We start from the raw sequence: 72,089 nt of genomic DNA on the forward strand, positions 1-72,089 counted from the left end.
ATGTGTATATGCCCTAGATTCCATAATGATGGTGTTGATTAGTGGGGGGTTGTATATGATAATTTGTTATCATATAGGGAGTTATTTAGAATTTGCTAAATTAATTGGTTCTTTATTTAATTAATGGATATGATGCTAATTGTAATTATCCATAAATTTTAAATAAAGTAACTAATTAATACTTTCCCTATTAGATTCTGCTTCTTCACCTTTTTGAAGCACTTTAAGTTTAAACAGAACTGCCAAACAAAGAGAGAGAGGGTCAGACTCTCACAGGGATTAAAGTAATCCATCCAGGGTTTTAATTAAAACTCTGGCATTATAAATAGGACCAAAACATAGAGAGAAAGGCAGTGCTCCACGTTTTCTGCCTGGCCCCCCTCTCTCCTGCGTTTTGGTCTCTCTCTCTCCCTCTTGTGATCTCTCTTCTTCTTCTTCTATTTTCTCTCTACTGCAATTCAGAGTTAGGGTTTGAAAAACCCAGATCTATGCTGAAGAATTGGAGAGCATCTGGGATTGCCTTGAGGAACCTTGGTAGCACCATTGGAGGTTCAGATCTATTTACATGGAGCACTCATTGGAGGAAGAACCATTGTCTATTGGAGGAGCAACACTTGAGGCTCACCAGGTTAACAATTCTTTATTGATTCCCCCTGTTATTAATTATTAAATATTCATGGGATGTGAAAGAAACCCGAATCGATTTATTTTTGCTGCGCATTCGGGTTTGGGATGGATCCCTCTTTCCATGTGATGGATTAGAGATGAATTTTCTCCTGCTATTTTGAGTTCCATAATTGCATGGGACACAAAATAGTAGGGTAGGGCATTGGTTTGACTAACCAAACCCTAATTGGGATGCACTAGGGTTCCCATGGGCAACCATGGGAAACCCTAAAATTTAAATAGGGCACCCATGGGCGACCATGGGCTAACCCAGGGAGTGCAATACCCTAATTGATTTATAATTGGTTTCTCTAGGGAAGCATGACTTGATCCCATGGACCGTAGTTTGACCTACAGTACGATCCTAAGAATCCTCACAATATAAAAAGAACGACCCAAGGATGAGGAAAAAAAACCCCTCACAAGCCCTAAAGAAAGGACTAGAACTCGAAACCCTTCCCACCGATAGTTATACAAATAAGCAATGTCCAAAGAAGAGTGATACCCAAAAGCAAAATCCAGATCCAGACGAAGATATAACCAACATGCAAGAACAAACACAAAGTCACGAACTACAGTAGGATGCTTAAGCAATTTAAGAGGAAATGTTTCAAGTACTCTGTTACGTTACTAGTTTCATGGAGAATGATAAGCCTCACATGCCTCACATGAGTAAGAGTTGTTTAGTCAAGATAGGATTCAATGGTAATTCAAATAAAGAGTCATTGTTGCTGAATTTCGGCCATGGCTTAGTAGTAGTAGAACGTTAGTTAGTTCCTACGTTGTTGGAGATATTCTTGTAATTTTCCTATTTAAAGCTATTCAAAGATAAGGAGAGGGGTATCCAATTATCACTTAACACTATTGTGTTTATCTATGGAGGTTTTGAGTCCCTTTAAGTACTCAACTGAATCCTTGTTTCTTCTCTTCCTCCTATCAAATCTCTGTAACCTATTATTTTGGTGTCAACTCAAAAAAGGTAAGTCCAAGACATCGGTGTCCTTACCAAAGTGGTACCAGAGCCTAGGCATGGATCAGAGAGTGGAGCAATTGGAGGCACACATGGAGTCTTTATCATCAGGCCAAACCGATCTCATACGGTGGATGACGGAGATGTTCACACAAGTGAACCAAAGGTTGGATCAGCTAGCCAGCCACGATCGAGGGACCGGAGAAAATTCTCACGTCCCTACAAGGGCCATTAATGGCTGCCAGAGTGGTAATGGTTCCAACAGTGCATAGGGCAACACAAGTCTCACTCATTCATTCACCCCAAAATTAGTAAAGTTGGATTTTCCACGGTTCAATGGGGGAGAAGATCCAACAAGCTGGATTTGTAGGGCTGAGCAATTTTTTCAATTCCATGCGACACCCAAAGCTGAGAAAGTCGCCCTTGCTTCCTTCCATCATGAATGTGATGCACAGCTTTGGTTCCAGCTTCTCAAGCAAGAGGTGGTGGAAATTTCTTTTGGGATGAATTTAAAGATGGTCTTCACTCTCGGTTCGGTCCCAATCAATTTTCTGATTTTTTCAGAGAATTAACAAAGCTTCATCAAACAAGGACGGTGCATGAGTATCAGTCATAATTTGAAAAGCTATTGGCCACGGTTGGAGCACTTCCCCAAGCACGACAAGTAAATTGCTTCATTAGTGGACTTCGTGACTCAGTCTGAGCCGATGTTCAAGCAAATTTGCCCACTACATTATCGGCTGCCATTAGCTTGGCCCAATTATATGAAACCCGAAATTCCTCTATCAGGCGTGCCAGTCCTCCCCTTCCCAAGTCTGGTGGACCACCCCCAAGTTTGCTTCATCAAATGCTCCGACTGTTCCCTCTCGTAGGATGACCCCTTCGGAGCTACAAGAACGGCGAAACAAGGGACTTTGCTATAATTGTAATGAAAGATATACCCCCGATCACCGTTGTAAAACATTGTTTGTCATTGAGGCTTGTCGTGAGGCAGACGATGATGGCGACGCCACAATGGAAGTTGAAGAAGGCATAGAAGAACTCTCACTGGAGACACTCGAAATTTTGCTACACGCCATTTTTGAGACCCGAGCACCTGAAACTATGCGAATTAAGGGGACTTTGGGACATGCGATAGTCACTGTGTTAGTGGATTCAGGCAGCACTCACAATTTTGTGAGTGAGAAAATTGCAAAGAAGGCTGGCTTAAAACCTCTACCGAACGGGCAATTTGAAGTTATGGTAGCCTCTGGTGAAAAATTAACCAGCCCGGGTAAGTACCTTAACGTTCCTCTTAAATTACAAGGGGTTTCCCTTACCATTGATTTTTATTTATTACCCTTGGATGGTTATGATATTGTCTTGGGGACTCAATGGTTAAGGACTTTGGTTCCTATAACTTGGGATTTTGCAAAATTACAAATGAAGTTCAAGATTGCAGGCAAGGAGGTGTCTCTGGAGGGCTTATCCATTCCAGAAAATCAAGTGATTAGTGAATCAAAAATGAGACGTGAATTGAAGAAACACAAAGAAGGAGTCCTACTTCAGCTATTCTCCTTGGGGGTCCCACATAAGCCAACAACTTCCCCTCTTATTCACCTCCAAATGCAACCCATGTTGCAAAAATATAGGGATGTGTTGACCGAACCTATAGAGCTTCCACCTCCACGTACACAAGACCACTGAATCCCTCTATTGCCTGGAAAAAACCAGGTTTGTGTTCCTCCCTACTGTTACCCTCACTATCAAAAGTCTGAAATTGAAAGGTTAGTGAAAGAGATGCTATCAACGGGAGTAATTTGACCCAGTAACAGCCCTTATTCATCTCCTATCTTGTTGGTAAAGAAAGCAGATGGATCTTGTTGCATGTGTACTGATTACAGGGCTTTGAACAAGCTTACCATCAAAGACAAGTTTCCCATTCCTGTAATAGATGAATTATTAGATGAATTACATGGACCCAAGTTCTTTACAAAGCTGGACTTGTGATCGGGGTATCATTAGGTCCACATGCACCCTCCTGACATTGAGAAAACAGCCTTCAGAATGCATCAAGGGCATTATGAGTTTCTAGTAATGCCTTTCAGACTCACTAATGCGCCATCAACATTTCAGTCACTCATAAATGAGGTATTCCAAGTTTATTTACGCAAATTTGTTCTTGTATTCTTTGATGACATCTTAGTGTACAGTAAATCTTGGAATGAACATCTTGAGCATGTGGAAATAATTTTTTCTGTGTTAAGATTTCACAAGTTATTTGTGAAGCTTGAAAAATGCCAATTCGGCCAGGAGAAGGTGGGTTACTTGGGACACATTATTTCATCTTCTGGAGTAGCAATGGATCCAGAAAAAATAGAAGCCATGATGAACTGGCCGAAGCCCAACTCCCCCACATCATTACGTGGTTTTTTGGGGTTAACTGGCTATTACTGGAAGTTTATTCAAAATTTTGGTAAAATAGCCGGTCCGCTCACAAAAATGCTAAAGAAGGATTCGTTTATATGGGCCCCACCAGCGGAGGAGGCATTCCAACGACTCAAGGAAGCCATGACACGAGCCCCTGTTTTGGCATTACCAAACTTTGAAAAGCAGTTTGTGATAGAATGTGATGCGTCTGGTTCTAGAGTCGGTGCCGTATTGATGCAAGAGAAGGCAATAGCCTTCTTCAGCCGTTCACTGCAAGGTAAATACTTGTTACTCTCAACGTATGAAAAGGAAATATTTGCTCTTGTGCTTGCTGTGCAGAGATGGCGACCTTATCTACTGGGAAGGCAGTTTGTTGTTCGTACTGACCACCAAAGTTTGAAGCACCTTTGGACTCAAAAGATAACTACTGGTGCGCAATAGAGATGGCTCTACAAACTTATGGGCTTTGACTTTGTCATTGAGTACAAAGTGGGGAGAGAAAATATTGTTGTTGATGCTCTATCAAGAAGACATATGGATGAAAAGCAAGGAAGTCTTCTAGCTATGTCAAGGCCACTACCAAACTGGGTGGAAGCAATTAAAAAGGAGACCAAGTCTAACTTAATTCTCCAACGGCTAGTACAACAAATCATAGATGATGAGGCCGTGGGTCTGTGGAAGCTACAAGATGGCGTGGTCTTCTTTAAAGAAAAAATTTATCTTGCAGAAAATTCAGCTCTCCTCAACTGACATCATTGCTCAATTCCATGATAGTACACATGAAGGTTTCACAAAGACCCTCCATCGGATCCGTTCTATGTTTTATTGGAAGGGTATGCGGCATAGTATCAAAACCTTCATAAAGAATTGTGACATATGCCAATGTCATAAAGTGGAAAATATGTCACCTGCTGGTCTTCTACAGCCTTTGCCGATCCCTAATCAGATTTGGGAAGAAATTGCCATGGATTTTATTGATGGTCTACCTCTATCACAAAGCAAATCTACTATTTTTGTAATGGTAGATCGTTTGTCTAAATATGCTCATTTTACAGCCATTTCTCACCCCCACACTGCTGTTAGCGTGGCGAAGGTATTTTTCGACAACATATTTAGGTTGCATGGTATGCCCTCATCGATCGTTTGCGATCGTGACCCTACATTCACAAGCGTGTTTTGGAAGGAATTATTTCAGTTGAATGGTATTAATTTCAATTTTAGTTCTTCCTACCATCCTCAAACTGGTGGTCAAAGTGAAGTAGTTAATCGAACGGTCGAGATGTACCTTCGATGCTTGACTAGTTCAAGACCTAAGGAATGGGTACGTTGGTTAACATGGGCAGAATTCTAACACAACACCAGCTGGCAATCTACTATTGGCCGTACACCTTTTGAGGTTGTATACGGTAGGACTCCACCGACCCTATTAGCTTACATCCCAGGCACAGCTAAAGTAGAAGCAGTTGATAAGATTTTAACTGATAGGGATGCAATCCTTAAGGAGCTAAAGGAGAAAATTACGGCTGCCCAATCCAGGATGAAAAAGCGGTATGATTCAAAACACAAGGAAAAAGAATTTGTTGTAGGTGATTGGGTGTATTTGAAATTGCAACCCTATCGCCAAAGTTCAGTTCACATGAGGAAGAATCTCAAGCTTTCAGCAAAATTCTTTGGTCCATTCAAAATTTTGGAACGCATTGGAGCTGTGGCCTACAAGCTTGAGTTATCATCGACGGCTAAGATTCATCCGGTGTTCCATGTGTCACTCCTTAAGAAGAAGATTGGAGATGCTATAAATGTCTAACAAGACCTTTCTCTAGTCACCGTGGATGAAGAACGAGTGCTGCCACGTCCCCAAGCTTATCTTGATCAAAGATTTCGAAAAGGAATGAAGTATTGGTCCATTGGCAAGGTCTTTCACCGGCAGATGCCACGTGGGAAGATTTCAATCTGATCTCTAACCAATTTCCTAAGTTTATCCTTGAAGACAAGGATTAAATTGAGGGGATGTTACGTTCGTTACTAGTTTCATGGAGAATAATAAGCCTCACATGCCTCAAATGGGTAAGAGTTGTTTAGTCAAGATAGGATTCAATGGTAATTCAAATAAAGAGTCGTTGTTAGTTGCTGAATTTCAGTCATGGCTTAGTAGTAGTGGAACGTTAGGTAGTTCCTACTTTGTTGGAGATATTCTTGTAATTTTCCTATTTAAAGCTATTGAAAGATAAGGGGAGGGGTATCCAATTATCACTTAACTCTATTGTGTTTATCTATGGAGGTTTTGAATCCCTTCAAGTACTCAACTGAATCCTTGTTTCTTCTCTTCCTCCTATCAAATCTCTGTAACCCATTATCCACTCTGGTATAATTAACCTCTGGATATAACTTTGAGGCTTCTTCTTCACCCTCTCTTATCTCAAAATTTGTTACGCAGCCTTCATAGAAAATGTGGTACAACCCAGCTTGCGAACCATATGCCATACCTGAAAAAATTGTTGACAAGGAGAAATGTAAAGTATGTGCCAAACGGGTTTTCAATATTTCTTGTTACACCCTTTATTTTTATAACTCTAAGAAGGAAAGAAAATAAATGGAGAAATGAGGAAGAAGGAACCTTTTAGGGAAGCAAGGAATTATTCTGCTAATAATGTGTTCAAGTTGGAGGAGTTGCACCCAAACCCTAGCACTCAAATTGCAGAAATAAAAAGATTTTATTGATGCAAAATATAATACAGCTCTCAAGCAGTCAGGTTGTTCTGCAGGTCTAACTCTTTATAACTGTGACTTGTCCAATAACACTACAATAGTATATCATTTTAGTTTTATGACCCTTTTTCCATGTAAGGGCAAGGCCCATAAATTTTCATTACAGCCAATTTACCTGGGAATATCGGTTTTTCTACGTATTGACTTGTTTCTTTTCAGCTTTTGGTGTTTTATATACACATTTCAATCTATGTCTCTCATTTTACTTCAACAGTGAAAGTTCACTTTTCCTATCTACTAAATGAGTCCTTATATCAACATATCAGTAAAAAGTTAAGAAATTTATAATTTCAATCATGTATATGTATTTATTTATGGTAAAATCTTGTTGTAACCAAGGGAGATTAACAGTGTGGCTGACTTCCTGGATTGGAAGTAGGCACTGTCAATTACACGCACGATAGTTTGATTTAATTCCATTCGATGGCTGCGAGAGTTATGTTCCCTCATCCAAGAAAATAGCTGCAAGAAAATGATAATAGAGATTTACATTCTTCTAAATAGTACAGAAAGACTACTAGCTAGCATGTAATGAGTGTGATTTAACAAACTCTGGTTATAAGCACATACATACCAACAGGGAAATAAATGAGAGATCACCACATAGGGGTGAAATAGGGCCAGGTTTTTTAAAACCTTAGTTCAACCTTGAGTCCTCTTAGCTCAGCCCAAGCCCGACCAGGCCTTGAAGTAGGGCTGAGATATTTCAACTCAGGCCCAACCTTGTCGGCGTACCCAACCCTGATTGACCCTGATTAGGCTAGACTAGGCCAGTTTGGCCTTGATTGGCCCTAATTGATCTTGATTGTTGCCAGGGTAGGGCTGGCCATGTTCTCTTATCATTTGTGTCCTTATATGCAATAAAATGAAAAAGAAAGAAATTGAGACATCTTCAACTAGGGATTTCAAAACCTAGCCCAAATTGGTAAAATTGAATGAAATCGATCAAAATAACTCGAACCGAACCAAACCAAACCAATCCGTATCGGACTGGGGTATGGCGAGATTCGGCTAAAAACCGAATTAATTGACTGAAATCAAGACCGAAAATCAAACCAACGATATCCTAATCGAAAACCGAATCGAATGAAACCGATAAAAAAAACCGTTGAGTATGAAGTAATGGATAGATGAATTGATTATCCATTGATTTCAATATTAATGAGAAGATTTCTGGTTGTAAAGATTGTTACAAATCAATAAATATGAGGTTATGAATAGGGAATTGTTTTGTAACAATGCTTCCATTGATCTCCATGTTTTGGTTACAAACCGAAATCGTACTGAAACGAAACCAAAACTGTATTTAAAACTAAAGTTCCTTAACAATTTGGTTTTGGTCTCACTCATTCCCAAATCGAAATTGGGCTAAACCGACCGTTTCACCCTCTATTTTCAACACCAATCATTCTTTACAAATATTCCTAAAAGCTTAAAGGTTTAAACATAATATGTAATAACTAATAGGGAAAAAGATCTCCACTTGGTGGTGTTTCCTACTCCCTCTCACTACAGGTAACCGTGAGATGACGCCTCTGCCCCCTAGGTAGAGTCTATGCGACCAAGTAGAGATCTCTTGCCCCTAACTAATAATATAATTATACATAATCAGGGTCAGACTGGGTCAGACTAGGTTCAAGTCTCAGGCTTGAAAAGCCCGGATCGGGGTCCTCTACTGTCGAGCTGTCCCTACTGTTGTGTGTGCCCCAGACACAGCAAGATGGTGAAAAGACCACCCTACCCTTGCCCGAGCAGGGGGTAAGGCGATCTTTACCGCCTTGCTATGTCTAGGGCACACGGCAGTAGGGGCAGCTCGGAAGTAGAGGATCTGGATCCGAAAAGCCCAACCCAGGCCAAACTTACACCCCAACCACCAATTAATATAGCAAATCTTGGTTACAGCTAGATGTGCCATGGGTAGCAAGTTGCACGCGCTAGGCTACACATAGAGGGCCACAGAGGATGAAGTCTTATCCTCCCCTTGGTAATGATATCAATTATCATAATCTCTACTTCTGAGAATATAAGTGGTTATATATACCTTTGACATTGCCATCTCCATAAAGGGCTGATTCCTTGGGAGGTGTAAGCCTTCCCATATGGGACAAGTTCCCTACAAATAACCAGCAAAGCAGTTGGCTGACGCGTAAGTGAATGGAATGCCGGCCTCTTGGATAGCCTTCCTCATAGTCATGTTCTCATCAAATGTCACCCTACCAGGTTCTACTGCAAGCCCCATCTTTGCTGAAAAGCTTAAGAACTTGTTAACTCACAACCAAATTCCACCTAATTTTATACAAGAGAGAGGAAAGAATTAAAAGATTACTTACTAATGATCCTTGTTAGACAATGTATTTTCCCTTAGATTGATTTGATTCTCCAATGGAGATATAAATAGGTTACAACCTAAATTGTTCTATACATGGAGTGATATCACATGAAATATTAGATTTACATAGGAGAATGGATTTCGTATCAGCTTGGAGATCTTAGGCAATTTCCATATCACATTAATTTGTTATAATTCAATATCACATGTGCTCATGAGTTGCCAAAACGGTGGAGAAGAGAATCTCGATTCTGTGGAGAAGAAGATCTTTGCTAAACCGTATGGTATTGATACACCCCCTCAAGGTGGAGAATCGGGCAACCAAATCTTCAGCTTGTCCCTCAAGAATTCAAATCTAGCAGTAGCCGGAGTTTTAGTAAATGTATCCGCTAGCTGATCATGAGTTGAGATGAAGTGTACAGTTAACTACTTCTTAGCCACACGATCACGAACGAAGTGGAAATCAATTTCCACATGCTTGGTGCGGTCATGAAATGAAACACTGAATTTGCAGAGAGATAGGTAGCCCCAATATTATCACACCAGAATAATGGCGGTCCATTCAAAGGATAACCCAGCTCCAAAAATAAGGATTCTAGCCAAATCAACTCGGGGAAGCATCGGCTAGGGCCTTGTATTCGGCCTCAGTAGATGAACGAGCAACCATGCGCTCCTTATGAGAAGTTCAAGACATTAGATTAGGCCCAAGAAAAAAAAAATAGAAGGAAGAAGGAGAAGCTCGTTGGAGCATTTAGGCTCTGGTTACCATGTTAGACAATGTATTTTCCCTTAGATTGATTTGATTCTCCAATGGAGATATTAATAGGTGACAACCTAAATTGTTCTATACATGGAATGATATCACATGAGATATTAGGTTTACATAAGAGAATGGATTTCGTATCAGCTTGGAGATCTTAGGCAATTTCCATATCACGTGTGATATAATTCAATATCATATGTGCTCATGAGTTGCCAAAACTGTGGAGAAGAAGATCTTGGTTAAACCGTATGGTATTGATAATTCTCATATATACCTTGACATTTCCGGCTTCTTTTATAGCATCAACAATCTTAAGCTGCTGGTATAGAATATTATGGCGCCTTAAATGCATACCAGAGATGGCGCATATGACAACATCAACTTGTTTCACGGCATCAACAAGGCTCCGTTGGTTGATCGGAAAATGAGACCTCTATGACATGGGCTCCGAACTGCTTGACTGAAATGAGCATCTGAAGTTTGTCAATGTCAAGACCATCTCCGGCCGTTCAAGGACATAGGTGGGGTGACCCTAGACTAAGCTTGCCTTCACAAGTAAGGCTGTAAACGGATCGGATTCAGCTCGGATAGTGCTATATCCGCATCCGCATCCGATTAGCTATCGGACAGATTCGGATAGTGCTAAACGAATGTAGACACAGATACGAATCGGATATTTTATCCGTTTACATGTAAATATAGCTTTTCGGATAGCTATAGCTTATCCGTATCCGCATCCATTTAGCTTTCGGACGGATTCAGATAGTGCTAAATGGATACGGACACGGATACAGAACCAGATTTTGGCTATTCATTTACACCCCTATTCACAAGCCTCTTGCCTAGGTACCAGTTCCACTGACGAAATTTTGCTGCTACACCTCTAGCAGGAATGTTCCTGCTACAAGGCTGGCAGCCAAGGAAAGGAATCTAAAAGGGTATTTTTAAAAATATCAAAACATAGAAGGTATTTATGAAAAAAAAGAAGTGAATTATTTCATTTCATTGGCTGCTAGCCTTGTAGCAAAAACATTCCTGCTACAAATGTAGCAGCAAAACTTTTTCCCAGTTCCACCTACTACAAGGACCTTACTTTTTGCATGTATATACGTTTGCGTGCGTGTGTGTGTGTGTGTGTTTGTTGTATTGGTTGGTGAACTGACTTTAGTTGTGTATTGCTTAGATTTCTTCCTTCGTCAACTGCAGACGACGTTTCTTATAAATAAAAAAAGTCAACTGCAAACGATGGGTTACTCAAGTCAGATTTTAGGTAAAGGCTTGCTTGGAAAGTTGGGCAGAATCTCTTGGATTGGACTATATTGACCGAATAAAGAGTTCCCTCATTTGGGAACTCAATATTCGGTCTTGCTGGAATATTGCATTCTTGCATTCATATCACGTGTAATATCTTGTGCAATATCTTGTATATCTTTGTAATCCTTTTGATCCTGGTTACCATAGAGAAACCAGCCTTGATTGTAACTATTTATTTTACTCTCCATTGAGAGATATTGAATGAGAAGAATATGGTTCAGAATCTATCTTAATATGGTATCACAGCCATCAGGCTTACGCCTTCTCTATTACTGATTTTTTTTTAGACTGTACCCACCACCTTCTCCGCCATGGCCACATCTCCCTTTCTTTCTGATGCCATTACCTCTTCCAACTCCTCCTTTGTGAAGCTGTTCTCATCCCTCCCTGCTGCCCATCATTATGTCTCTCTAAAGTTAACACCTACAAACTATCTTTCTTGGAAGAAGCAGATCACTGCATTTCTTAAAGGACAGCGCCTCTTCTCTTATGTGGATGGCTCCAACAAATGTCCAGCGGCTGGAGATGCCGTGGATGACTGGCAGCAACAAGATGCTACTATTACAAGTATGTTATTGGCCTCATTATCCGATGAAGTTTACACTCTTGTTCTTGACAAGGAAATCAGCCACGACATCTAGTCCACTTTGCAAGCAGCCTATGGTTCCACTTCTCCTACTTGGCTTATGAATCTCAGTACTTCTCTTCACAATCTCAAGCAAAACCCAGATGAACCTGTGAGTGCATATCTTCAGCATGCCAAGCTGATTGCAGATGAGTTTGCGGCCACTGGTAACCCATTAAAACCGGCTGATTTCAACACCTATGTTCTTCAAACTCTACATTCTGATTTGCAGAGCATCGTGCCATCCATCCTTGCACGACTTGACCCTCCCTCTTATTCTGAGTTGAGCAGTCTCCTTCTCAGCCATGAAAGCATTCGTACTTTTCAAAAACTTCAGATTGCAGAGACCGCCTCATCCCTTACACCACCCTCGGCTAATAATGTGCAACGGACTGCCTCTCCTGATGGCAGTGGGAACTCTTCCCCTAGCCGTGGATCTGGCTGTGGGGGTCGTGGGAATTGTGGTGGTCGCTTTGGTCGTGGACGTGGTGGTCGTTTTGGTTCTCCTAGCGGCCGCTTCTTTTGTACCATTTGTGGGCGTACCAACCACACCGCCCCATATTCCTACTACAGAAATTCTGCCCAGCCTGGCTATTCACCTAGCACATTTTCACCACCTTATTTCACCCAACCTACCTATGGCCCATCAGCCCATCATGCCCAGCCGCCATTATTACCCACTCCATCATACCCTCCACCCTACCAGCCTTCTTTGGCCCTGACATGGTACCCGAACACAGGCGCCACTCACCATGTGACTCCTGACATCCATGCTTTGTCATCCTATGATAACTATGGTGGTAATGACCAGTTGCACGTTGGAAATGGTAAGGGTCTCCCCATTCACCATATTGGTTATTCTAGACTACCTTCATTTTCTGCTTCTCATTCCTTTGATCTAAATAACATTTTGCATGTGCCTACAATTTCTAAATCATTACTTTCAGTTCAAAAATTTGCTAGTGATAATAGCGTTTATTTCGAATTTCACCCTTCTTATTTTCTTGTCAAGGATCGGGCAACCAAGACCACACTTCTCTCCGGTCTGAGTAAGGTCGGACTCTATCAATTATCATCCATCAGATCTCCTACCACATCGGTTCATGTGGCTGAATGTTGTTCCATTGATCAGTGGCATCAGAGATTGGGGCATCCTCATGAAAATCTCCTGCGTTTTATGCTTAAGGCAAATAAATTACCGTGTCGATATACATGGCTCCCTTCTGTTTGTTCTGCTTGTGAATTAGGGAAATCACACAGATTGAGCCTAAAAGAAACTTTCACGAAGAGCCTATTTCCATTGGATTTGGTATATAGTGATGTCTAGGGACCATCCAACATTACCTCTTCGGATGGTCATCGCTACTTTATTATTTTTGTTGATGATTGCATAAATTACATCTGGTTTTATCCCTTGAAACAGAAATCTGAAGTATTCACTATTTTTCAAACATTCCAAAAATTGGTAGAACGGTTATTCTCAAGAAAAATTAAGTCTATCCAGACAGATTGGGGAGGAGAGTACAGGACCTTACCCACTTATTTTCAACAACTTGGCATCCATCTTCGTGTCTCTGCTCCTCACACCCATGAACAACAAGGGTTTGTAGAGCAATGACACCGTCACATTGTTGAAACCGGCCTTGCTCTCCTTGCCCATGCCTCTGTTCCCAGGAAATATTGGCACTTTGCTTTTGACACCGCTGTTTTCCTAATTAATCGAATGCCATCTCGTGTCTCAAATAATGTCTCTCCATTCCAACTCATTCATCATAAGCTGACTGATTACTCCTTTTTAAAAAATTTTGGGTGTCTTTGTTACCCTTATCTCAGACCATACACCAATCACAAAATGGATTATAGGTCCTTGCCCTGTGTTTTCTTGGGGTATAGCCCATCTCATGCTGCGTATCGGTGCCTCAACATTGCCACTGACCGATTATATATTGCCCGACATGTGAAATTTGATGAATCTCAATTTCCCTTTTCCACACCATCCATCTTGGGGCGTCCTCCTATTGTTGCGCCTCAACCCTCTCCATGCGGCTATGGCCACTAAGCCACTCTCTTCGCCTTCAGCCCCTACAAATCAAGCTCGGCCCTTAGCCATTTTACCTGCAACACCTTTACCACCACCATCACCAACCTATACACCATTAACCTCACCTGCGGCAGCACCATCTCCATCCACCTTACCCTCCTCATCACCATCATCTCCACCAAGGCGCACTCGCGCCCTACAAGACCTTTACATGCCACCACTTCTCCCTTTACCAGCCCCTACTACCTCATCACCATCATCACCATCCACCAGCCCCCACCCGCCACCTCCACCAAACTGCCACCCCATGCCCTCACTACCACCACTCCACCATCTGTGGAACCAACCTGTTTTAGCCAGGCTAATAAATATTCTGAGTGGAGGTCTACAATGACTGAAGAAATTAATGCTTTGATTAAAAATGGGACTTGGTTCCTTGTACCAAGGAATTCACACATGAATCTAGTAGGATGCAAATGGGTTTACCGAATAAAGAGAAAGGCCGATGGTAGTCTGGAACGCTACAAAGCCCGCCTAGTGGCCAAGGGCCTCCACCAAAAGGAAGGGCTTGATTTTTCAGAAACATTTAGCCCAGTAATTAAGCCCACTACTGTTCGGGCTATTCTTTCCTTTGCCGTGTCTCAAGGCTGGCCGGTCCGGCAATTGGATGTAAATAATGCTTTTTTCCATGGCCTGTTATCTGAGGAGGTTTATATGGAGCAGCCACCAGGATTTGTTGATCCATCCCTACCACAGCATGTTTGCAGGTTACACAGGTCTTTGTGTGGCCTTAAGCAGGCACCATGGGCATGGTTCCACCGTCTCTTGAATTTTTTACTCTCCATGGGCTTTGTGGCTTCGCAGACAGACCCATCATTATTTATTCTAAGGAAAGGGGATGTCGTGCTATATTTTTTAATCTATGTTGATGATATCCTAGTTACAAGCAATAGCCCACAGTATGTTCAAACCCTATTGGCCAGCCTAGCATCAGAGTTTTCGATAAAGGACCTGGGTCCACCTCACTTCTTCCTCGGCATTGAGGCCATACCACAAGCTCATGGCCTCTTACTATCCCAGTCCAGATATATATACAGGACCTTCTCCAAAGGGCAGGGATGATAGATTGCAAGCCTATTCAAACACCCATGGCCACTACTTCCTCTTTGAACTTAGGGGGTGCACCCATGACCGATCCCACCAAGTATAGGTCGATCATGGGCGCATTACAATATGTTACACTCACCCGACCTGATGTATAATTTGCAATAAATAGGGTGTGCCAATTCATGCATAGCCCCACTGAAGAACACTGGTCCCAAGTGAAAAGGATACTTCGTTACCTTAAAGGTACTGCAACCTCTGGTTTATTTTTGGAAAAATCTTCCAACACCACTCTCTAGGCCTTCTCTGATGCAGATTGGGCCGGTAACAGTAGTGACAGACGATCCACAGGTGGTTATGCAGTTTTTCTTGGTCCAAATCTCATATCATAGACCTCAAGGAAACAAAAGACTGTGGCCCGGTCCTCCACGGAATCCGAATACAAGGCCCTCGCCGACGCATCTGCCGAACTCATTTGGATGAGGCTCTATTTAAGGAATTGCAGTTTCCTATTCAGTCGCCACTAATTTTGTGGTGCGACAATCTTGGTGCGACGTATTTGACAACAAATCCGGTCTTCCACGCTCGCACCAAACACATTGAGATCGATTTTCATTTTGTGCGCAAACGTGTAGCACATTGATAGCTCTCCGTTTAAGTTATCTCCACCGCCGATCAACTTGCCGATGCAAGGCTTTGCCAATCGCGCGGTTCCAGTTCATGAGAGACAAGTTAAAGGTCCGACAGGCCTCCCCTTCAACTTGAGGGGGTGTATTGACCGAATAAAGAGTTCCCTCATTTGGGAACTCAATATTCGGTCTTGCTGGAATATTGCATTCTTGCATTCATATCACATGTGTAATATCTTGTGCAATATCTTGTATATCTTTGTAATCCTTTTGATCTTGGTTACCATAGAGAAACCAGCCTTGATTGTAACTATTTATTTTACTCTCCATTGAGAGATATTGAATGAGAAGAATATGGTTCAGAATCTATCTTAACAGACTAGCTCCAACCGGTTCAACGTATAAGAACGATAGCTTCAACAAAGGGTGCCAATTGGTTTAGTTTTAGTTATTCGATTCGATTCAAGATGCAAAATATAGAAACCAAATCCAAACTAAATCGTGAATAAGAATACATTTGTAAAACCAAAATCAAACCGATTAAATTCAGTTTGATTTTGATTTTAAATTGGTTTCATATTGGGATTAGGTCCTATTTTAGGTATTTACGCCAATTTTTTTACATCTTCATAAAAAAAAAACACTCTTATTTGTTAGGGTCATAGTCTACCAAACAGCCAAATGTACCCATGGATCCAGTTTCTCCGCATCTGCAATAGAACTTGAAGCAATTCGAGATGGAGTTCTACCAGCATCTACTCTAAATCTGCATCACATTACCATCTATTCCGATTGCTACATGGCAATTGCAGCTCTAAATGGTCTTACAACTTCCATTGATTGGGCAAGTAGCAATCTTGCATTAGCAATCCTGAAGCTGTGTCAAGGCTTCGCATCCGTCAGCTTCCGTTACATCCACAGATCCAACACAATACTTTTGCTGACTTCCTTGCATCTGGGTCATCTAGGCTTAGATTATCAAAAGTTTGGTGGGGGCAGTCCACCTATTTTCATTGTAAATACTAGTTTTGTTACTTCTAGAAGATTCTCCCAGGAAGACTTCCTGTAATGAAAGTTTCTATTAAACTTTTTTCAAACATTAAAAAGGAATATAATTTATCATCCACATATGATTGAAATATTAAAATATGGAGAAACGATCTCTGCGTGGGATGCAAGGGCCACGCCCAGACACATGGGGTGGAAATGACCAATGTGCATCCTATAAATGGCGTGGGCTGTCATTGGCTGTTGAGGGCGGCGTGGCCCTTGCGTCCCACGCTGAGAACTATCCCCCCCTTAAAATATATAGGGTTTCCTTCACCTGCGGGGCCCACTAGGGTTTCAAAGTATTCCTTTAATATGGACAGATGTGGGGAAGGGTATTTATGTCATTTCCCACCCTTCCACACTGTCCCACATCCATTAGGTGAGATCCCCTAGGTCTGATTGCAAAAACTGCAGCATTTCCTTCACTGGGCGATGGCTTTGGGCATTGGGTGCATCGGCCAGTGCCCTCAAATCGACATTGGGCTGAGTTCCCAAGGTTGGGCTTTTTAGGCTATGCTCAAATATGATCTCTTTGCATGTTAGGGGGTCAGGTAGCCCCTGGGATGATCTACCTTTTGATCCAAATGGATCTTCCATCAGGATCACCATTTGGCTACCAGAGGCTGCCCAGACAACCCAATGAATAGTGTCATAGGATTTTCTCTAAGCTTGGAATTCGATCTCAGCCACATACAGGGCTGGAATTAGATGCAATTTGATGTTCCATGGCTGCAATCATCTAGGGTTAGGTCTGTGTAGCCATGGTTTACATCCAGGGTTCCAAACTGTCAGCCAGAAGTGAATCTGGGCAGTGTAGCCATGCACAGCCAGATTCAGCTCTCAAGAATAGTGTTACAGCCTATTAAAATCCAATAAAAATCACAGATCTCCCATGCTTTCAGCTTGCATGGCAGGTCTGGAGCTGTCCAGGGCAAACCCTAGCTGTCCAGGGCTGCCAAGGGAGCAAGAACATCACAAACACAGAGATGAAATGGAGGCAGCAGGTATATACAGGTGTTCTTATACCTGAGCAGGTCTGAAAAAGCTCGAACCAGCCTTGGATGGGGGTGGCAGCTACTCCTTCTTCCTTCTTCTTCTTCTTTCTTCCTCTCCTTCCTCTTCTTTCTCTCTTCTTTCTCTTCCTTTCTTTCCCACGAAATGAGCAGAAATAAGAGCTCTAAATGAGCCCAAAGCTCATCTATTTATAGTCCCAGCCTTCACTGAGGCTTGTTTGGCTGTGAAGGCCCCTCTTGAAAATCAATTTTCAACTGATTCTGAGTGATTCTGGGCACACTGGTGGGGTCCACAGTGAACCAAGAGTATGAGGTGGTCCCTCAAACTCCCCTCTATCTATGGAGGGTGCCCATGTTCATATTGGGTGGTCCCCACAAATAAAATCCAATAAAATATGCTGTTTCAGTCACTGGGCAATGTCACTGGGCCTTGTCTACATCGCCCAGAGAACTCCAGCAAGCTGAAATTCAATGGGGCTTGCACAGGGGTTTAACCCTTGGTCAGGGCATTGTCCCCACATGCCTTATAAAGGTTCTTACACACTTTATCAGAGGTGGGTCCCACTGTTATGGGAAGGAGAGAGATTACCTAGGGTCCAGGCCATACATCATGCTTTGTGCTGTACAAGTGCAGGGGTCTACTATCCACCTTCTGACAGGTATGTAGGATGACATGCATAAGGTTTCCTCATTATTCCAAGTCACTGGAGTGATACTCCACAATGTTCCTGGTTGCTTGGTCTGGGTTTCCTGTCCTTCAATCAAAATTCCAGCCGGTCAAGAGCAGGGTTTGACACTTTCTCACTCTTCACGAAATAACTTTTTGTCTTATTAACTAGCTGCCCGAAAAAGCTTTCGTTCCTATTTATAAATCCACAGATTTGTTTCAAAGAAGACTTCAGTCCCTTGGAGAAAATAATTGTATCATCGGCAAACAAACAGTGCAAAATTCCCAGGCATCCCCGAGGGAGCCAAAAATACTCTGCCCTACCCTCCACAAACAAAGATCTTAAATCTCGACTAAGGACCTCCTCTACAAGAATAAAGAGAACAGGCGACAACGGGTCCCCTTGACGCACTCCCCTAGAAGATTTAAAAAAGCCGGAGGGGCCACCATCCATAACCACAGAGAACCAACAATTTTCCACCGTCTTCTTTATCAACTGGATCCACTCATCAGTAAAACCAAACTTATTTAAAATTTTATACAAAAATACCCATTCCATCCGGTCATAAGCCTTCGCCATATCCAGCTTAAGTACAACATTGCCACCACGGGTTCCCCTGTTGAGATCTTGAACCACCTCTTGCACAAAAGCTATATTATCAAGAATATTTCAGCCTTGAATAAAAGCTCCTTGCTCCTCTGAAATAATAAAGGGAAGGATGTTTGCTAACCTTGCCGGAATAACCTTAGCAATTATTTTGTAAGAGAAGTTGCACAAAACCTTATTGGTCTGCCAACAGAACATAAAAAAACAAAAAATCAGAAGGTTTTAATGAAAGTTATGATACCAAAAAAAAAAAGGTACCTGGAAAGGTCAGTCTTATGAATAAACATGGCAGTGTTTTCCTAGACATGCCATCCGCTATGGAATCTATGGACCACACACCTAGTTGTGCCACGTGGCAAGTCGGGCCAAAATTTCATAGACAGGTACACCTCAATGTCCCTTCCTCACATGTCAAGTTTCAGCCCAAATGGAGTTGGTAAAATGGACAAAATAAAGCATTGAAGATTCCATGACTAACGAAAGGGTGCATGCCAATACTTGGGACTACTGTGAGGGTGCATGCCAGGATATGGGAGGACATATGATTGAATTGGAGTCTGAAAATTGAGACAAAGCCAATTCAGAGTTTCACACCACTCCCTAGATATCCAACGGTTGGAAATGTGACATCAGCTTTCTGCGTCCATAGGTAGTGGACTGCTGAGTACAGGAAAACTTTTACCATAAACATTGTATGAAATGGCCATCTCAAAGCAAAGTAGAAAGTAAAACTTGAATGCAGAAACAAGAGAGGCCTTGATGCTTTAAATATAAGTAAGAATAGCAGAGGAGAGATTCTATGCTGTACCCGACCATCAGTCAGGGGCCTAACATCTGCAAGCATTGCACTTTTGAACCCCACTTGTTGTTTCGACGTTTTACTGCCATCAGCGTCAAGCAATTTCTGCACCCAAAGATATAATTAGGACATTTGACTGTTATATATCTCAAAATCATTCCCTCACTATCAACAGAAAAGAAATTAAGAAAGCTTTGTATATAAGAAAGTAGACTAACCCCCCAAAAGAAGAAAAGAAAAGGAATTCCTGACATTTTAAAGTTCAAAAATGAAAAATAATAGCATACAATCCTTAAGGACAAATTACCTTCCTTGTCGCCCAGAATTCAGCTTCTGTCAAGATGCCAGTGATGACAAATTGCTTGTGCAATTTCTGCAGCTCACTGTTAAGGAGCCTTCTTAGTGACATTGTCAAAAGTAGAGAATTTAAAGGAAATGGAAGAAAACAAAGCTCAATAGAAGGTTCTAAAGAGGCTACTCACATTGAGGTTAATGAATTATTATAATGTAACAAGATATAGCATAATCATTGACAAGTTGGAGATAATAAACATGCCAGACCATAATTTTTCATCATATCTGTTTGTTGAACTTGTAAAAATCTTTTTCTAGTGATAACAATGGAACTTGATAAAAAGAACAAAAGGGAGAAAATATAAAGCAAAGCAGAGTATTATCAGTTCATAAGCAACAGGAGAACCAAAAAACCACTAGACAGACATGCATCACAGCATTACACAGAAAGCACACTTTATGGCGCAAAATTTGGATTTGTGAAGCATGAGCCCCGGGCACAGTGGCCCAAGTGACTATAAAAACTATTGAAAACATTCATTCATGCCCACCCAGGGCTCCCTGAATAACTCGGATCGTCATCCCGAATGAAGAAATTTTGGTTCGATTCGACCACATTGGAGCATAACGGAGCATTACTCCATAGATCATACAGACACACTTCGCCTGCGCCCTTCCCATGTCCATTAACGCTCCAGTCCAAAGTGAAGAGAAGGCGAAAAAGCGCTGCCGAAGCAACTGACAGCCTCCATTCCATTAACTAATGAAAATGGCATTGCATTTGTAAGAATAAACGTTCGATATGCCCAAAGCACGAACGGGCAGGGAAGTTAACAGTACTGACAACAAACAGGGATGATATGGATCCATCAGGCAGGGATAATCATTCCGGTCCTGGGAGAGGTGGCAACACCAGTCTAAACTTGGGGAAGTCCTATGAGTGACTGAAACGACTGAAGAAACTGCCACAAGTTCCCTGGGGGGGGGGGGGGGGGTTTAGAAATAGAGGTATTGAATCCTCCCTCTGGGAGACCCAATGAGGATCCCAGAATAGGCGATATGGATGCAGCTTAGTGTAAAAGCAGGTCATACAAACTAATGCACACTGACTCCAGTCCTAGCAAAGGAAGCTGCTAGAACATCGGAAAATCTGTCTCGTGAATTTATGCAGGAAATGGGTCAAATGATCAGGATCAAGACAGAATAAATCAAAGAAGGATTGCATGTAATCTTGTTATCTTATTAACCAAGCTCCCAAAGTATGATGCAGAAGGTTATACATATTACATAGGAATGCAACACACCATATTTAATTAGTATGTCAACAAAACAAACAGGGAAATAATTGGCTAACTCTGTGACAGCAGCCGCGGTAATCTGAATTTATGTATTTGTTGTTTCAAACTATTAATTGACATATATAGAAGTTAAAATTCAAAGCATTATCCCCCAACCATGAAAAACACTAAAAGATTGACGGGGAACCCTGGTCATACCTTATTTGGGTTCGCTATGGGCCCATCCCAATTCCAAATACCCAAGTCACAAAGGAGTGGAAAAATCTGTTATTTATCGCAAATTTTCAAGGGGAATGGCAAACTTGTAATAAACCAGAATTTGAGAGGGTTATTTGGTAACTCAATAGGAGAGGACACAATTGGGGATTATATTTATTAATGAGGGTTAGACTTGGAAGTGATTCAAAAGGAAGCACATATCAACCTGAAATTTCAGGTGATGAATTGCAACTACCGGCCCCCTTGAATGTGATCAATAGCAGAACCAAAAGTCAAGGAATAAATACAACTTGGTCCACTGGAAGAACCAGGAACCTGACCTGAAACTTGAGTTGGATCTTCCAATTTAGATAGTCTTTTAACCCCAGAATTTGCAACCAGAATTGCCTTAAGGTAGGGATATATCTTCCAAATTCTGAGAAGGAAAGAGGGAGATTCCAAGGAAATCGAACCAACCATGTGGGGCTGTTTGTATCGCCAGAAAACAGAGTAACAGTATAGGTTTAAAGGAAACTGAAATCAAAAAAGACAGAACTAGGAGAGAGAGAGGAGGAAGGCAGCGTACATACGCCGTGATGCAGATTTATCACCAAACTGGGCTTCTTTTATTAGGAATAAGTCTAGGGTTGGGTTACATACATGTTGGGCCTTTGATCCCATGGGTTTCTAATGTAATAGGCCACTTTTATGGGCCTAAAATATGGGTAAATAGGTTGCATACGGAATTAGCTCCCATACTTTTATTTCCATACTAAGCTTTTTATTTGGTGTTTTAAATTGAACCGGTTCAACCGATGGTTCAATTTAAGTGATTTTATTAGTTTTTTTTTTAGTTGTTTAGTTGGGCTGGATTAGGACTCTATTTTGAGTCTATTTCAGTGTCCTAGTCAGTTTAAGTTACCTAATAGATTAAGGATAGGGTTAGGCCTTTCCTTTTTAGTGTCTAAGTCTATTTTTGAGTCTTCTATATAAGTTTGTAAGGGAGGCCAGCATTGAATACGAATTTGATTAATAAAAATTAGTTTTATGCTTGTTGCCATTGCTGCTGCTCTTTGTGAGTCTATATCCTTGTGGATCTCAAAGTGGATAGGGTGGGCGGACTCCTGCGACTCCTTGCATCGAGAAGATCGGGAGGTTTCTTCAATTTTCAAGCTGCTGCCTTTGAGTTCTTCAAACCAGTAAGTTTGATTCAAAGTTTCTGTTTACACCTTCTATTTCTTACCCTCTAAACTAGACCTACCCTCTTTCCATCGATCCCAATCAGATCATTAAACCAGCCTTCCATCCCCCCCCCCCCATAAAACCTGCAACAAGTAAGAAGTTCTGTAACTATTCTTCTTCCTTAGTTCCTTCTAGAAGGTCACATACAAGGTGATTTTTGAGATCTACCAAACCAGCCATCCGATTGAACTCAGATTTTCACCATACCTCTATTAACCCTAATTTGGGAAGTGATTCAAATTTGACCTCCTTCCTGTAGCCTGATTTGACTATATTCTCATATTTCCCATTCTACTCCTACCTCCATTAAAGCACAGTTTCACCTTCAACCATACTTGATTCTGATTTCATGTTCAAAATAAGTAGTTGATTTCATGACATGTTAATTCTGAAATTAGTAACCTAATCATATCTTTTAACCCTAGTTTCATTACCCTATTTATCATAATACCCTCACTCCTACCCTAACTAGGATTCCTCCATAACTTCAAATCTGTCCATCAGTTTCAAACCAAACTTTCAGCATACATCCCTTACATCGTTATTGACACTAGATCCAAGTTTCATCAGACCCCCATCATCCTAAACCCTAGAATCCCCTTCTCCTACCTCCATTAGGAATTGTCTCAAATAACCTTATCTTGCTGTCCAACTCATCTAACCTACTTCCATTCACTCAAACATCATAAAACCTATACCATTAGACTTCCCTACACCTGCCTATCATTACCATATAAGACAACCCTAACCTAAACCTAACTTTAACCCTAATTTCAACCTAAAACCTCAATTCTGCCTCCATCGAACCAGCAGTTCTACAGATCCTGGATGAACTGGCTCCTAGTAGGTCACCTACCTATCTAGGACTACATTATGCCGTGAGGTAAAACTAAACTTTAAATTCTATTTTCCATTCCAATCTATCACTCTCATTCAATGGTTACATATACAAAGAAAAAAGAAAAAAGAAAAATTAAGTTTGCTAATCAAACTCTAAGACTGAAATATAAACTCTAACAGCTAGGTAACTAAACAGTTGTCCCATCCCTTATGGGTATCCAACTTAAAAAAATAATCAGAATAAATAAAATAAAGTAAAAGATATTATCCTCTCAAATAACATAAATTCCTAAAATCCTACTAGACCCCCCCCCCCAAAAAAAAAAAAACAATTGTACCGGTTCATATCAGTCTAGATGGTTATAATGGTCAAGCCGGTTCAGCCACGAATCTGTTAAGCATAGTTGTATGACTTGTATCAGGGGTATATATGTACATAACCCCTCTTTTATGTATTCTTTATGTCATTTGTATGAGGCCAAGGGCCTGTGTGTAATTATATATTCTTTTCAATATAAGCATGTTAGTCTCTTGTTTTGAGATATAAAACACCAAACCAAAACCATGGCTGCTCTCTTGAAGTTTCTTCTCTTCTTCTTCTTCGACTCTAAAAGCTAACATGGTATCAGAGCATTGATCCTGCTGTTTGCAAGTGTTCGAAGGAAGTTTGAAGTGTGAAGAAGGGTTTCATTCACCTGTTTTTTGCTGCTGTTCAAAGGACTGGTTAGGTCATCTTCTCCAGCTTGTTTCTCTCTCGTTTGGAATCCAAATGGAGTGCTTCTTGGTGCTCTAGTTTCGTTTGGGGGTCCTCTTTGATCTCCTTTGCTTCTCTCTAACCTTCTACAAGCACCCATTCATCCCCATTGCATCTCGGTTTGGCTGTTCTGCCCAGAATTTCCGCCAGTTACAGTTCTTGTTTGGCACCTGCTCTTCAATAGAGCCTTGTTTAGTCATTTTTTATGGTCCATTTGCATCGTTTTTGGGTAAGGAGCATTACTCATCTATACTCCGCTGCTATTTGAGTATTTTCTGAAGATCTACCAAGTGTTTCAAGCCTTTTTTGGCTATTGTTTGCCCTGTTTTTATGCCTACTGTTTTGAGAGAAACCTGTTTGCTTGAAGTGCTGCTGTTTACTCCTTTTAAGTGGCTGATTTGAGATCAAATATGGGTGAGAAAATGTTGAAACACCCTTGCCCCATGTGGAAACAGCTCCATCTCTCCCTTCTTCCTTTGAGAGCCCCAATATCCAACTTCCTATTGCTAAGCTTGAGAACCACAACTATTTGGATTGGTCCCGATCCATGAAATTGATTCTTCGGTGTAGGGGGAAGATAGGGTACATAAATGGTAGCATCAAGGCCCCCCTTCCTACCGAGCAAGGGTACCCCAAATGCGACACTGAGAATTCTCTTGTGATGGCTTGGCTTCTTTTCTCAATGAAGCCTGAGATTGGAAGAAGGTTTATGGGCAAGGAGACTGCCAAAGACATTTGGGACAGTGTGGCCCGTATCTTTGATCGGGTTGGGGACTCTACAAAGGTGTACCAACTTCTCCAACAGATTGTTAGCCTACGCCAGGGTGATAGAAGCATCTCTGACTACTATAGTCTTGTTGTGGGCCTGTGGGAGGAGTATGATCACTATAGAGATCTTCAGTTGTGTCCTGATGATGAGGTCAAGGTGCACCGGTTGTTTGAGAAAGAGAGGGTCTTATTTCTCCTTAGCGGCCTTAATTCTGACTTTGAGCCTCTTAGGGTACAAATCCTTGGCCGACCAAGTCTTCGCTCACTGGAGGAGGTGTGTAGATATCTACAGAGTGAGGAGACCCATAGGGGTGCCATGGGGACTACTCCCACAGTTGAGTGCTCTGCTCTTGTTTCTTCCACCCCTCAGGACTCCACTATGGGAGCTGATAAGGGGGCTGCTAAGGGAGCTGATAAGGGAGCTGCGAAGGGCCAGTTCTTATGTGACCATTGTGGCAAATCTGGGCATACAAAGGACTTTTGTTGGGATCTCCATGGGAAGCCCCCTTCTGGTTCCTCTGGGGGACTGAAGGGACAGCGGAAGAAGGGGCCTAAGGCTCATGTTGGAGTCATTGAATCTGATCCATCATTTCTTTCCAAAGAAGACATTGCTGCATTTCGCCGGATTGTGGCCTACCTGGATGGTTCCTCTGCTACTCCTACTTCCACTGCACTACAAGCCTCTTCCTCCTCCGGCACCACACCTTGGGTCATTGACTCAGGTGCCACGGATCATATGACTGGTAGGTCTCAGCTGTATAATTCATATTCTGTTTATTCTGGGAAAAATAAGGTAAAAATTGCTGATGGTTCCTTCTCTTCCATTTCTGGTAAGGGAGATGTCCAGGTTACACTACTTTTACCCTTGAAGTTTGTCTTTCATGTTCCCAACTTTGCTACTAACCTTCTTTCAGTTAGCCAATTGACTAAATCTTTGAACTGCTTTGTCACCTTCTTTCCTACCCATTGTATTTTTCAGGATTTGGTGACGAGGAGGGTGATTGGCAGTGGTTGTGAAACTAACGGCTTGTATGTTTTGGAGACTAGTGTTTCCCCTGTTGTGCAAGCTCAGTCCTATGTTTGTGGGCAAGAAGGTGGACGTACTCAGGAGGATATTTTTCATTGTGAACCTTGTCTATTTGCCAAAAGTTGTAAAACAGTTTATGCATCTAATGGTAATAGATCTACTTCACCTTTTCATCTTATCCATACTAATGTTTGGGGGCCTTCCCCTGTTACCTCTTTGCGTGGCTTCCGCTACTTTGTTTCTTTCATTAATGACTATTCTCGGGTTACTTGGGTTTACCTTTTGGAACACAAGAGTGATGTCTATGTTGCATTTAAAAAATTTTATGAGTTAGTGTATACCCAATTTCAAACTCGGATCCAAATTGTTCGTTCTGACAAAGGTGGGGAGTATATGTATAGGAAACCTTTTTTTCTGACCATGGCATTAATCATCAGGTGGCCTATGTTGATACCCCACAACAAAATGGGGTGGCTGAAAGAAAAAATCACCATCTCCTTCAAGTGGCTAGATCCCTTTGGTTTACCATGCATGTTCCAAAAACTTTTTGGTCTGATGCTCTACGCACTGCTGTTTTTCTTATTAATCATATGCCGTCTAGTGTCTTGAACTTCAAGGTTCCTCTTGATGTCTTACCCTCACGGTCTTCTTCCTTTTCTCTTCCTCCAAGGGTGTTTGGCTGTATTTGCTATGTACATATTAGCAAATCTGCCCACACTAAATTGGATCCTAAGGCTCTAAAGTGCATCTTTCTTGGGTATTCCTCCACCTCCAAAGGGTATAAATGCTATCATCCTCCTACTCGTCGATGGCTTCTCTCCAAAGATGTCCATTTCTTTGAAACCATACCGTATTTTCAGTCACCTCTTCAGGGGGAGTGTTCATCTCTTGGTGGTGGTGTTAAGGGTGAAGAGGTTCCCAAGTTTGTTTCATTTCCTTTCTCCTCTCTTGTCCCTATTTCCCCTTTTCAGATTGACAAGGGAAAGAAAAATTCTGTGGATACTGTTGTTGAGGGGGAACCTTCTGTGGATACTGTTGTTGAGGGGGAGCCTCCTAGTGCACAGGTGAACAGAGAACAGGGGGAGTTACTGGTGTATACAAAAGACAGGAGAAATCCTTCTTCATGGCTTCCTATAAAGAAGACCTGCCAAAATCCTTCTTCGTCTCCTCATCCTGAGCCTCCATCCGTCGAGACAGGTATACTTTCCTCTACTTCTACATCCTCAGACTTAAATCTTCCTATTGCTCACCGCAAGGGAACTCGGGCATGTACTAATCCCATTGCTAAGCTTGTTTCCTATGATTCTATCTCCCTTACAGGTATAGCCTTCACTGTAGCTATCTCATCCATATCTATTCCCAAGAATGTAGCAGAGGCTATGGCAGATCCAAAATGGAGAGAAGCAATGAACACAGAGATATTAGCTCTTGAGAAGAATCACACTTGGGACCTTGTTGAACTCCCTAAAGGGAGAATCCCTGTTGGATGCAGATGGGTATTCACAGTCAAGTTCAAGTCTGATGGTACTATGGAGAGCTATAAGGCAAGACTTGTCGCCAAGGGTTATACACAGGTGTATGGCATTGACTATCAGGAAACCTTTGCTCCGGTGGCCAAGCATAACTCCATTCGTGTACTTCTCTCAATGGCTGCAAACCTTGATTGGCCATTATACCAGCTTGATGTAAAGAATGCATTCTTACATGGTGACCTAGAAGAAGAGGTATATATGCACTCTCCTCCTGGGTTCAAGCATCCTGGTGACAATGGGAAAGTGTGTCGTCTTAGGAAGGATCTCTATGGACTCAAACAGTCTCCTAAGGCTTGGTTTGAGAGGTTCAAACAAGCCCTCCGACAAAATGGATATACTCAAAGTCAAGCTGATCCACACATTGTTTATACAAAGGAAGGGCAACACTATTACGGCTCTCATTGTTTATGTTGATGACATTGTGGTCACGGGAAACAGTGAAGCTGAAATCTTAAAGCTTAAACTTTATTTGGCTCGGCAGTTTGAGATCAAAGATCTCGGTCCATTGAATTATTTTCTGGGGATTGAAGTTTCAAGATACAAGCAAGGGATCAATGTTTGCCAAAGGAAGTTTGTTCTTGATCTACTTACAGAGACAGGCTACTTAGGATGCAAACCAATCTCCTCCCCTATTGAGCAGAACCACAAACTAGGCGAAGATTGTGGTGAACCTCTTGTGGATGCGGGCGAAAAAGTATTAGAAATTAGTAGGTAAGCTAATCTATCTCTCCCTCACCCGGCCTGACATCACCTACGCTGTTGGAGTGGTGAGTCAATTTATGCATGCACCCAAGATGGGACATCTTGATGCAGTTTACAGGATTCTCAGGTATTTGAAGTCATGCCCTGGAAAAGGCCTTCTCTTCTCTAAGAATGGTCACTTGAGAATTGAAGTATATACAGATGCTGATTGGGCCGGGTCTATTTCTGATAGAAAATCCACCTCTGGATACTGTACCTTTGTTGGGGGAAATTTAGTCACCTGGAGAAGTAAGAAGCAACCTGTGGTAGCTAGGTCAAGTGTTGAAGCAGAGTTTAGAGCCACGGCTCATGGTGTGTGTAAAATCTTGTGGTTGAAGAAACTTGTTCAAGAATTGGGATTTGAGACGACTGAACCTATGAGTCTATATTGCGATAACAAGGCAGCCATAAGTATTGCTCACAACCCAGTTCAACATGACAGGACAAAGCATGTTGAGGTTGACAGACACTTTATCAAGGAGAAGATAGACTCTAAGACTATTTGTACTCCTTTTGTGAAGACAAATGAACAAGTGGCAGACATCTTCACCAAAGGACTTAGCTCTCATCACTTTAGTTTTATGTTAGACAAGCTGGGTATGTATGACATATACCACCCAGCTTGAGGGGGAATGTTAAGAATAGTTGTATCAGGGGTCTATATGTACATAACCCTTCTTTTATGTATTCTTTATGTCTTTTGTATGAGGCCAAGGGCCTGTGTGTAATTATATATTCTTTTCAATATAAGCATGTTAGTATCTTATTTTGAGATATAAAACACCAAACGAAAACCATGGCTGCTCTCTTGAAGTTTCTTCTCTTCTTCTTCTTCCACTCTAAAAGCTAACAGAATCTACATCAAAGATACTAGCACATAGATCCATGGATATCAAAAGAAACTTCACCTATCATCTCGCAACAACTTCATTCGGCGCTCCATTTCTTCTGGACTAAGTTGTTCATCTTGAACTGTAGCAGGAGATCTTTCTGAAACCACTTTAACATCCTGTCCAGACAGAACAATAGACTGAAGTTTCCCAAGGACTTTACCTGTTCAAAGGGAAAAGGAAGTATATCTTCAGGTAAACCAATTTCTTACATTGTTGAAGAAGATACAAACAAATGTATTGTATGTCCAAAGAATCTACTGCATGTGTTAAGATGAGGAGGGATTTAGTTTAGCCCAAACAAAACAGGGTATAATACTTCGATAAAATTGTATTTAAGCTTCAAGTAGTGACAAGGCTTAAGGCAGCAGTAGTTTTGTGAGGTTGCACATCATCTTTGTCCTCCTTTCTAGATTAATCTTTGAAGGCAGATGAGGTAAGTCAAACCAGATCCATGGAATGGGCATTTAATATACATGGATCAATAGGTTTCTTTCCACTACATGCACAGTTAGAACCATGCACCATAAATAATCTCTACATTTGTAGCACTTTCTACGGCTCTTCCTGATGTTTCATTCCAGTATTAACTTTTGTTCTCCTTTTTAACAAACTCTGTAAATGGACCCAAAAAAAAATTTGCTCCCCAGTACAACACATTGAATGAGAAATAGAAGAAGAACTTTGCAAAAGATACACATATGATAATGTATTGTGGGTCCAAACAAGCACCTTGGCCAATTTTATTTCCTTTCTACATGGAACATTAAAAGAAGTAAACCAAAAAAGACATAGAGGCCTGAGGACATGATTGACAGAAAAACATGAAAAGATAATGAAATCGAATCATTACCAACCATGTCAAGTAAAAGATTTCACACAAGAAAAACTCATGATGAACATACAAATACAAAAAATTGAGAAAATCAGAAAGAAGAAGATGAACTCAGGCTCATGACGATAATAAAACATAAGAAACCCAGTAGATTCCTGAAAAATAGAAAACAACTAAAACAAAACTAAGAAAGAAGAGCAACACTTAAAAGTGACCACTATATGCAATAAACATACTAGGCTGAAGGGCTGCATGAACTGTTATGATCCCATTAAATAATCTACACAAATGCCAATATACATGCTAGAATGACATCACTTAAATTGAAAACAAGTTCCTTTTCCTGAAGTGGATGGCATGTGTCATAATTGCAACCAAGATTGAAACGTACCCACAAAATCTCGGCAAACATCACGATCAGGGAACTTGTCAAACTCGAAAATGTAACCTCCACCCTATAATATTAAGGAATAAAGTCAGGCAAATTTCTAGTTCCAAACATGGTGTACACAACAAATACAGTTCAAAAGTACAGTTCTCATGCCGAAGCACCATTAATGAATTGACTAATTCAGAGCACAAAGCAGCAGGGTTGCCCAATTTAGATCAGATTTCTAGTACGTACACGAGTGTGTGTGCATATTCAGCTTAGCTATGCCAGCGTCAGGGGGAAATATAAAAATATCGAAGGACATAGGATAAAATGAACAAACCCAAAAGTTTCATCAAGGGTTAATTTTTGATCCACTTGAACATTGCTATGTGCCGAAAAATACTTTTAAATATTTAAGAACAAGGATTGTACGGACTACGGAAAACCAAGTCCAAAAGCCCCATATATGGTGAACTATAAATTTCAGATAAGCCAAGAGAATTTGACATGTGGCCTATCTAGAGAATTCCCCATATATGCAACAGTCGACTCAGCACCATTCTGTGTGTGTGTGTGTGTGTGTGTATCTCTCTGTGTTGGAAAAAAAATAGAATACATACAGAAACAAAATATGAAATGCATATATCCAGCAACAAATATTTTAGGTCATCTATCTGGCTATTTGTTAATCAGATCAAATAAGAATTCCAAAAATTTAACAGATTCAAATTCAAATCATAAATGTGTGATCTATTGCATTTTGAATCAGATATAGGATATACTTAGATCAGAATTGAAGCGGATCTAGGTAGAGCCTATTTGAGCTCAATCTGTTAAAAGCCCTACAAATTAGCACTGTCAAAGCATTCAAGGCCGCTTAATAGAAAACAAAAACATGCATGATATTGCCGTCAAAGCCATACAAGACATGGGATTAAACTGGTTGACGCAAACCTGATCTTGTGTAAGATTCAGTAGTGCCCGTTTCGATCCCTCCTTGCTGAACTTGTGACCTAAGAAATCATGAAAGACAAAAAAAATTGGATATAAAAACAGCTAAGACACAGAAAAGAATGGCAGAAGTACTAAGGATCGGATTATTGACAAAATATGCATGTCTATGCATTAAAATGTACAATTATCTCTGCCACCTAAAGCGCTTCAAGCTTTATGTAAGTCTCTCCCTTGCACGATGATGGAAATACAAGAGGCCAACCTAGAAAAGCTAAGAGAAATTCTGGAGCTGAGATTTTTTGCCTTTGGGTCCACATGATGGAACCAATGGCTCTGGGTATCAAAAAAGCAAACTTTTCCCATGTTTTTTCCTCCCTATATTATTTTCAGAATGGCATACACCACCGACCATCCTAATGAAACAGCATGTTAAATCCATATTCTAACCCTCCAGGCACCACCAACAGGTTCTAACTTCTAAACAACAATTTCTTTCAAACAAAAGCCCAATCCACACAGTCAACCAACCTAACTGCGACAAAAAGTAATGCTATTATAGAGGAATCATTTGAATGCAAGTATGCACAACCAGTACCATTTTTCCTACATGAAAATTGAAAACCAACAAATCTTAAGAATCAGTATGTGGTCCTATAATTGTGGACACATATACAATGACCAATTTACAAAATTAGTACTCAAGCAACAAAGAGAATGGATGACTTATTATTACTAATAAACATCCTCTGACAAACATCAATTCTTGCAGAGGAAAATATAATGAGAAGTACCTTTAATGGATTTAAACCCCACATCAAGCTTTACAGATGACCTAGGATCATTTGTAGCAAATGTAAATTTGTCCCAGGTCTGCATAATGATGACAATCGAAATGTCAGGCGTAGTCATTTGGGAAGTATACATTCAGAACTAAAGGCTAAGGGACTAACAGTCAAGAAACCAGCTGGCATAAATATGTGCATTTACGAGTAAACAGTAACATAAGCATTCACTATAACATTTCACAGGTTCGATGTACTGAGTTCAAATTCTCTTGTAAATTACCAATTTCAACCACCTCAAAATGTGTGTTCTGTAGCAAGTAAATTACAACATTTTAAATCAATAACACTAATTTACTTACATGACAGGGCTTTCATGTTCTTATGAGTCACTATTTTCAACATTCCATAATAAAACCGATCAACATGCATCAAATTAATCAATGTCTGCCAAAATACAATTAGATTTTATTCACATTTTTTTTCTCTGATAAATTCAAAAAGCTGTACATTCAACGATTTGCATTATATATTCTCTTCCTTGTATGGTGAACACCTCAACCCCCATTTCACCCCCCCCCCCCCCTCCCCCCACCCCACAAAAAAAAATTGTTCTACACTAATAATAAAAATCAAGAAGAGGAAGAATGGTGGGGAAAACAAGGTTTTGAACTTAAGTAGGAAGACAGTGCATTGGATATTTTAATAAAAATTTTCATTTTACAAGAAAGAAGGGTAGAATGACAATTGAAAAGCCGAAGGTTCTACAAAGGTTCCGAATCAAACATAAAAGCTGAAGCAACAATCTTCACCCAGAGGGGGAAAAAGCCTGAAGTTGAACTAATTCAGTTCAGATACCAACCATCTTAAGCACTCCTTGGATGCCAGGGTCTTTAACAGATGTCTTATACTTGGCGCGCATAACGACCTGTCCAGCCGCCATATTTTTGTCGAACCAGAGATCGAAATCAATGACAAGAGACAAAAGATAAATGGATGATCGGAATAAGCTCGTAGCGACTCTGAGTTTATGATTTTAGATGTCTAGATGATATTGCACTGAGAGACCCCCTTGAATCGGAGGTTCTCATGTCCTTATCGTCCTTGATGTTCGATAACTGAGATATAGGGTTTCTTCCGCGGACATAAAACGGTTCGATGTTCGATCATCAATGGAAGGTGGTGGGAGTCTGGATTAATGGTTCATGCTTGCGCCATGATGAATGACAGGCACAACAACACTGATCACTGTGCTTTCAGCATCGTTGTTACGCGCAATGGCGTCTCTGTGTGTCAATCCATACCTTTTCTAGTAATCCCCAAGCTTTCCTCTGTTCCTCTTATTTTGTTCGGAATTTAAAACTGCAAGTGTATGGGGCTTTAATAGTGTTCCCCCTAGGGGTGCAACAGGGCTGGGTTGGGTTTTTGAAAATCCAAGCCCAGCTCAGTGTATACGGGGCTCAGCCTAGGCCTGGTCCGGCCCAAAGCTGGACTGGGATATCTCAGCTCAGTCACAGTCCTACTGGGCTTAGGATCACCCCCTGGTTTTTTGAAAAATTCAAATCATCCCCTCTAATCTGCTATTAGTTATTGGTGTGTAATAACTATTTTACCCTTGTATTAAAACATTATAATTAAATTTATAATACTACCCTTCCTTCATCTTCAACATTGGTCAAGGGCAGTTTAGAGATTTGAATTTATTTAACTGGCTAACATCATCACTTAACAGCATAAAACTAATGGTAGGGACTAATTTGTCATATTGGGGTCTAAATCAAGGGGTAATTGAATTTTTTCAAAAACCAAGGGGTGATCTAAGTTTTGTTTGAAAACCAGGGGTGACGTGTAATTTACCCTTGTTTAAATTAGTTAACTCAATAATACGGGAAAATGTTATTTGGGGGGTGGGGGCTTAGGCTACACCTAGACTAGCTAAGGGTGTCAAATCCTAGGCTGAATCGTTAAGATCGATCGAAAAAACCCGAGACCGAACCGATCCTTATTGGATTGGTTTTGGACTGGGGTATGATGGGACCAACTAAAAACCGGATTGACCGATAACAAATCGAATGAAACCGATAAAAAAATAATGAATATAAGAATATGAATAATTGAATTGATTTCAATATTAGTGAGCAAATTTATGGTTGTAAGGGAAATTGTTACAAATCAATGAATATGATGTTATGAAAATAGGGAAATTGATTTGTAACAATGCTTGTTCCATTGATCTCCTTTTTAAATGTGGGGCTAATGAAATATTTTATGTAGTTGAAAAGAGAAAGAGAAGAAAATAGGCACAAATCGAACCCAATGTGTTTAAAAAAACCCGGTATCGAATCGAATCCAAACCGCTCAAACCGTTATCATAAATTGAAACCGATACGAAACCAAACCGCACCAAAACCAAAACCGAGGGCGAAATCGAAAAGTCCTTATTGGTTTGGTTTCGGTTTCCCTAAAAGCCACACCGAAATCGAACCGAACCGACTGATTGGCACCCCTAACCCAGACACAATGGAGGGCGAAATGATCGCCCTGCCCCCGAGATGTTAGCGTTTGCTCTCATTAGCTGTTATGCGCACGTAGCCCCTGCGCTCCCCCACAGAAAACGCTCTCTCCAATAATAATTAATTTTTTAATTTCCACCATCTCTCCCTCTCATTTATAAGTTCTTATTCTTTTACGTATAAATTCTCACAATTTATGCGTGTGTACAATCTTTTTTTGGTCCTATGTTTTTTAATTCCGTATCATTATTTTTTATTTATTTTTAATTTTTTTGTCACTGTTAAAATATTTGATTTTATTTTTTACCATCCTGTTAAAATCCTGAATCTGTTTTAAACATGTTAAACTTCACAATTTTTATTTGTCATTTCGTTTTAACAAGGGATATAAATGATCAAATTTGAATTGAGTATAACAATTTGTATACATATCTGACAAACTTTAAATCGGTTTTTTGAATACTGATTCCCAATAGATACAAACACAAATCGAATACAGATTTTTTTTAATTATCTCTTTTCATTCTCCATAGATGGGAGAACAGAGTCATGAGTTTGGAGAAAGCGGCATTGAGGTTTCACTATGTTGAGGGGCGAAGAAGAGCTGAAGAAAATAAAAATTCAATGAGAAAGTGAAGGGGTGAATGCTACCCTAGGTGGATTTTGAAATTTCATATCTTGAAATTATACATTTTATGATAATTATTTTAAGAAATTATATTTAATAGAATATTAATTTCGGACCGTACGTGGGCCACCAAACCAATCACCACCTTCGATCAGTCAATTGCACTCGCCCACGTCAGCTGCTGAATCATTGTCCATCATCAATGGGAGAGTGGTGTCATTACCAAAAAAAAAAAAAAAATCAATGGGAGAGTGGAGTCGCACGATTATTCGAGTCATCCTATCTTTTGGATATGAGTGAGGCTCGTTTGTAATCACACAAAAAAATTTGCCGTTCTCTCTCATATCCTTTCCCGGTCTTTTTATTCCCCGCCTCCTCTTGGCTGTAGGTGATAGGATAAGAATCCTTATAGCCTTATAGGTATTCATTCTTCATTCGAACGGTCGAAATTTCAAAACTAATCATCCACGGGCTTTGTTTTGTTTTGTTTACGATTGGGAAGAAAGACTATGGTTTCTCCATCTCTGAGAACTCTGTCGCTCAATGCCCCTATCAGCTCGCTATTTCTATACCCAAATCAAAGGATTTTCTCTAATCGATGCTTGCGTCTCCAGAAGACATGGAAGCAGTCCATGTGTTTAAGCACAAAACCCGTCGTCTCAGATGAGATTTTAAGGATTAACAGCAAGGATGCGCTGACTGGTGTCCCCGAGAACATTGTTGTGACCTCGTCCACAAATGATTCTGTGTTTCTGGGGGCTACTTCAACAGATAGAAGTTGCCGTCATGTTTTCAAGCTTGGAGTTCTGTAAGTCTTCTTTTCTCCCTGTCTTCTCTCTACATGTTATTTTGAATAATCAGAACTCACACTTTGCTTTCCCAATTTACCACTCTGAAGCCATTGATGAAAGTGGTTGTTAATATAGTGAGTCCTTATTTGCTGTAAGGTTTCTACACTCCAGCTTTGTACAAAAGTTCATAATAAACTCTCTCTCTCTCTTCAAGAACTGAGAAAATCTGCTGCGTTGAAGCGGGATCATTTAAGAATATTTGGCATCTTTTTTAAGTGCTTGGATGATATGCATTATTTTTGGTTATTGATTAGAGTTTTACATTAGAGACTATCTAAATGACACCTGAGTATTTAGCACATGTAACCTTTTTTTTTTTGGGTTACCCTTTGTCTTATTTCCAATTTCTTTGAGGTAAAAAAAAGTTAAATAATGTAAAAGAACTGTCATTGTTATGCTTTTCAAGTACACATGTGAAATGATAGGTTTTTACGCTGGTTGAAAGAAAATTTGTGTTATATTAAGAAGACGAAAAAAAAAGTTATAAATTATTATGCAACTTAAGGGGTGTCAATAAGAAATCCGTTTACAATATGTCTTTTGTTCTTGCTTATTTACATGTTTGAGAAAGTTTTCTGCTAATCTCTTCATTCAAGGTGGTTTTGACACTACGATTGGCCTCATGAAATAGTGATTGTCATAATTAACTCCCATCCCATATTTCTGAAGGTCCAAACTACTCTTTCTTAGTCTGATTAGAGGGTCAGATCTCGTGGATTAAGAGGTTCTCTCTTCACCGTTGGTGAGGGGAAACTTGGTCCTTACTTGTTTGTTGTATGTATATTTTGGTTAGAGGAAATGGGTCTTGGAGGTAATTCCTTCCTCCCCCCCCCCCTGTTTTGAGTGCCCTGCCTGTAGTGCTTTTTTGGAGACTGATTATTCTTAAATATGGTGGAATGCTCTTATGGAAGTAGCCAAACAAGGAAATTCCAGTGTGAACTACAATTGTTATGTAGTATGTGTAGTTGAGGAGATATATACAAATCCAAAAGATCATTCCACCTGAAATTTGGAGACAGTATCAACAGTATAAACATGGATATTCTTTCCCAAAGAGATGGTATATGGTCCACATTTTGCCTTTTATAACCATGGTCTTCGAAGAACATACTATGTCCATACTGGTCCACAAGTGGGTTCCAAGGCTCAGAATAAATGTTTTAGTCTGATCTAAAATCGACAAGACTGGAAGAACTATACAGTCCTCCTTGCCCTCTTAACTCTTTTCATCTAATTTCTTAATTAGCTTTGTCAATACGGGTAAATACGATCATATATCATAGTAGCAGGTTATTATTTAAAAATTAGACATACAACTTGGCAACTTCACTCTAAGAATTTTAATGATTGAAAGTTTTATATATATATATTTTTTTGCTTCCAATACAGGGAAGCAGGAGTCAGATTTCTTTGTTTGTTTCGGTTTAAGATTTGGTGGATGATACCCCGGATGGGAAACTCAGGAAGTGATGTTCCTGTTGAGACACAGATGCTGCTTCTGGAAGCTAGAGAAGACCAAAGTTTCTCTGCTTCTAATGCATCTACATCTTACATCCTTTTCTTGCCTGTGTTGGATGGTGATTTCAGAAGCAGTTTGCAGGGTAACTCAGCAAATGAGCTCGAGTTGTGTGTAGAAAGTGGTAAGCTCTTTATTGTATAAGTTGGTCTCCAATTCAATGGATCAGTTGAGGAGTTATACCAATAAAAGTTTGACCTCATAGGATGATGATCATGCTATCACAGCAATCCACAGTGCATCCAATCTGGTTCTGCTCAATACAATGCTGGATGGAACAGCTTCCTCCTGCATTTCTGTCCAAATGACTTCTTAATTTTGTTTAGAGCTAGTTATATAATCATAACCTAATGACATTGACCTATTTTATATTTTGATAGGTGACCCAGCTATAGTTGCATCACAGTTTCTAAAAGCAGTTTTTGTGAACTATGGAAACAACCCATTTGATCTGATGAATGAATCCATGAAGTAGGTCGGCTCTCAAAATGAAATTTGATTCCTAGATTCTGATGTCAAGTGTCATATGACAAGAATCCAAGGTGTGGTCTTAGATGGCAGCAATGTCATTTTCCATACCAATGGATTGGATTAATGTCATATGCAGTCATGGTGTACTTAGTTCTTACTTGTTCTAATGTAGAGTATGGATACAGGATATTGGAGAAGCATAAGGGGACCTTTTCACTTCGTGAAACCAAAAAGGCAAGTCTACTTGCTTTGTCTAATTCATGGGACTCATCTTACTGTGGCACTTTGATTTAGTCATCTTGCATGGATAACATATTCCCATTCCTAATAATTTATTTATATATTTATTAATTTTTTTGGGGTGTTGCATATGGAAGCAGATGCCTGGAATGTTAGATTGGTTTGGCTGGTGCACCTGGGATGCCTTTTATACTGAGGTTAATCCTCAAGGAATAAAAGATGGCCTAAAGAGGTAGACATGATTCCTGGTGCATACCATCTTAATTCTTTTAGGTTGCTTCTAATTCTCCATCTTAGTCTGTGTTATTTTCTTTTATTGAACAAGAGATAAAGCTTGAACTAGATAGTTTTCAACATCTCTTACCAATCTTTCTCTGACTCAGCTTATCTGATGGAGGCACCCCTGCAAAGTTCATAATAATAGATGATGGGTGGCAGGATACATATAACGAGTTAGAGAAAGAAGAAGGGCTGTCTCCTGAAGAAATACAGTACATCAATCTATTCTTAAATCAATTTTGTTATTCTATATATCAGTTTCTTGTTCATTGTGATATTATCTACAGTTTTATCTGATTTTGTTTTCTTTCAAATGACAGGTTTGGGTCCAGATTAATGAACATCAAAGTAAATAATAAGTTTCGGAAGAACGAGAATGAATCTCCCAATGAGGCAACAATTTCAACCTCAAATTCATTTATATATTCTCCTATATGTCAATGCTTTACAACCCCCCCCCCCACACAAAGGGTTTTAAGAATCTTTTTTTTGTATCGGTAATTCAAATTTATAGAACAACAAGAAGGAATATACAAAAAAGGGGGCTCCAATCAGCCTAAGAGGCAAAAAAGAAAGGCCCGAAAGTGAACAAAAACACAAACAACCCAGCTAGCTCAATAGAAGAGCATTCACTCCCCATTTATCAACCAGGTAATAGTTCCGATAGGATTTAAGAATCCATTCTCCTCAATCCTGTATGGTAAAACCCTAGATGACTAGAATATGTCGACTTCAAAGCCAATCTGGACGGATCTAGGCCGATTCCGATCTGGATCCCCCATCTAATGGTCAGAGTTGCCACTTCATCCCACCAACTGGCACAGGTGGACCAAATGGAAAGCCCTTCCCATGTTAGCCCATGTGAGGAATCTTTTGCTTATTACCAATTGGAGTTTATGGCATGTCTGCAATTATGAACCATGTTATGACCCCATTACATTCTAATAGATTGAAGGACAGATACCTTTTGTTCAAAGAGAGAAGACATCTAGACAGCAACATCAACATCATCTGCCAATTTCAATTAAGTACACTGCTCTAAAGCTCAACTATTAATTCATGTTACCATTTCTTTGCTCCATTCAATTGCTGGTCTCTTATGCATCCAAAAAAACAAAAATTGGTGGTCTCTTGGCAACACACGATACCTTTCGGATGCACGGATGTTAAAAAAAAACATAACATGATCAACAATGTTCAGTAAAATTTACTTTCCACTAAATCAAAGAAAGATAGGGAATTATTTCCCAACAAGAGTTACAACTACACCCAATGATGATATAATCGAAGCAAACCAGTGATCTTGAATCAAGCTAATCAAAGTAAAACAAATCCAAATTTATAGTGACAAAATTGAAGCACAATTCCTTCTGAAAGAGATTTGGGATGGTAATTGGTCTGCCCTATTCTCCTGGTTTACGTCAAAATAAATTAGCCTTAAGATCATGATCGACTGCACGTCATTGCATAGTGAAATTGTGCTTGCATATATGCCTAGCTATGGCCTTTTCATAAAATTGAGTCCACATAGAATGGGTTGCTGTCAATGAATCAATCTTGATTTTTGTGTCAGATATCTTAACATAGCAACCCTTCCAACATTGGGTGTCTATTCTTACTTGCCCTCAACTTGTTTCATCCTAGGGAAATGCAGTTAGATAAGCAGCATAGATATATACATACCAACAAGGAAAATGGATTCCGAGCCCAGAAACATCAACATATAATCTACTTTGACAAGTAGATAGATTAAGGGCCTTACCCATGTTTCTCAAGTTTAAGCTGACTTACTCATTTGCATCACCTTTTCTTGAGCCTCTGTTAAAACATTAGCACCATCTTTGCAGCCAAGGTGGTCTGGTATCTTCTCATCTGTCAGATCATCACTACCCTCTGGATCAATTCCATCATCTTCAGAAGAGACTTCTTCATCTGAACCACGTACTGAAACTGATGACTCTGACTCTGGGAAATCAGATAATACTGATGGGTTCGAATATCCTGAGTTAATGAAATCAGACATCTTCCTGTCGTCCTCTCTCATCCACTCGCTGTATTCTTTGTAGTCAAACCCAACTGTGTTTCGTCCTCCAAATGCAGATTCGAGCTTGTCCTTATCAAAAAGGTCCTCAATTAACTTTCGGCTTTCCAGGTCATTAGAATATACAAACTTCACTTTCTTGTACGTCTTAGGCTCTATAAAGGGTTTCACCATCTGCAAAGAAAAAATTACTTATTGTAGCTTGCAGTGCAGTAGATTCAGAAGAATTCAAACCCGCGGAATTGCATTACCAGAACTGAAAACATGGTAAATTCAGGAAGTACTAAAATCCATGGAAATTGATCCCAAAGCACTAACATTCACTTTTATTGCGATTGTGAAGGGCCCTGCACTCTTCCCCAAATATCAGAAGTTATACATAATATGACAGCTGTCACTTACTGAGCATCCATCATAAATTCCCACCTTTCCCCCTCTCCCACCTCCAAAAAATTGTGAGCTTTTGGAAGGGTTTCAGATCCACTCTCTACTAAAGATTGCAATTTTTTCTTTAGTAACAAAATGCACCAGGTAAAAAATAATAATAATAATAATAGCAGTTAGTAATTAAGGAACATAAGATGATTAGCTGAGGAATCAAAGAATTTTGGAGCGAACATAAATTACAATCAGCGTCAAACCTTAGTATTTGGAACTTGGTGCCGTTCAAAGTAAGAATGAATCACTGCATCAGGATGTTCAAATTTTGAAGAAGGTTATACAGGTTGCTCGATGATGATAATAGGCACTGAAAATTGTAGTGGATGTACCATCCCCCTTGATGTAGGGAGGGCTCCTAAAGCCTAGGTATTCCACTGGTTTGAGTCCTTGACAAAAGGCAGCAAGCATACATTCCTTACACTTTAGATATTAGGCAAAAAAAAATGCAAATAAATAATGATCAGAATATAAAAAGGCTAATGCAGTCTTACATGATTAATTCCAATTAGGCAACATGTGAAGGTGTTAAAGATAATCAGCCTTAAGTTGGAACAATGCAGGAGCTTTCAAAGTTCTTTAAAAAAAAATAATTGCTGTAATAAATATTATTCACTAACTAACATGCAAAACAACAATGAATTAATGTAGGATATTCAGCCTAAGTGAAATACTAACAGGTTTGCATATTAAGTCTTTTTAATCTAACAAGTTGTAGCAATAGGAAAAACGTAGCCAGGGGGGGTTAGATGGTAGATGGTTTAATCATGAGATTAGAAAGAAAAGAAAGCAACAGTAGGGGATAGAAGGGAAGGGGAAGAGAGTACCAAGATAGAAGAAAAGAAAGAAGAAGAGGATTAGAGAGAGAGGAAGAGACTTACTCAAAGAAGGAGAAGACTCCAACGAATTCTGCAATTTTATTTTCTGTTCTCTGTGTTGACTTTTGCAGATTATTACATATTTAAAACAGGGTGGTTACAAGCAAGAGAGAAAGGGGAAAAAAAAAAGATGCTGTCCACTTGGCAATGCTCCCCAATTGTAGAGGGGAAAGAGTGGATGGGAAGAAGGGAGGGGGAAGTTACAACTAAAACAGTTTTGTAATTCCCCAAAAAAAAAAAAGAAAACACAGAAAAAACTGCTTATTTAAAATTCAAATAACTAGCAACATAAGACTTCAAAAAAACAAAAAAAATTAAATTAAATTAAATCTAAGATGATCATATGCTGATGTGGATATGGCTGATGATGTGGCTACTGACATGGCTGTTGTTGTGGACATGGATGATGACGTGGCTGCTGATGTGATTTACTGACGTTGCTGCTGATGTGTCACTTCTGCCTTCTCTTCCTCTGATATACTTTGAGGCCCTCATCAATTCTCCTCGGCTTGAAAGAATTCATCTCCGGTGACTGAAAATTGATGTAATGGTCTAGTAATGATGGGCTGATTTGCTGCAACTCCTCAAATGTAATCCAAGTGCTGTTTATATCAGATCTTTCTTTCCAACGCACTAAAAATTCTTTGGATTCTTCATCATGAGCAGTGACTATCCTCTCATCAATAATCTCCTCAACCTCTTCAGCTTTCTGTTCAAATCTTGGTATAGGAGGTACAGAAATAGGTTGTTCCATAGGAATAGGAATAGTAAATAGGGAATTATTTAGATCATCCGGATAAAATGAAACAGGAGTGGGTGAACTGTGGTAGGAAACAAGGTCCTCTACATTAAATATATTGCTGATTCCCGTAGCAGTTGGCAAATCAATTACATAAGCATTAGCATTAATTCTTTTGAGAACCTTGACTGGACCTGCACTACGAGCGTGTAATTTGCTCGTTTTTCCTTTAACAAAACGCTGTGGTTTAATTCTCACCATTACCATATTACCTTCTTGGAACTCTTGAAATCTTCAACGTACATCCACCCTAGATTTGTAGTGATCATTACTTATGGATATTTTACGCTTTATATCTGCATGTAAGTTATGTATATGCTACGCAAAGGACTCAGCTGACTGGGACACTCTTGAACCAGAAATTGTAGGTATGAGGTCTATGGGTTCCCTAGATTGATAACCTAGACATATCTCAAAGGGTGATGATAGACCAGTAGTACGGTTTATGGATTGGTTATAGGCAAACTCAGCTTGGGCTAGGACATGATTCCAACTAGTTAAGTATTCACCTATAAGACAACGCAACAGGTTTCCTAAACTCCTATTAATTACTTCAGTTTGGCCATCGGTCTGGGGATGGAAAGCTGAAGAAAAACGGAGTTTGGTATTCATCATCCGCCACAAAGTTCTCCAGAAATGACTGGTGAACTTAACATCCCTATCAGATACTATTGACTTGGGCAACCCATGGAACTTCACAACCTCATGAAAGAACAATCTTGCAACAATAGATGCATCATGGGTCTTAGAACAAGGAATGAAATGTGCCATCTTCGAGAAACGATCCACAACCACGAATACAGAATCATAGCCTCTCGAAGTTCTAGGTAGACCAAGCACAAAATCTATGCTCAGGTCTTACCATGGAGCATGTGGCACAGGAAGAGGAGTGTACAAGCTAGTGTTTTGCTTACATTGTTTAGCAGTTTGACATGTATGGCACTGACTCACAACTCTAGCAACATCCCTTTTAAGACCTGGCCAATAAAATCGGTCTTCTACAAGGGCAATGGTCTTATCTCGACCAAAATGACCAGCGATGCCACCAGCATGTAATTCCCAAATCAGAAAATCTCAAAGTGAGGTCCTGGGAATACAAAGTTTGCTCCCTTTAAAAAGGAAGCCATCTCTTAAGAGATAATCTGATTGACTAAGAGGAGTGTTGCTGTTCAAGGAAGCAAACAACTCACAAAAGTCAGGACAAGTGGGGTATTGCTCTTTGACCTTCTCAACCCTACAACCTCTATACTCATAGTCTGGAGCAATATTGAAACTCGATTCTTAGCATTGGTAGGAGAAATGATCATGCTCCTCCGGCTTAATGCATCAACGGCAGTGTTCATGACACCAGGTTTATGTTTAAGTACAAATGTGTACTCTTGTAGAAACTCAACCCATTTTGCATGTCGTAGGTTTAGCTTATTTTGTGCACTTAGATATTGCAAAGCCTGGTAATCAGAGAACAATACAAATTCATGCGGTAAGAGGTAGTGACGCCAATAGCATAAAGCTTGCACAACCGCATAGAATTCCTTATCGTAAGTGGAATATCGTTGCTTCGCTTCATTTAATTTTTCACTAAAATAAGCAATGGGGTGACCCTCTTGTCCAAGGACGCCACCTATTCTTACACTTGATGCATCAAACTGAACTTCAAAGACTTTTAAAAAATCTGGGAGACGGAGAACTTGGGATTCCGTCATCAACCTCTTAATTTCAATGAAAGCCTTTACTGCATTTTTTGCCCATCTAAACTCTTTTTGTTTAATGCAGTCAGTTATTGGAGCTATGATAGGGCTGAATCGGTAAATGAACCTCCAGTAGAAAGTAGCTAAGCTATGAAAACTACGCACATCATTAATGCTCTTGGGCTCAGGCCACTCTACAATGGCTCTAACCTTTTCAGGATCAACAGACACTCCTGCTTTTGAAACAACAAATCCTAGGAATATGACCTGATCACTCATGAAGGTACACTTCTTTAAGTTAGCATAAAGCTTTTCTTGTTGAAGTGCCTAAAATCCTTGCCTCAAGTGATCTAAGTGTTCAGCCTGTGATTTACTATAGATAAGAATGTCGTCAAAGTAAACCACTAGAAATTTACCATTGAATGGTCTAAGCACCTGATTCATAACTCTCATAAATGTGCTAGGTGCATTGGTTAAGCCAAATGGCATAACCATCCATTCATAGAGACCATCCTTCGTCTTGAAAGCAATCTTCCACTCATCCCCTGGTCTAACTCTAATTTGAAGGTACAAGCTCTTCAAGTCGATCTTTAAAAAGATACGTGAGCCAACCATCATATCAAGCATGTCATCAAGTCTAGGTATGGGAAACCTATACTTGACTGTTATCTTGTTGATAGCTCTACTATCAACACACAGGCGCCAAGTTCCGTCTTTCTTTAGAGTGAGCAAAGTAGGAACAACACAGGGACTGAGACTTTCCCTAATGAATCCTTTTTTAAGCAAATCATTAACTTGACGGCTTAATTCAGCATGCTCTTTTGGATTCATTTGGTAATGTGGTAAATTAGGCAATGAAGAATCTGGAACCAGATCGATGGCGTGTTGAATGTCATGCATTGGAGGTAACTCGTCTGGTAGTTCTTCAGGGAACACATGGCCAAATTAACAATGGTTGTACTATTCTAGGAGCCTCAGTGAATGGGTTTGTAGCGCCAGTATCACTCTGTGTGACAACTAAAACTTAGACAACCTTAGATTTCTTACACTCAGACTCAAATTGTTTCTGGTTTAAAACGTTGAGTGTCTTCAGGGGGGCTTGTTTAGAGGTACTTCCTTTGTGATCTGAAAGTTTTACCTCTTTTGGGGGACTAGGAATCAATCTAATCTTCTTTCCCTTGAATTCAAAGATGTAGGTGTTAGACTTTCCTTAATTGATAACATCTCGGTCATACAACCAAGGCCTACCAAGGATAATGTGAGCAACGTCCATCTCTAAAACATCACATCAAACTCTATCCTGGTAACCAGCAAAATGTAATGGAACTAAACACCTAAAATTGACTGGGATAGTGGATTGATCCTACCTAAGCAACTCTGTAAGGCTTTGGATGAGTTTCGGTTTTGAGTCCCATTCGAGTAATTGTACTCTTGAAAACCACATTCATACAACTACCACTGTCGATAACAACGCGGCAGTTCTTATCATTGTGGCTGGTGTAAGTAACAAAGATGTTGGTCCTCTGCCAATCATCATCACTCTTTGATTGTGAGATCCTGCATCTCACGACACCAAGCCTGGAGGCATCAATGATCTCATCCTCCTCATCGAATATGGTCTCATTGGAAATGTAATCCTCATCCTCATCATCCTGGGTATCTTCCTGGTCATAGTTCTCAGGTTCTTGCCTTCCAACATAGAGGTTCCTATTGGGACAATCCTTAACGTAATGCCTAAATCCCTGACACTTAAAACATTTCTGCTAATCAACCCTCTTAGGACCCTCTCCTAAGATACCTTTCCCCTTATTATCAAACTGATGCTGTGGGTTTGCAGGAGGCTTTGAAGTACTTGAAAGGGGTTTTCGGAAACTAGAGTCTCCAGTTTGGAAGCTTTTCTTTTGAAGAAAGGTCCTCATTGAAGCTTTTAACTCTAGAGCTATCCGAAATGCTTGGGGAATAGTTCGCACCAAATGAGGGGCCATTCGTGATTAAATGTCGGAATTAAGTCCAGTAAGGAACCTGGACAATGTTTGTTCCACATCCTCTCGAGTACGGCTTCTGATCTTCAATTCATTAAATTTATCCATGTACTCTGTCACGAACAACCTACCTTGTTTTAAGGTGTTCATGTCTTTTAGCAATTGTAGCCTATAGGTGATAGGCAAAAACTCCCTTTTTAACCTCGCTTGCATTTCTACCCAAGTGTTGACTGGTTCATGACCAAGACTATCTTCTTGATACTCTAATTCTGTCCAAAAGTCCTGGGCAGCCCCAGTAAGTTTGATTTTTACAAATCTAAAACGGACTTCTTCAGACATCTCATAAAAATCAAAGTATTGGTCCATTTGCCGGATCCAGTCAAGCAATACTTTAGCATCAATTTGTCCATCATAAGTGGGTGCATCTAATCTAACCACCTTTTAATGTCTATACCTCTATCATGGTGGTCATATTCCTCATCATCATCATCATAGGGTGCATGACGCATTTGAGGACGATAACCACGAGGTCCACGGCCTCTACCACGGCCTAAACCTTGCCTAAGGAAGTTATCCCCAATTCTATCATTTTGTTCTAAAGGTGGTTCAGGGATTTCTGTCCTAAGCCCATTATCTTGTAAGTCCTGATGGGATGGTCCATCGGTACTATGGATGGGTGCATCCATGTCGGCCAACTTGGCAGTAATGATTTGCAAGCTTTGGGTGATGGATTGTATGCGTGCATTTTGAGCAATACGATCAGCCTTGTTAACGGTCATCTCATTCTAGATATCCTCAAGCACTTTCTGATTTGGAAGAAGAGAATTTGATATCACTTCAGGAGTCATTGGACTGTTCGAAGAACCAGGCATGGTTTGATATAACTTACCACTTCGTGTGGACATACAAAGGAAAAGGATTACTAGAATTTATTCAAAACCAGAACTGCTATTGGGAGTTGTTCTTGAATTCTAAGGTCAGCTAAGGACTTCTAATTGTGAAAGAATTTTAGCCCTTTCAACCTTGAGATTGGCAATCTTTTTTTTAACAACATGACTTCGATATGAATAGCCAACAATACTTTCCAAAGTAACAAACCTAAGGAGGAAATGTATTTCTTCCAATTGGCTGTAACAGCTATTCAAAGCTTGTTCTACTAGGGTTAGACTCTTTTTCAAATTGATCCTAGGTAAACAAGACATCCGACCACAAGAAGTCAATAATCAAGACTCAATGACAACAACAAAACCCCCTAACCTAGCTTTGATACCAAATTTGATGTAGAGAGGGTTCCTAAAGCCTAGGTATTCTATTGGTTGAGTCCTTGACAAAAGGCAGCAAGCATACATTCCTTACACTTTAGATATTAGGCAATAAAAAATGCAAATAAATAATGATCAAAATATAAAAAGGCTAATGCAGTCTTAAATGATTAATTCCAATTAGGCAACATGTGAAGGTGTTAAAGATAATCAGCCTTAAGTTGGAACAATGTAGGAGCTTTCAAAGTTCTTTTAAAAAAAATAGTTGCTGTAACAAATATTATTCACCAACTAACATGCAAAACAACAGTGAATTAATGTAGGATATTCAGCCTAAGTGAAATACTAACAGGTTTGCATATTAAGTCTTTTTTATCTAACAAATTGTAGCAACAGGAAAAACATTGGCAGGGGGGTTAGATGGTAGGTGGTTTAATCATGAGATTAGAAAGAAAAGAAAGAAACAGTAGGGGATAGAAGGGAAGCGGAGGAGAGTACCAAGATAGAAGAAAAGGAAGAAGAAGAAGAAGAAGAAGAGGATTAGAGAGAGAGGAAGAGACTTACTCAAAGAAGGAGAAGACTCCAACGAATTCTGCAATTTTATTTTCTATTCTCTGTGTTGACTTTCTGTAGATTATTACATATTTAAAACAGGGCGGAAGTAAGAGGGAAAGGGGAAAAAAAAAAGATGTTGTCCACTTGGCAATGCTCCCCAATTGTAGAGGGGAAAGAGTGGATGGGAAGAAGGGAGGGGGAAGTTACAACTAAAACAGTTTTGTAACTCCCAAAAAAAAAAAGAAAGCACAAAAAAAACTGCTTATTTAAAATTCAAATAACTAGTAACACAAGACTTCAAAAAAATAAAAAAATTAAATTAAATTAAATCTAACATGATCATATGCTGATGTGGATATGGATGATGACGTGGCTGTTGACATGGCTACTGATGTGGTTTGCTGACGTGGCTACTGATGTGTTACTTCTGCCTTCTCTTCCTCTGATATACTTTGAGGCCCTCATTACCCCTTCATAGGACTTACAATGCATTAGTATACCCTTCATATAATGTTGTTCAGGTGACTTTCCATAAAGCAAATAGATTGTACCAACTTCAAAGTTCAAACCTATTCGTTATCCACATGTTTGGTTCTATCATTCTGGACCAGGTTCTGGGCAATGCTGATTGCTGATTTTCTGTTAGGCGCATGGGCACCTCAACAGGGACTACAAGATCCTGAAGTAACCCCCGAAGCCAGTGTAGCTCACAAATACCATGGGCCATGGTCCGAAACTCTACTTCTGCACTTGATCGAGCCACAACTGCTCACTTCTTGCTTCACCAGGTGACTAGGTTACCACCAACATAGGTACAATAACCAGGTGTAGATCTTCGATCATCGGGGCAGCTAGCCCAATCAGCATCTATATAGAACTAATGCGAAGGTGGTTATGACTTATGAGATGAGATGAGCACACCCTTTCTAGGTGCAACCTTTAGATATCGTAGGATTAGATACACAACATCTAAATGTGATGAATAAGGATCATGCATGTGCTGACTAACCATACTAATAGCAAAGGCGATATTTGGTTGAGTTTTAGATGAGCCTCTGGTACCTACCCTTGTAAACAGGTTCACCTTCCTTACTTCTGAGGTGGGAATTAGGCTCAACAGGAGTATCAGCTCGCTTACACCCTAGCATGCCTGTATCTGACAAGAGATCAAGGGTGTATTTTCATTGTGAGAGGGAAATATCTCAATTTTCCCAGGTCTTTAATCTTAAACTCTGTTCCTAGGAACCTTCTTCAAGGAAGAGATCTCTTCAATGTTATTTATAGTTATGACGATGTCATCTACATAAATAATCAAGATAGTAATATGCTCAGCTGTCCTCTTTATGAATAAAGTATGATAGTATGATTTGCATTACGTTGTTTATAACTGATGGAGACTATAGCTTTATGAAACCGACCAAACCAGGCCCTGGGAGAGTGTTTCAGTCCATACAAAGCTTGGTTAAGCTTACAAACTTTCCCATGAGTTTCATGGGATGCAAACCCAAGTGGAATATTCATGTACACCTCTTCCTCAAGTTCTCCATGCAGAAATGCATTTTTTCCATCTAATTGTTGAAGGTCCCATCTTTGATTCACTGCACAAGAGAGAATAACTCGAACTATATTCATCTTGGACATTGGTGCAAAGGTTTCCTGGTAGTCAATCCCATATGTCTGGGTAAATCCTCTAGCAACCAGCCTTGCTTTGTATCTGTCCACAGTTCCATCAGCCTTATGCTTAACTGCAAACATCCATTTACATCCTACAGCTCTCTTCCCAGAACGAAGCTGTACCAAAATCCACTTGTTATTTTTCCCAAGAGCTCTCATTTCTTCATTTATTGCCTCTTTCCATTGTGAGTTAGCCAGTGCCTCCTGTCACGTGTTAGGGATGGACACAGTAGACAACGAAGAAACAAAAGTTTAGAATGTAGGAGAAAGAGAATCATATGACACTACTTTTGAAATGGGATGTTGGGTACATGTTCTACTAGATTTTCGAATAGCAACGGGCAAATTTAAACTCAGATCACTAGGGAGAAGAGACTCACCAGATAAGGGAAGATCTGTAGGACTTGAATCCAGTAAGGCCAATTGGTTGGGAGAGATAGTGGTGGGCCTAAGAGCTTGCTTTTTTTCGTACGAGAGCAAACAAACACCTTAAGAGAAGATTGTAGTTCAGGCTGAAGTTTCTCTCCCTGAGCCGTGCGTTGCTGCTCCCCTTGAACTGGCTGAAAAAGGAGAAGAAGATGAAGACAAGGAAACGGGGAGAAAGAGAGTTTGGTGGAATGTGTTGGAGAGTATTCTCAACTCTCCCATATATTGATTCACTTGACTTAGAAATATAAATTACATCCTTACCCCCCCCCCCCATGCTAATATAAGATAGCTAAGGGAGGTAAAAGGTAAAAAGTAAAAAATACATTACATCAAATTACAACATAATGGGCATGTGCCTAAAATACCCTTATTAATTCTAACACTCTCCCTCAAACTGGAGAATAAATGTCATACATTCCCAGCTTGCACAGAAGGGCACTAAATTGGTGAGGAATAAGACCTTTGGTGAAGATGTCTGCTAACTGATCACTAGTTCTTACAAAAGAAGTGCATATGTGTGGCCGGAGTCAATCTTCTCTTTGATGAAGTGCCTATCCACCTCAAAATGCTTTGTTCTATAATGTTGCATAGTATTATGGGTTATACTTATAGCAACCTTGTTTTCATAATAAAGTCTCATAGATGTTTCAATATCGAACCTCAACTCTTGAACTAGCCTCTTCAACCATAGGAGTTCACAAACTCCATGAGCCATAGCCCTAAACTCAATCTGTACACTAGATCTGGCCACCACAGGTTGTTTCTTGCTCCTCCATGTGACCAAGTTACCACCCACAAATGCATAGTAGCCTGATGTAGATCATACTATCACATAAGGTCTTCTTGTAGGCTTCATTCAAGACCTATTCATACTTCTTCAATCGATTCACATAGTAACCTCTTCCTTGGAATCCTTTGTGCCCTAGGATTCCAAAGAGAGGAAGTAGAGAAGAAAGAAATGAAATACAACTCCCAGACCGTAGAGCTCTGATACTAAGTTCGAATTTAGGAGATGAAGGTAAGCAAGGAAGGCGGAAGAAGATGAGAGAAGAAGATGAAGACAAGGAAAAGGGGAGAAAGAGAGTTCGATGGAATGTGTTGGGAGAGTATTCTCAACTCTCCCATATATTGATTCACTTAACTTAGAAATAGAAATTTCATCTTGGCCCCTATGCTAATATAAGATAGCCAAGGGAGGTAAAGGGTAAAAAGTAAAAAACACATTACATCATATTACAACATAATGGGCATGTGCCTAAAATACCCATATTAATTCTAACAGTTGGAAGTTGCTTGGTCCATTATGTTGCATATGAATGTCCCAAAACATTTTTGGTGTGATGCTATTGTCACTGCTAGTTTTCTTATTAAATAAGATGCCTTCTTCGGTTCTAGATAACTAAATACCTTTTTTTTTCTAGTTTATATCCCAATGATTCTTTGTTTAAAGTTCTGACCAGCGTCTTATGTTGTGTGTGTTTTGTTCATATCTTGCAACCTCACATTGATAAGTAATCTCCTTGGGCAGTCAAATGAATCTTCTTTGGTTATTCTAGAACTCAAAAGGGATACCAATGCAATGGTCCTGTTATTCATCAACATTTTGTGAGAGTTGATGTAACTATTTGAGAATACATCATATTATTCACTACTCCTGCAAACACAACTCCTGCAGATAATGCTCCTAATTCCTGTTTTTGTACCCCTTGTCCCTTGATGCAACTCTGCTACAGATATATTAGTAGCGCAAGAAGGGTGCCTCCATCCTCGAGTTCGGTTCCCTTTCAGCCCACCATACAGCCTGATCCTAGTGCTGGCGTTGCTCTTGACTTACCAGTCGCCCTTCGGAAATGTATCCGCTCTTGCACTCAAAAATCCATGACTGCCTATCTTATAGAATCATTTGTCTATTTCTCACCTGCCATCTCCATTTCATAAATTTTCTTTTTCCTTGTCTACAAACTCGATTCCGAAAAATTATCATTTGGCTTTTTCTCATCTTGGTTGGAAAGTGGCTATAGAGACAGAGATGGATGCTTTATTACCCCCTACAAACATAGACTCTGGTGGATTTGCCTCCAGGTAAAGATCTTGTCCGATGTCGCTGAGTGTACACCATCAAGTACAATCTAGATGGCTCTATTGAGCGCATCAAAGCTTGTTTAGTCGCGAAGGGTTATACTCAAACATATGGAGTAGATTATTTAGAGACTTTTTCTCTTGTTGCTCGTTTAAATTTTGTCGTGTACTAATATCTTTGGCTATGAATTTAGATTGGCCTCTGTATCAAATGGACATAAAAAATGCATTCTTATAAGATAAACAACAGGAGGAAGTTTATATGGAAAAACCTCTTAGGTTTCTTGCTCAAGAGGAGAATTCTGACAAAGTCTGCAAACTTCACCTATATGGATTGAACAGTTACCTAGAGCATGATTTGATAAGTTCAGTCATATTGTTACTTCTTGTGGGTTCTCACAATGCTATTATGACCACTATGTGTTTGTACGACACAAGGGCTCTAAGGTGTTTGTACTAGTTGTCTATGTAGATGCTATTATTATCTCTGGAGATGATGCCTCTATGATTGTAGAGATGAAAAGTTATCCACATCAGCATTCCCACATGAAAGATTAGGGTACGCTCAGGTATTTCCTTGGCATTGAAGTTCTTTAAAGCAAGAAAGGAATAAGTCTATCACAAAGGAAGTATGTGGTAAACCTGTTATATGAGACTGTATGCTTGTTTCCAAGCCTATTGATACTCCTATTGACCCACATCAGAAGTTTGGGGCAAGTGATGGTGACGAGTTCAAAGATGTACATCAGTATAGAAGGCTTGTAGGAAAGCTAGTCTACTTGACTGTTACCAGACTAGACATTTCCTTTATTGTTTGTCATTAGTCAATTCATACAGTCACCAAAGCAAGTTCACTGGGAGGCAGCTTGTCGTATTTTAGGGTATCTAAAGGGGGCTCCAGGAAAGGGGCTCATTTATCATCCTCATTACAATATTGATCTAATCAGTTTTTCTGATACTAATTGGGCTGATGTTGATAGTGATCGTAGGTCGATCACAGGATATTGTACATTTGTTGGTGGAAATCTAATCACTTGGAGAAGTAAGAAGCAAACAACTGTGGTTAGGAGCAATGCTGAGGCTAAGTATCGAACTATGAACCATACTGCAACCGAGTTGATGTGGTTGAGGTCTTTACTTCAAGAGTTGGGTTTTTCAGTCACTAAACCCATGAAGATATTTGGCAATAACTAGGCAGCTATCTACATTGCCAGCAATCCAGTGTTTCTTGGGCGAACCAAACACATTTAAGTTGATTGTTATTCTGTGAGAGATATTGTCATGAAGAAACTGATTGCTAGTCCATTTGTCTCCTCTATTGATCAGCTTGGTGACTTGTTTACCCAGCCTCCATTTGGTTCTGCATTCTAGAAAGAGGCTGTTCCAAGTTGGGCATGGGGTGACATGTATGCTCCAACTTGAGGGGGAGTATTAAACCAAGGCTTGGTTATGTTTGAGTCCCTCTATCGTGGACTATTGTTGATATGTCCCAGCAGTAGTGTTTAGGTGGCTTAAGTGTTGGTTTCTTATCTCTTTAGTTGTTTCATTATTAGTCTAGAATACTTTGTTTCTAGAATAGATTGCTGATTTACTTTCCAAGTCTGATTAGGAGACTATGTAATCTGAATCTTATATAATGATATGAAGGGGAGACTAAAACTATCGGTTGTTAGACTCTCTAGCAACTTCATCTCTCTTCTTCCTCCTCTGTTCAGTTACTGGTTTCTATGTTCTGTTATTGTTACAATACTAACAACTTCTTAATTGGTCTCAAGATTCTCAACAAAGAAAAACACATTATACACCCAATAAGCATGACCATTGGCTGGGCCATTCCACTCCTGAGGGCATACAACCCAAAGGCAGCACTATGGGCTGGACAACTTTTGAAAAGATTCTGCCAAGAGTGTAAGTCATGACAATGTATTAATAATAAAAGAAAAAAGAGGTGGTTACCAGGTATGTGTGCCAATGGACTGCGGTTCACATTATAAGCCAATGGAAAACAGTAAAGGGAAATGGAGAGAGAGAGAGAGAGAGTAAACATAAAGAGAGGCATACTGTACACAGGAGATTCCTGTGTCTTTTCATCTCACAGCTGCCCTTCATGCATGAGAGAGAAAGAGAAAGATGGGAACACGTTTCCAGTTTCGCAATGCATCATTTTCTCCAACGACAAGAGAGAGACATCTTCCACTTATTCTTTTTCTCCTCTGCCGCTGCAAAACATAAGAGAGTGAGACAGTATCATCTGATCCAAGAGCTTGAAGCTTCATCATATTGATGTTCCATGGCAATAGGTGGTTGAAGACTTGCCATCATCTCATTCCCATCCTTTTTTGTAAGAGTGATGCAGATTCATCATCAAAATAGGCTTGTTTTATTATGAACTAGAGTTGGGTTATATACATGTTGTGCCTTTGATCCCATGGGTTTTCTATGTAATAGACCCCTTGTATGGGCCTAAAATATGGGTAATTAGGTTATATACGGGATTAGTTGTTTTAGTTCCATAGTTAGTTTTATTTTGGCGCTTTTTGTTCATAAATTGAACTGGTTCAACCAATGGTTCAATTTAAGCGGTTTTAGTAGATTTCTTTTTAGTGTTTAGTGGGGCTGGATTAGGACTCTGTTTTGAGTCTATTTCAGTTTCCTAGTGAGTTTAAGTTAGCTAATATGTTAAGGATTGGGTTAGGTCTTTCCTTTTTAGTGTAGGAGTCTATTTTTTAGTCTTTTATATAACGTTGTAAGGTGGGCAAGTATTGAACACGGATTTTGATACTAATGAAAAGTTTTTGCTGCTCTTCTTCTCCATTGAAAATTTTTGTCTTGTGTTTGATCAAGGCTGGTGGGATTGGTGTTTGATCCAATCAACACCTTGCGGTGTGAAGCTCGGGTGGTTCATTGGTGGCATTAGTGTTTGATCCAATCGACACCTTGCGGTGTGAAGCCCGGGTGGTTCTTTTGAAGCTTTCTTTCAGTTCTTTGAACATCTCCTTCAAGTTCAAGATCAAGATTCAAGATTTATTCAAGATTCTCTAACCAACTGAGCTGCCTTGCAATAACAGTAAGTTTGAATCATCCCATCAATACCCATTCTTCTCCTAATCCTCCAAAACAGCCCAAACCCTAATTTTCCCACCCATCTCTTGAAACCATCCCCACCTCCCAAAATTCTTAACAAACCATTCAGCTAACAACACCTTCACATAAATGGATTGAGTATTCTCCTGCCCAATTGGAATACTAAAACCAAACTGTTTCCCGATTACCCCATTAAAACCATAACATCCCACCTTTTTCTGGAGATCATCCCATTACCCAATTCTGCACAGACCAATCCAACCATCAGAAACACGCCATACCTGAATCGAAATTCATTCCTTACACTTAGGAATAATCGATCAAAACCCTAGACCCATCCCCTCATCCTTCTAAATTTCTTCAATTTTCAATATTTAAATACCCGAAACCCTAAACCTAATTTGTTGTTAATTCAAGTTTACACACTTTCATAGTTCCATCCATTAAAACATCTTAGGACCTTCACTGAGCTGATCACAATCAACAAAATGGGTTGAACTGGCCGAAATTACTGAAGCACAAGAACAAAGAATTTCAGTGGAACCACCAAAACGAATGTCTGGGATTTCCGGCCAAAACAAAAAGTGTAACAAGGTAGAGCCCTAGAACACCAGAACCGAGAGGATGAAGAGAGCAGATGGAGAAGAGGGACAGGGACTGATTAGAGACTGATGATCGAATAATGCAGTCCCATGTCCCATGACTTTATCTATATATATGTCAAAGTTATAATCAAGGATTCCCATTACAACTAGGAATCATAGAAACAGAAAATAGAAACATAATGTAACTAGGACTCAAACTAGGAATCTAATCTAATTACATTAAAACACAATGACACCAAAATAGGTATCTCGATTAGAATAAGAATATTCTAATCGAGATACTCATAGGTACTTCAACACTCCCCCTCAAGCTGAAGCGTACAAATTACCAAGACCCAGCCTGGAACAATTTCTTCAGAAGATAGGTCCAAACAGCAGCTTGGTAAACATATCACCAAGTTGATTGGCAGTGAAAACTAACGGAGTAGAAATAAGCTTCTTCATAACAGTATCACGAACAAAATGAGAATCAACTTCTATGTGCTTAGTCCTCTCATGAAATACTGGATTGCAAGCAATGTAAATAGTAGCCTGATTATCATAGAACATCTTCATAGGTTGAGTGATAAGAAATGCCAACTCCTGAAGCAATGACTTAATCCACATTAACTCAGCTGTAGTATGTGTCATCGCCTGATATTCAGCTTCAGCACTAGATCTGGCAACAGTAGTTTGTTTCTTGCTTTTCCAGGTGACCAAATTACCACCCACGAAGGTACAATAACCAATAGTAGAACTTCTATCATCATCAGCACCAGCCCAAGTAGCATCAGAAAACCCTACCAGGTTGACATTTCGATTAGGTCTATAAATGAGAGCCTTGCCAAGTACAAGGTTCGAGAACTCGCGAGATCTCGCCGAGATCTCGCCGAGTTTCTCGGTTTTGGGCAAAACCGAGTCGAGTTCCTAGTCGGTACAAAAAACTACAATTTCTCGACCGAGATCTCGCCGAGATCTCGAGATCTCGCCGAGATCTCGGTGATATCTCGAAGGTGAAAATCATGGTTTTTTTAGTACAAAAAAACCAATATCTCGCAGAGATCTCGGCGAGATCTCGGCGAGATCTCGAGATCTCGGCGAGATCTCGGCTGGGCCCAAAGATGCTAGTTAGTTGTATTTAGCCCAATTTTCACCCAAAAACCATTTCCAACATAAGAGAGAGCAGAAAGAAGTTCTTAGGCTCTAAACCAAGGGGAAAAAACCTCTCCTTCAAATTTCTTCTTCTTTCTTTCGATTGTTGGATGGAATGCACTGTTTGGAGTTAGATTGAAGTGCCAAAGTGAAGATTCAAGTGCCAATTTGGAGCATCATCACCTATTTGCAAGATTTCAAAGGTGTTTTCTATTTCTTCCCCAAATCTATTTTTTCCAAAAAAAAATTTTGTAGTCCTTGTTAGATTCATGTGGTTTTAATATATGTTGAACATCTTTGCCCGATCTATCACTTCATGGAGTCGGATTTTTTTTTCAGTTAATAAATTATTTATTATAATTTCTGGAAAAATAAATGATTTATTTGAAAAAAGAAAATGAAAAAAATAGGATGAATAGTGATTGTTTGAAAATGATTTTGATATATGTTAAACTACTTGGGATGCTCTACAGCCCCATGGATTAATTTTTTATTTTCACCCATTAAAAAAATTATTTTATTTTTCAGATTTAATAAATATATTATAAAAATTAAAAAAATATATATAATATTAAGGAAAAATACTTATTGGTTATGGAAAATTATGTACAACATATGTACATAATATTCAACTTCAAATGGTGTCAAATTCATCATTACATTATATTTTTCTTATACTTTAAGGTATAAATAGTTTTAAAAAAAATTCAAAATATTATTTTTAATTAACAAATAAATACTTGGGTTAGGGGATAAATAAGATATAGTTATTTCATAGTTCTAGTAGCTTGACATTACGTTTAAGAGTTATGAATAGCATACTTTAAGTCTTGAATACCTTACTTTAAGTGATCCATGGTTATTAATACATGCTTTTTTATGTAATAGTTGTCAAACATAAGACATTTTGTATTCAATGTCCGATATAGCATGGCAACATGGAGTTCCCATGTCCATGAGACAAAAAGAAGTCCAAATGCAATTATTGTGGGAAGTTGCTATCCGGAGGAGCCACCAGGTTAAAGCAACACTTATGCAGTACAGGCAAGGATGTTTCATCATGCCCAAATGTTCCTATCCAAGTGAAAGTGGCAATGACACAACATTTGAAAGGAGGAAGATTAAAAAATCTGAGAGGGAAAGAATGCAACAAGAGTTTAATGAGGCAATACTAGAGAGGGCTGGTGCAGAGGTTTGTGGCGAAGATGATATCGACATTGGGCCTCCACCTGGTGAGTTTCAATCAAAGGCTGAATGGAGAATTTACAACAGACTTTGGCGAGAGTAGACAAAGTTTTCATTTTGATAATATAAGAGCATATGAGCAAGCAAGAGGAGCTGGTGGATCTGGCTCAGCTGCACCAGTGCAAGAAGATGAGAGGAGAAGAAGCACTGGGACAAGAAATATACCACGACCCCAAACCCGACCACGAGTACAAGGTCCGAACCCATTTTTGAGCAGGATCCCACCACTTTTAGGCAACAAGATGCCTACCAGCCAACCATCCCACAAGTATTTGGTGGTAAACAAGAGAAAGCACGAAAAGCCTTCAGCAAATTCATGCTTTACCATGGCATTCCAGCCAATGTAGCACAAGGAACATACTATGATGCATTCCTTGATGCTGCAGGGAGGGCTGGTGCAGGATGGAAGGGACCTTCACCATTTGAATTATACAATGTGTATTTGCCTCAGGAGGTAGAGGAGCTAAAAGAATACATTGATGGTTTGAAGCCAATGTGGGAGACATATGGGGTTACTCTTATGGCTGATGGTTGGACTGGACCTACTAGGCTGTCCATCATAAATTTCATGGTGAGTTGCAATGGAAAGACTATATTCTTGAAGTCTATCGATGCATCAAAGCATATAAAGGATGCATCATACTTGTATAAGGAGTTGAAGCAAGTGGTGGAGGAGGTAGGACCAAGGAACGTTATCCAAATTGTGACGGATAACGGTTCCAACTATAAAAAGGCTGGAGAGAAGTTGATGAATAAGAAGAGTAAGAGGATCCGGCTCTTTTGGACCCCATGTGCAGCCCATTCTATTGATTTAATGCTGAAGGACATGGGGAAAAAGACTTTGGTGGCGGGTATGGTAAATAGGGCAAGACAAGTGACAACTTTTGTGTACAACCATTCTTATGCTTTAGCCTTGATGAGGGAGAAATGCAATGGAGATTTAGTGAGGCCTGGTGTCACTCGATTTGCCACCAATTACATTGCATTGAAGAGCTTTCAAAGTAAGACGATAGGTCTAAGGTGTATGTTTGCAAGTCATGAATGGTTTGGTTGGCAAGGTTCTAAGTCAGAAGAAGCAAAGGTAGCACAACAGACCATTGCAAATGATGGATTTTGGAAGGACTTGGGGAAAGTGGTTGGCATATTAGAGCCAGTGGTGGCAGTACTGAGGATGGTTGATACAGAGAAGAAGCCTACTTTAGGCCACATTTATGCTGCCATCCAAAAAATGAAGGAAATGGTTAGAGCTGCTATACCTCGAAGTGCAAAGTCCTACACTAACATCATTAATGAGCGGTGGGAGAAGCACTTGAGTCATCCATTGCATAAGGCTGGTGAGTTCAACATACTTTATACTTTAAATGTTATAACTTTTTTACATTTACATATTCAAAACCCTAAAGGCATTAAAGCGATTAAGTCACTAACAAATCATATTTGTGGTGTTTACTTTACCAGCATACTATTTGAATCCAAAGTATCACTACTCCCATGATCTTGGGCTAGACATAGAATTGTTAGAGGCAGTTCAAGCTGTTACTCAGAAGTTGGAGCCCCATCCAAAGACACAAGCTGCTTGCAACGATGAGGTGAGAGTATGGGACTTTGGCACTTTGGTTTTATGAATGTAATTACTAAATAGGAAATACTAATGCCTCATATTGAAAATAGATCAAATACTTCAGAGAGGCCTCAGCAAGTTTCGGTCGACTAGCTGCAGTGGAGGGTAGACAAAAGTCAGACCCTGGTAGGTGGCATGATATTACATTTATGAATTATAATTTATCTCTTTATAATGTACATATTCTTACTATTCTATATTTGTAATGCAGCCGACTGGTGGGTGCTTTATGGTACAAGTTCACCCAACCTGAGGAAGGTAGCAGTGAGAGTGCTCTCACAAACTTGTTCATCCTCCGGATGTGAGCGCAACTGGAGTACATTCTCATTGATACATTCAAAGAGGCGGAATAGGTTGGGTAGCGAACGACTGGAGCAGCTTGTGTATGTGCACTACAATATGAGATTAAGGATGAGGCACATACGTGAAGGAATTGAGGCCAATGATAAAGAACCCATTGAACTGTCCAACATTTTTCAAGAGGACTCTGATGACGATGAGGATCCCCTATTCCAGTGGGTGAGGGATCGTGGTACACCGATATGGATCAACGGGGTAGGCCCGACCCCACCATTGCGTCTCTAACCGGCACCGATGTTGATGAATATATGTCGGCCAAGAGGGGCGTGCACATGCGAGTCACCGAAACCTTTTGAGCGCTGCTTGTAGGAAGTCCTGGCGATGATGATGATGGTGGTGGTGATGACACTGGTGATGCTAGTGATGGTGATGGTGATGGTGATGGTGATGGTGATGGTGGTGAAGCTGCTGCTGCTAGTGGCATGCGGAGTGGCGGTTATTATGATGATCGTCATGAGGGGATGCGCGAGCAGTACGAGCAAGAAGTTGGAACGCAGGAGGACCCTGTGCGTTTCACCGGTGAGTCTCGTTACGATGCCACTCAAGATCAAGACCATGGTGGCTACCCTAAAACATACAACAGAAAGAAGGGTCGCAAACACTCACATCAGTCATATGCTCAGGAGGAGGACAACAGCAGTATGAACACCATGCTTACAAGTTTCGGAAGCATGAGTATAGATACTACTAGTGAGCATCAGTCATGGCAATCATCTCAGCATCATCATGGCTATGACTATGGCCAGCAGAGCACCGGTTCTGATTATAGTGCCTATGGTCAGTATGGGCAGTCAGCAGCTGAGTATGACAGTCAAAGCTCTAGGTCAGGTGTTGGGCATACATTCCTAGTCCCAAACCAGTCATACATGCCTCAAACTCAATAACATGATAGCAGTGGATCTTACACCTCATACCAATGACCTCCCATGTACCCTAAGATAGGGAGATTGGTATATGTTGATCGAAGACTTATATGGAAGCTGTGTCACACTATTTGCAACACTATAGCAATTCCATGACATGGGAATTATATGTGGATCGATATAAGGATGAATTTCTTGTTCAATCTCATTTTATGTAACAAATTAAGTGAACATTGATGTAATGTACATTTTATTTGAATGTTTTGATTGATGTGTGCTAATTAGAATGTTTTGATTGCTAATTTGCTATGTTTTACTAAATTATATATAGATTATGTTGTTTTAGACTTTTAGTACGACTCGTCGCCTACCAACCTATGGTCCAAAGTGAAACTCATATTTGGACTTGTTTTTTGGCAAATCTGGGCATGCCATTGTGTTTAAATGGCCTGAAATAGGCTGGATACCAAGTTTCAGACCCAAAATATGTGTACAACCCACCGAGTTGGGGGTCCGAGTCCAAAAAAAAAAAATTGCACCAACTCGCCGAGATCTCGGCGAGATCTCGGCTCGACTCGGTTTCTGGCCTAGCCGAGATGCCACCGAGACCCGAGTTCTCGAACCTTGGCCAAGTACACCTTTTAGGTACCGTAACACATGACAGGTAGCATTCACTTATTTGATGTTTGCATAAACTAACTAATAACTCCAACAACAAAAGATATATCTGAACGTGACAGTAAGATAAATGAGTTTCCCAACCAATCTTCTATATCGGTGAACATCTAAAAAATTCTTACCCTTAATGGACCCAAGCTTTTGATGGGGATCCATGGGAATATCTGCTGGTTTGGAAGCAAGCATTCCAGTGTCAGTCAGAAGGTTAAGAACATATTTCCTTTGAGATAAGCTAACACCTTTATTGCTTTGCAACACTTTAATACCAAGGAAATACTTGAAAATACCCAAGTCTTTCATCTGAAAATGCTAATGAAGATGTGATTTAACTTGAGCAATACCAGAAGCATCATTCACTAGATATAATAATATCATCCACATAGACTACCATCACCACCACCTTGGAATTCTGACGACAAATAAAAACAAAATGATCAGAATAACACTATAAGAACCCAACCTGGGTGACAAGGAGCAAGACTTGTCAAATCATGCTCTTGGAGATTGTTTCAACCCATAAATTGCTTTACGAAGCTTGCAAACCTTGGTAGAATTCTCTCCCTGAGCAACATACCTTGGAGGTTGCTCCATATAAACCTCCTCTTAGAGATCACCATAAAGAATAGCAATTTTGATATTCATCTGATACAAGGGTCAATCAAAATTAACAGCCATAGAAATAAGAATACGAACTGAATTCAGACGGGCAATAGGTGAAAGTCTCGAAGTAATCAACACCATAGGCCTGAGTATAGCCTTTAGAAACCTATCGGGCCTTAAGATGCTCAACAGAACCATCAGGATTATATTTGATAGTATAAACCCATCGACACTTGACAAGATCCTTTCAAGGAAGTAAGAAACCAGAGTCAAAGTATGTCGAGATAACAAAGCATCCATTTCTGTGTCCATTGTTGCCTTCCAGCAAAGGTCAGGTAATGCCTCACGGTGGGTATGAGGAACAAAGTTAGTAGATAAAGCAGAAGCAATGGGTTGATGGTGGGATAGAAGATGAGAAATTGAGACATTTTTCAATGGGATAAACAGTGAAGGATTTGTAGGATTTTTTACTATAGGTACAGGCATGGTTCGAAAACTCGTTTCGTTTCAGTGTTTCGAGTTGACCGAAATATCCGAAATATCTGAAATTTTGAATATTTCGGTCGAAATTTTGTATTTTTTCTAGTATGTTTCGGTAGGTCATTTCAGTGGGTTTTAAGCCAAGTTAAGGCCTGAAACTTCATGAAAACCCTATTTTAGGCTATATAAACACATTTAAATGTTCAAATTATAAAAATAGTCACCCAAAATGGTGTTTTGGATTTGCACCATTGATTGACAATGTACAGTCGAACCCTAATGTATAACTTAGTTAATTACACATACACATTGTACATTAAATAAGTAAATTGACTTGGAAGTTGGAAACATAAAGTAAATGACTCATAACAGTCATAAGTCATAACTCATAACTTAAGTCATAATATTAAGTACATAAGACATTAAGTCAATAACAAGTTAACAACTTAAGAGTTAAGAAGATGATATCAAAAATTCAAAAGGACAATATCCCCAATAGTCCAATACAAGTCAAGTAGTCATCATTCATCAAGTGACTCAAATGTTTACAAATTTGCTAATAATAACTACTCCGCTGTCCAGGATCAACCACACTCATAGTCCGATGGAGCCGACGTGCATTGCTCTCCGACTGTAGGACAAATGAATGCCACGTCATAGTCTGGGAGAAGAAACGAGTATAGTCATCCATATATAAACTGTATCATCAACATGCTGAAGGTAACCTATCCTAGGATATAGGTCACCAAACTGTGAAGAAGTACTACCCACTGATCCACTATGATATGAGTCATACGACGACCCTGGGAGCATGTATGGGTATGGGCTGTATGGCTGATGGGTTGGGTAGGAAAAGATGTCATCCACAAAAAACAATTCACTACGTCCCTATGAGTGGGAGTCATACTCAAAACTGGAAATGGATGCAGCCACGGAAGAAAGGGTAACCACGGAAGAAAGGGTAAAAGAGAAAAGGAAGAAGAAAGAAGAAGGGGAAAAGAAAAAGAAAAGAAGAAGTTGGAAGCTCATTTGACATTCCGTGGAGGTTTAGTGCAAAAAGAAAGAAAGGAAGAAGAAAGAAAAAGAAAAAGAAAAGGAAAGAAAAAAAGAGAAAAGAAGAGAAAAGAAATGAAAGGAAAAGGAAAGGAAAAGAAAGGAGAAGAGAGGAAGAAAGTGGTTTCCCACACTGTGAAGAACCACCCCAGAGCATCAGTGATTAAGCACACTTGAAGATTTCAGTTCTCCATCAAATTAGGAGAAGTTGAAGATTCCAATGAGCCATCAGAGTTACCAGACTCGATCTATGGATACCAGAAATCAGAGACACTGCATGGTTGTGAGAATTTCTATCTCTTGACCTTGTAATTTTTGTATTTCGGTATTCATCGTATATGCTAGCAGTAGGGATGCATGTTGAGACCTATGCTAGATGTGCTTGACATTGTAGGGCATTTATATAAGCCCAAGTATTTTTATTTAGTTGTCCAGTTGCATCTGGACATAGTGTTGGTTACCAGTGGGTGTTGGGAAACCATTAGGGGTAACACCCTTGTCTTTATACTTAGGGAGGGGTTGTGAGTGTTGTGTGTGCCTGAGTCAGGATTGTCAGACTGTGTATGAATGTGTGATTGTGCATCCCAAAAGACTGTATCTGTGTTTGTGTTGAGTGTAGGAGATCTCAACAGGGGGAAAAGATTTTTTGAGTCCACTGATTCACCCCCCTCTAAGTGGCCATCACTGTTCAACAATTGGTATCAAAGTGAGGTCCTTGCAGTTAGCTTCAGCAGCTTAGGGTGATCTTAGTAGTGATGGTAGCAGTTGATAACCATGGACATCTCAAATTTTCTGATTCAAGAGCACCTATTTTCTATGGTGTAGATTATGTTATCTGGAGATGTAGGATGGACTCGTAATTGGAGCTGAAGGAGGCTATGATGTATATCAGGTAGTCAAGAAGGGTTATGGAAAGACAAAGAAACAAATGAAATTTGATTCCAAAGCTAAAGCATTGATCTTAGATGGATTGACTGACAACATCAGAGCTAGAGTTAGTGCTTGCAGGTCAACCATAGCCATGTGGGAGAGATTACAGAGTTTATATGGAGATGAGTCAGCTTCAGAGGCACTTATTAGATCATCAGGAGAGTGTTATCCTAGTCATTCAAAGACAAAGTATATTGAGCCAGTTCTTATGGTTTTTGATGAGAGAGAGGGCATGGTGATTCAAAGTTCACATGAGGAGACTGATGATGAGATTAACTGTAGAGGAGAGCTAACATATGCTCTTAAAGAGCTTGAGGCTCAGGTTATCAGGAGAGATGACATGTACAACAGTCTGGATGTGGAGACTACTGCTTTGAGGTCACATTTGGTAGAGCTTGAGAGTAGCAGATGTGTCTATTGTAGACAGTCAGAGTCTGATAGCACAGCCCTGAGATCATTACTGGAGACATCAGTACAAGAGTTGTGTGATAGTCAGCTTGAGGAGAGATGCAGAGGACTTCAGGCAGAAGTCACAGCATTGCAGACACAGTTGCAGGAGCTTCAGAGCAATCAGACATCCATCCCATCTGTTATTGTAGATATTGATAGACACCCAGCTCAGTCTGTAGATTTTCAGAGACCACCCCTCATTAGTTTTGATTTTATTACAAAGTAGGGTGAGTCATCTAGGAGAGCTAAAGAGATAGAATTAAGCAGACCACAGAGACTAAGCACTGGCACAACTCAGAGGAGGACACAGCAGAGAGCTCAAAGGAGACAGAGACAGAGAGAGCAGAGGCACAAGCAGATGAGACCTCCAGTACACCAGGCACAGTGTGGAGGTAGTCCCCAGCAGAGATAGACCAGAGGTATCTCCCAGCAGATACAGAGGAAAGATATATAGTTTAGAGGCATAGTCCAACAGAGCAGAGGTGGTGGCATAGGGAGATATAGTAGACTATATCAGAGATTAGCTCGGTAAAGCAGGTTCAGCAGATTTCCCCATCAGAGGCAGATGATTCCTACAGGATGGCATAAAGTACCACCTAGTTGGCACAGGCAGCCCCCAGTGAGACTGTCAAATTTTCATGGTATTATCACAGGTGCAATGGGTATGGACACATGAGTGCAGAGTGTACTCAGAGAATAGGATCCACTAGCTATGGAGGGAGGATTCCCATAGCACCATGAGGCAGGCAGGCAGTGGAGTGCTTGAGATGTCACCAGGTTGGACATTGGGCCAAGCAGTGCAGGACTATTCTCTCCCCTCATCTTGCTTAGCAGGAGAGACATTATTTACAGTCTAGAACCAGAAAATCTAGAAGAGGTTCTAAGAGGCAGCAAATGAGTAGACAACAGCGGCAGAGACATTATCAGTCACAGTCTAGTGACTAGTCCTAGATGGTCTTGTGTAGTATATGGACAGTCAGGGGCACACAGAGGATATAGGCATCAACTAGCCAGACCGGACAGAGGGTCAGGACAGTTGTGGACAAAGTCTGGAGACAGAAGATAGATGTCAGTTCAGCAGTTGTTCAGGTAGGCTTTAGAGGGAGTACACCATCAGTTGGGTAAGAAATAGAGAGGTCAGTTGGTAGGGGTGTCAATTCTAGGCCCGGCCTGGTAGGCCCAACCTAGCCAGCCCTGTTAAAGCCTGGCCCGGCCCGGCCCGGCCCGACACCTTTAATAACTGGGCGGTCCCGGTGTGAGGTCCTAGCCTGTCGGGCGCCCTACTGGACCGACCGATTCTAAGCCCAACCTAGCCTGCCCAACTATAGCCCAACCTAGCCCGACCCATTTAAGGTTTCTTAAAATTCCTATTTTACCCCAAGATACATTTTTATTGATATCATTATCAATATCAATATAGATCGGCCATATCATGTTGGATCGGATCATTTTACTAATTAAAATACCAATATTTTTATTTTTTTAACCATTTTATGATATTGATACGGCAAACACAATACCGATATCTTGAATCGTGCACAAGTTGGATTGGTTTATGACCTGTGAAACAATTCTTATGTTTTTATTTAATATATGGTCATTGGGTTATAAGGTGGATGGATTTTATACTTCTATTGGTTACTTCTAAAGTGTGTTGGCTTCCACTAATTGGGTTCTGTTGTGGGCTCACAATAAGCATTTGGTTTTATTCTTTATAATGATTAAGAGGCAGATGGGGAAAAAAATATAATAGAAAAGAAATATATGTGAAGCACCGTTTAAGGCCCGATTTGAACTAAACAGGTCCATAGCCCCGTGACCGCCCGGTTAAGGCCTGATTCTAGTTACCCGATTATAGCCCAAGATCGACCCTAGACTGACCGATCATGGTGCAGGACTTGAGATTGGTGAACCCCGGTTAGACCCGACCGAGACCGATCGAGAGCGATCGGTTGATACCCCTAGTTGGTTCGATTGAGCAGAGACAAAGGCACAGACAAAGACACAGAGCAGTGACTGAGCAGAGAGCTAGGCAGTAGAGCAGGAGAGCTTCTGAAAAGAAGCCCAGATAGAAGACTAAGGCAGTTGGTCAAAGAGTTTGGAAAGAGAAGCACACTGAGGTGTGTGCAGCTACACTCACCACCCTCACACCACCTAGCTTGAGTGTGGGAGTGGGCACACCTCCCAGGCACTAGGTGCACTTAGGTGCATAGGAGAGGGGGAGTTCACTAGATGTTCATTAGTGCTCCCAGCAGGACTCAGATTGTGGAAGTAGAGTTCCTACAGTAGTGCTTGGATTGGAGACATATGGTTTCAGAGTAGGACTCAGATTATGACAGTTGACACACAGTACAGTTCCTTTGGGTTGTTGCATTTGATAGATTGGCAGTCTTCAAATGAGCAGTTTCAGGTCAGTCAGAGGACAGAGCAGTTAGTGAGATGTCAGAGGATTACAATTGATGAGTGTGGCAGCCAACAGTTAGTTTATGTGCATCAGTTTGGGTCAGAGTTTTAGTTGGTATCACTTTTAGAGGCAATTATCAGAGTGCAGTTCTTTAGTGAGTATGGTGATTGTCTGACTTGGGTAGAGTTGGATGTTTCAGCACTGGTGACAGGGGGAGTGATATGTTATTTTGACTGGATGCAGAGGTTTGTTGGACAGCTGGTGATGGTGTTGCAGTTGTGAGCTATAGTTCGTTTTAGTTGTGTGTATCCACTTTAGACAACACTTATTCTGTTGAGTAGTGTTGGGTGGATATGAGGTTGAGGTGAGCAATTGAATTTTCAACTCATAGGATAGGGAAGATGCGTATGGTAGTTTGAGAATTCACACCTGTAGGATAGGAAGATGCAGACATGTAGTGGGCACTCCTATAGGTGTTTGTATCCCACACTAGGAGAGATTGCTCAAGTGATGTGATTGTCCAAGGCAGCAGATAGAGTTATGAGATTACATTTTTATTGTTGCTTTCAGATTGGACTCATTTGTAGTTAGGTATATTTCTTTGGTGCTGAGGCCAAAGATGATGTTCTTAGATATACAAGAGAGAGACACTGGTTGGGCATAGAGATATATCCCAGATAGGAGGAGCATTCTCATGTAGTTGTGCTCATGTACAGTGAGCAGAGATTGAACTTAGGGGGAGTCCAAAGTGGAGAGAGTCTCTAATGAAGGTGGAGGGCAGTCCACTTCAGCCCTTTGAAATTATTGTCAAGGGGGAGAGAGAGAGACTCATGAGCATGGATGACTTTTGATGATATCTTGCTCATAATGTGTTGACAACAATTCCAAAGGGGGAGATTGTTGAACACACAGTGCAGATGGCAGTGTCTGTGTGTTGGTTGTCATTGTTGTCAACACAGTGCATGTGTGTTGTTATGGTCAACACAGTGCATCTTGGTGTATTACATGATAGAGGCAGTGATTGGATAGTGTCCCAACATCCCATTAGTTCTTATAGTGTTCTCAGTGGCAGTGACATCATTACAGGGGCTGGGCAGTGTATACAGAGGTCCCATAGTGTTTGAGGGTCATCCAAGGGTCTTTTTGTCATTTTAGGCATGGATAGCATTCATTTCTGTAATTTTACAGAGTACTAACGGCCTAGACAGGTGACAATGAGCATCTAGTAGTATGTTGGTGATTTGTCAGTCATAGAGGTCTATGGAGTGTTGACATAACTCACAGGGGCATTTTGGTCATTTGACAGTACTGTGACATGTCGACAGTAATGATGGAGCATCCGGGCTTATGTGGCAGCATATTATAATGTGTTTGGAAGCCTTAAACAGCCCTGGGTGAAGGCTAGATACATTAAGAATGTTGATTTCATAGGTTTCCGCACTGGCAGCGTGTTTGATAGCATTTTCGAAGGGTGTAATGGCGAAACTGAGCGAAGCATTCTACATGAATATTTTAGTTCGTCGAGTCCTCTTTGAAATGCAAATGGAATTGCATAATTTCGAGTTCGGACGGCGAAGTTACATCGATTCCCGTTTGGTCACCTAAAATGAAGGGCATTTTAGTCAATCCAAATTATTTTTGGTTCCCTGAGAAAATCAGTAAGGATTTCGTTGATGTGGCCAATTTTGATTGGTAGTGCTCATCCTCACGGACATGTGGCCACAAACGACGCTCAAATCGGAGCTAAAACGAAGAAGTTATCTCCTAGATTCCATTTTGGGTGTTCTGGTTGGTCAAGAAGATAAAAGATTATGATCGTGCGATCTACATCGTTCCAATTTTTTTAAATTTAAATATACGGTCAGATATAATCCAGATCTGTAGACCTTGTGGTCCCTGATTGAGTGTAGCGCCTGCATAAGATGCGCCTCATCGAGATTCCATTTCGAAGGCATCTGTTGAGCCTCGTTTCAGCCTAACAGTGATGATGAGATCGATGGCCAAGAGTTAGTCCCGCCTTCACCGATAGATCTGACGGCTCTTAGGCCACCGTATGAGATAGACAATGAGAGATCAATACGTCGTCTGACGACTGATGTTGTCAGCAAACTTTATGACTTTGATCTGATGCAGATCTGTTGGTTTCAATGAAGACACATTTTCTAACACCCATCCATGATCCAACCTCTGTCAGTTGGTGTGATCTGGTACACCCCTGTGCTCCCCTGATCCCATATGTCATTGGGTCACCATACACCAGGGCAGGAGATTCCATTTCGAGCTCTACGAGTGGTCTAACTTCAAAACGCGATGTCTCACTCATCCCTGTGGCCAAAATGAGGTGATCTATTTTTTTTTTTTGTTTTTGGGTGAGTTTTAGAGAGGAATCCAATGGTGCACTTAGAGAAGCGAGAAGAGTAGCAAAAGTCATCGAAATATGGGTTGCAGCCCTAAATAAGTGATGTGTGCATTCATAGTTTGAGTCACCTTCTCCATCTCATGTGTCCAACCTTTCCTAGAGGTCATTGATGGTCTGAAATCATAGAACCAGCACCGCTCTTCGTGGTTGCAGCCAAGGAAGAAAGGGTAAAAGTGAAAAAGGAAGAAGAAAGAAGAAAAGGGAAAAGAGAGAAGAAAGAAGAAAAGGGAAAAGAGAAAAGGAAGAAGAAAGAAGAAGGGGAAAAAAAAGAAGAAGAAGGAAAGGGGAAGGAGAAAAGAGAAAGAAAAGAAGAAATTGGAAGCTCATCTCACATTCCGTGGAGGTTTAGTGCAAAAAGAAAGAATGGAAAAGAAAAGGAAAAGAAAAGGAAAAGAAAAGAAAAGAAAGGAAAGAAAGGAGAAGAGAAGAAGAAAGTGGTTTCCCACACTGTGAAGAACCACTCCAGAGCATCAGTGATTAAGCACACTTGAAGATTCCAGTGAGCCACAAAAGTTGCCAGACTCGATCTGCGGATACCAGGAATTGGAGACACTGCATGGTTGTGAGAATTTCTATCTCTTAACTTTGTAATTTTTGAATTTCGATATTCATTGTATATGCTAGCAGTAGGGATGGATGTTGAGACTTATGCTAGATGTGCTTGACATTGTAGTGCATTCATATAAGCCCAAGTATTTTTATTGAGTTATCCAGTTGCATCTGGACACAGTGTTGGTTACCAGTGGGTGCTGGGAAACCATTGGGGGTAACACCCTTGTCAGCAGTTTGCCTACTTGGGGTCTATACCAAGGGGTGATTTGAGTTTTTTTTAAAACCAGGGGTGATCTGAGTTTCGTTTGAAAACCAAGGGGTAATGTTAATTTACCCTTTTTTTTTCAATTTTTCTTTGGGAAAATTTCTATCACTCCTTTATCCAGCATTTACTCAAATTCCCCCATTCAAATTTTAAGGGATAAATTACAAGTCACCCCTTGATTTTCAAATGAAACTCAAATTACCCCTGGTTTTGAAAATATTCAAATCACCCCCTGTATTAGACCCCTATATAACAAATTAGTCCATGCCATTAGTTTTATGCTGTTAAGTGATGATGTCAACCAGTTAAATAAATTTAAATCTCTAAACTACCCTTGAAGATGAAGGAAGGGGTATTATTGTAAATTTAATTCTAATGTTTTAGTATAAGGGTAAAATAGTCCTTTTACACCAACAACTAATAGCATACTAACACCGTTATTTTAGAGGGGGACGGATGAGTATTTTCAAAAACCAGGGGCTGACATGTAATTTACCTAATTTTAAACCTCTTGTTGAAGTTCTCTATACCTCTGAGAATGAGACCCCATGTCTTACAAAAAATAAAAAATAAAAATGAGACCCCGTGCCTTCATCGCCCTTTTCTCTCCTCCTCTTTAAGTGTTATGTATCTTTTTATTCCCCGTGTCTTCCCCAATTCTTCTTCCCCCTTTAACTACTCTCTCCCCTCCCCTGGATTGGATTTAGGTCGTGAGAGTATTTATGGAGGAGCACACTCTAGCCTCT

At 40.2% G+C, this 72,089-nt stretch overlaps 3 protein-coding genes and 1 long non-coding RNA gene across 4 annotated transcripts; 2 read left to right on the top strand and 2 right to left on the bottom strand.

The window, feature by feature from the left end:
- Window positions 1-16,282: 16,282 nt before the first annotated feature.
- Window positions 16,283-33,614, bottom strand: LOC122644846 (general transcription and DNA repair factor IIH subunit TFB1-1-like). Its single transcript, XM_043838221.1, has 10 exons — window positions 33,369-33,614; window positions 33,143-33,295; window positions 32,290-32,368; window positions 31,499-31,557; window positions 30,563-30,626; window positions 29,355-29,499; window positions 20,060-20,135; window positions 19,762-19,857; window positions 19,078-19,136; window positions 16,283-16,382 (listed from the first exon to the last, which is right to left on the bottom strand). The coding sequence occupies exons 1-10, from the start codon at window positions 33,369-33,371 to the stop codon at window positions 16,283-16,285; spliced, it is 834 nt and encodes a 277-aa protein (XP_043694156.1). The 5' UTR covers window positions 33,372-33,614.
- Window positions 33,615-35,861: 2,247 nt separating this feature from the next.
- On the top strand, window positions 35,862-39,731 carry LOC122644847 (probable galactinol--sucrose galactosyltransferase 2). Its single transcript, XM_043838222.1, has 8 exons — window positions 35,862-36,229; window positions 37,662-37,912; window positions 38,169-38,259; window positions 38,445-38,493; window positions 38,640-38,731; window positions 38,883-38,990; window positions 39,099-39,214; window positions 39,727-39,731. The coding sequence occupies exons 1-8, from the start codon at window positions 35,931-35,933 to the stop codon at window positions 39,729-39,731; spliced, it is 1,011 nt and encodes a 336-aa protein (XP_043694157.1). The 5' UTR covers window positions 35,862-35,930.
- A 241-nt stretch (window positions 39,732-39,972) lies between these two features.
- LOC122644578 lies at window positions 39,973-41,109 on the bottom strand. Its single transcript, XM_043837956.1, has 2 exons — window positions 40,537-41,109; window positions 39,973-40,184 (listed from the first exon to the last, which is right to left on the bottom strand). The coding sequence occupies exon 1, from the start codon at window positions 40,991-40,993 to the stop codon at window positions 40,556-40,558; it is 438 nt and encodes a 145-aa protein (XP_043693891.1). The 5' UTR covers window positions 40,994-41,109; the 3' UTR covers window positions 39,973-40,184; window positions 40,537-40,555.
- Window positions 41,110-44,809: 3,700 nt separating this feature from the next.
- LOC122644579 lies at window positions 44,810-62,471 on the top strand. The gene is made up of 3 exons (XR_006330416.1): window positions 44,810-44,945; window positions 53,051-53,056; window positions 62,461-62,471. It is a non-coding gene; the product is annotated as an uncharacterized LOC122644579 (long non-coding RNA).
- The last annotated feature ends 9,618 nt before the right edge of the window (window positions 62,472-72,089 follow it).

This window comes from Telopea speciosissima, chromosome 11 (genome assembly GCF_018873765.1).
Source record: "Telopea speciosissima isolate NSW1024214 ecotype Mountain lineage chromosome 11, Tspe_v1, whole genome shotgun sequence".
NCBI lineage: Eukaryota > Viridiplantae > Streptophyta > Magnoliopsida > Proteales > Proteaceae > Telopea > Telopea speciosissima.

Coding starts and splice junctions, on each gene's coding strand:
- LOC122644847 (XM_043838222.1), top strand. CDS start 35,931: ATGGTTTCTCCATCTCTGAGAACTCTGTCGCTCAATGCCCCTATCAGC. Junction 36,230..37,661: donor GTTTTCAAGCTTGGAGTTCT/GTAAGTCTTCTT, acceptor CTTCCAATACAG/GGAAGCAGGAGTCAGATTTC. Junction 38,991..39,098: donor CTGTCTCCTGAAGAAATACA/GTACATCAATCT, acceptor TTCAAATGACAG/GTTTGGGTCCAGATTAATGA.
- LOC122644578 (XM_043837956.1), bottom strand. CDS start 40,993: ATGGTGAAACCCTTTATAGAGCCTAAGACGTACAAGAAAGTGAAGTTT.
- LOC122644846 (XM_043838221.1), bottom strand. Junction 32,369..33,142: donor TCCAAGGAGTGCTTAAGATG/GTTGGTATCTGA, acceptor ATCATTATGCAG/ACCTGGGACAAATTTACATT. Junction 16,383..19,077: donor GCTAAGGTTATTCCGGCAAG/GTTAGCAAACAT, acceptor AATGTGATGCAG/ATTTAGAGTAGATGCTGGTA.